A 72089-nucleotide genomic window follows, 5' to 3' on the forward strand; every position below is an offset into this window, starting at 1 on the left:
TTATGCCTACCTATGAAAATTAAGCATCTGGTTCCCCTGTTAAGGGACATAGCGTGAGGGAGAGAGCTATATGCTGCTCTTGTCGCTTCACCCGCATCATCGGGTTATAAGGAGAAAATCCTTAGATAGAATGAAGGTAATATTTGTCTTTAGGAGTTAGGAGAGAAGGAGAGTGGGAGTAAGAGAGAGAGGAATGAAAGGGTGCCATAATCAAGAGGAAGTCGGAGATGAGGAGGCTACCGCCACCAGGCTATGGCATCCGTCGAAGCTCACTGGAGTATTCGTTGAGAGAAAAGGTGGTGGTAGACTAGCGAGAATGGAATCAATCCTTCAGCACCCACTCTAATCGACACCGTGAACCCGATGGGGAGGCGTCTTCCAATGGATGCCTTATTCTCCGACAATTGCGTAGGTCTCCAACGAATCCCGTATGTTCTCTAGAACACTAAAGCTAGGTAAGACTCGATTCAGCCTTTGATTTCTTATCTCGCATTAGTAACTTCGATTAGAGAGAGTAATTGATGGGTTCTAATCCTGTTTTTCTGGTCTAATGATTTTTGCGGCAAGCTGTAACATCAATGGCGATGTTTAAAGACATCAATGTCAATGACGACTACCATGGCGATTAGCTTTCGATTTGCTCTTGAAGAAATCGTTCTTGGACCCGTAATGAATCAAGAAATATGAGACGGATCGGGTAGTCTTGCCCTCTCCAAAGATGATGAGGGAGGCTATTGAGTGCTTCCGACAAATGACTATTGTGTGCCATAGATGAGAGCTTCGCCGGAGGTGAGGCTATCGCTGGAGTGGGAGTGCGGAATCAATCAAGGAGGAAGGATTTGTTTGGCGTCAAAGCTGGAAACGATGAAGTTACTGCCTCCCTTGACCCCCCCCCCCCCCCCCCTCCCCCCCCCCTCTGTTTGGTTACATAGGTATGACTTCTATTGGGCTAATTAATTGTCTATTGGGCTGGTAAACTAATTGGCTAAATGATGAAGCTAACTAGTATTGGACTCGAAATTGGGTGCACTAACAAAACTTTATTTGGGCTGATTATATATCATTTATCATACGATTAATTACTATGGCAATTATATGGCCCATATTTAATTAAGTATGGTTAGACATAATTAATTATATGAGCATGGTTATTCGATGTAGATCGGGTAGTATTAGGTAATGACAATAAATATGAATTGTGATGGGGGAGATGGCGAATTATAAGTGAGTTTATCAAAGAACAAGTATATGAACTAGAAAATTTGTATGGACTTTAGGGTAAGGTCCATATGAGGGGTTTGGGCCCAATTTGAAAAAAAAGGTCATAGTTAGGCCTTGGTTGACTATTGATATTTTGGGCCTTCAGAGCATGAGTTGGGCTTTGGTCTTGGACCAAGCTATGTTAGGGGTAAATGGTCCTTTTACCCTGAGTGTGTATTTTAGAGTTATGCAGCGGAAACCTAAATGTTTAATTAGGTTTTATTTTGATGCTGACAGTCTAGGGATAGGTCAGCCACCAGTCCAAGAATTATTCGTGGGACTTCAGCAGCTCGAGGTGAGTTTCCTTCCAGTAGGAACAGGTCTAAGGCCACAATGTAGGCCCGTTTAATTAGTAGTAGTTTTCGGACCTCGGTCCGATGTAGTACTTGGAATGTTTGATGCCTTCGTGGCTCAGACAGTGTTTATGTGTTATGTGTTCCGGGCTACGACCCGATGCAGTATGCACTTTATCTGTTCATGCTAATTGATATGTTTATGTTATGCTATGCTATGCTATGCTATGCTCAATTAGTTTCCGGACTTCGATCCGATGCAGTTAGTTTCGGACTTCGGTCCGATACAGGGGACAAGGTCCCAGTCAGTTATGGACTTTGGTTCGATGTAGTCAGTTCTGGAATTTGGTCCGATGCAGTTAATTTCGGACTTCGGTCTGATGCAGTTTCCGGACTTCGGTCCGATGCAGTGGGCAAGGCCCAATATGTGTTTATATGTTATTGTATGGTATGTGGTAGCTTGGGGGAGCTCACTAAGATTTGTGCTTACAGTTTCAGTTTTGGTTTCAGGTACTTCCGCAAATAAAGGGAAGAGCTCGGGTTGATGGCATCGCACACACCACATCTTCAGTTTATCCTGGGAATCATTTTAGCTTGTCATAGATATGATTTGATACATTCTTGATACAGTTTACTCGTAATACTTTGCTATGGTTTTGAGATATTGCCGTACGAGTTTTATTTTATGATATTGACATGATGTTTTTAGTAATTATTAAACAAAAATTTTTGGGTCGTGTTTTGGGAAGTTACAAGTTGGTGTCAGAGCCTTGGTTTTGAGGGATTCGGGCACACTTCCGGGTGTGTCTGAACTCAAACTAAGGAAATGGTAAAATGTTTTTCGAAAGAAAAGAGTTTTAGAAAGGTAAAAAGAATTTTTGAAAGATAAGAACTTTGAAAAGAGAAAAGGGTGTAGTGCATGCGATCAACCGAGCTCAATTAAGTACTCCCAAATTACCCATACGAGTTTATGTTATGAGTTATCAGTTTCAGTAGAACAACATGCTAGAATAGGACTAAGGATCTAGGAGGATGCCTTATGTGCCTGTTATATGTGATTCAGCTTTATGAGAATTGCATGCTAGTATTGAGTAAACAACAGTAGGATAGCCTCTTTAGGTTATGCCTGATAGTATGAGCTTACAATTGCATGCTAGTACATTTTCTCGTTATGAGGATAGAATTGCTTGAGTAGTTTCCTGTGTTCGAATGTTGCTCGCTTGGTGCTTTGTGGGACTTTGAATAATGGGAGTTAGCCATTAAGTGAATACGTCACATCACATGGGATCAGGGTTGAATAATCTCAGAGTGTTGGATTTGTCCCTGCTGTGCAACTCTTGTTTGAGTCTAACCATTGTGAGGACGAGTCTTTTACTCGAAGGATTATTTGAGCCTCGCCACATGTCACACCCCGAAAACCAAAGGCGGAAACGTTTCCGGGGTTGACTCCAAGTTGAGTATCAAATCCAATGCACATAGTAAGTAAAGTAAACAACCATTACATTACATATCAAAGTTTACATTTGTTCAAAAGTAAAGTTGTACATTCGTAATACATAGTATATATAAACAAGAGTAGAGACGAGTCTTCTGTACGCTCCGTCTTCTCCAAAAGGATCGCTAGGTACCTGTCTAATGATGACCTGAGAATACAAGCAGTTTGAAAATCAGCATAAAGCTGGTAAGTTCATAAGATGTTTGCTTTGTGAAAATGTACGAGTTTCCTTTAGTTTACCGAAAAGTTGTTATCTAAGAAAATCCCATATTTTCTTAAAAGAGAAGGTTAGTTGATTGTTAGGTTACACGGTTCTGGTTATGTTTAACTATGATCCCAGGAAAGTCCCATACTTTCCTGATTGTATATTACTAATTGTGAAAGATATATAGTTATTTAGTTTATTACTCCTTTTTAGTTATGTAACTTTTCCCTAGGAAAGTCTCGTACTTTCCTAAAAGTAATTTTAGTTATTGAATTTCGATATACTGATTTATTTCCATTCGTACCTATTGTATTAACTAGGTATTCTGATATCCTAATGGTATTATCTCGAAATATACTTAGATACATATCTTCATATTCGTGTTCTTATTCTTAAACATATTCTTGTACTTATTCGTGTTCGTATTCGTATTCGTAGTTGTATTCGTTTCCCTATTCCTACTCCTATTATTATTCGTATTCGCAGTCGTGTTCCTATCCCTTATCCTACTCCTAATACTATTCGTATTCATATTCATATTCGTATTCATATTCGTATTCGTATTCATGTTATTATTTTAGTATTCCTATTTGTTCCATTTCTAGTTATACTTCTGTATTCGTTCTATTCCTAGTTATAGTTTCGTATTCGTTCTATTCCTAGTTATAGTTTCGTATTCGTTCTATTCCTAGTTATAGTTTTCATATTCATATTCGTATTCGAATTAGTTCTAATTGGTAATTAGTATGAATTATTCGTAGATTATGAAACATAGTTTAGATTGGAACATTTTATCGAGAAATCTATGATTATTTTGAAAGCTAAATTCGTAATTCGAACTATTTGATAAACACAATTATTGATATTAGAACATACAGAATGAAAACGATTAAACTGAAAACAATAAGTTTGAGTACAAGATTTCCTTGTACTTTTGATTGTATTCCCCCCTGAAAACAGTGAAAAACAGTTGAAAAAGGGTAGGGGTATGAACTCACCGGTTGGAGAACGCGTCGGTTTGGATTCTAAACGTCGGTTCTGGGTTTGCAAACGCACAAGATTCCTATGGATTATCAAATGATACACATTTGCATCTAATTAGGACTTAAATTATTTATTTGTTAGGGACATATGCTTCTAATCGCGAAAACGCTTCATTACAAGTGTTTGGAGGGACCCGGGTGGCGTTTAAGGACGTGTAACGATGCGAGGGACTTGGGAAATGAGTTTACTCCCCAAGAGTAAACTCCTTAATGGATTTTTCGGCCTAAACACCCACTCCCCATGAGTTTACGGCCGTAAACTCATGGTGGGGTGATTTATGGTGCAAATTGGGTCACAATTGGATATGGACACTTGGAAATGTTTGGAATGATTTTACCTAAGGCTTGGAATGGATTAAAATCACCATTTGCAACACTTAAGGGAGTTTACGGCCTAAGCATGGGGTCTTTGGCCGTAAACTCTCATATCCCCTTGATTAAGTGTTTTTAAGGTCTTAAAATTAATCACATGTGATTCTAAAAATTCCCACAAGCCTAGAAATGAGTTTGGGGCACCAATAGACACTCTTTTAGGAGTTTACGGCCATGAGACATGTTCTATGGCCGTAAACTCTCAAATGTGGGGTTTTGATGTGTTTAGGTCCTTAAACTATTTTTGGTTGGTCCTATGATTTATTCCAAGGCTTTTGGTGGTGTTGGATGGCTTTCTAACACCCTAGAAGTGAGTTTACACCCAAGTTTAAGGAGTTTACGGCCCAAGCACATGCCTTGACTGTAAACTCACACAAACCCCTCAAAAATTATGTTCAAGGTGTTCTAGGTCCATTACCAATATTCTACATGTCATATCTAAGTCTTGTTTGTGATTTGGAAGGGTTTAAGGTCATGAAAACCCCATTTACATGAGTTTACGGCCCAAGCTTGTGCCTTGGCCGTAAACTCCTTCAAATGACTCAAAATCCAAGATTAAAATGTTACAAGTCCATTCCATGATGCCATCTAGCCATATCTAAGGTCCAATTGTGTTTAGGAAGGGTTTTTGTGCTCCAAAACCCATGATATATGAGTTTATGGCCTAGGATGGTTCCATGGCCGTAAACTCATGAATATGGTCCTAATTCATGCTTTGAACTCGAATTTGAAGGCTAGGGATGTTTCATAACAAGCTAGGGGAAGTACCTCAAAGATTTGGAGTCTAAAATTGATGATTTGGACCCTTAAACTTGGTTTTAGGAGAGAGGTTAGAGAGAGAGTAGAGAGAGGAAGAAAAAGCTTTAAATGAGTGCTTAGATCACTTTAAATAGTGTCTAAGTTTTGGACACAGTGGAATTCTACCCGATACCGGCATTAAACGAGGCTTTTGGTCGCACCCGATTAAGTTACCGTCACCCGGTGGGAACATTTCTAAACTTTTTGGAATAACCATTTTAGGCTAATTTCATGAGTTCCTAAGGGGTTTGGACACTCATTCAATTAAAATAAACATATAAGTTTAATTAGTTTAACCCAAAACGAGAACGAAACGAATTGACTAACGGCGAAATCTCACGGGTAGAACAAGTTTTCGACGATGGAAAACTTCGGGTTGTTACATTATCCCCCCATTAGAGGGAATTTCATCCCGAAATTCAAAGATTTGAACTCAAATTGCAAGTTGAAAAGAGAATCGAGGATGAGTCTACTGCTTCGTGTTTTTACGCTTCCAAGTGGAATCGGGTCTCCACTTGACGTTCCAGCGAACCCTCACTTTCAGGACGTGTCTTGGTTTCGTTGGGTAGATATTTCTAAAAGACCGAGATGTGAAGTACCATAGGAATGTTTCTAAGTTTCGAGGTTAATCAAAGTTTGTAGGCTAGGGAATCAATCTTAATGAGTATTTCGAATAGTTCTACGTTTATGAAGAGGTTCGAATGAATAGATAACAGTTTATCGTTCTGGATTAGAATTGAAAAAGAATTGCAAGTAGAAGGGTTGTCAAAAAGGATTATACCTGGGGCAACTGTGGGATCGGTGGCTGTCTCACCTTATCCTATAGCTAGGACTCTTCCAGAGTTGCCAGTTGTTGCTGCATTGGGGCAGTTTCTCTTATAATTCCCGACCCTTCCGCAACCATAACAGACCTGACTGATGCTTGCTCTGGAAGCTTGATTTGTTGGTGTTCTGCAACTCCGCGCAAGGTGACCCTCTTGGCCACAATTTTTGCAAAGTTTTACATGGCAGGGATCGGGGATATAGTGGTGGTAACTGCATTGGTTACACCATGGGAGAACACCGACATATCCGGTGATAGGGCTTGAGCTGAGGAACCGATGACGGGTACGACAGCAGGGGTAGTGGTAGCGTGGACTGCCAGCATTTGTTGTCTCTTCGAGAACTCCTGGGAAGGCTGACATTTCTCTCCCGCTTCCCAAAACTTTCTTTTCTCACCACTTCTTTCCATCGGCTCAGGAGTGGTGGCTGCTTCCTCTACATCCTCACTATGGTCAATCAAGATTTGCGCTAGACATTTGACACTATCGTAGGTATCCGACTTCGCAGCTATAACGTTCCCTTTGGTTGGCTGGGTTAATCCCCAGATAAACCTCTCAATCTTCTTACTTTCAGGGGTAACCATCCCTTGACAAAGAAGCGCTAAGTCGTCAAACCTAGATGTGTAGGCGGCGATATCGGAACCTTTCATCTTCAGATTCCAAAGTTCATGCTCCAACTTCTGGATTTCACCCCGAGGGCAATAATCTGCGTGTAGAAGTTCCTTCATAACTTCCCAACCCATAGCATTGGCTACAGGTAGAGTTAGAGATTTGACTCAGATGTTCCACCAAGTCAGGGCTTTGTTGGTGAGAGTGCAAGCGGCAAACTTCACCTTGTCGGATTCTGAACAAACACAGATCTCGAAGATAGATTCGATCCTTTCTAACCATCGAGTTAGAGCAATGACACCTCCAGTGCCATCGAAAAATGTGGGTTTCATGTGCATAAAGTCTTTATAAGAACACTCCGTTCGGTGTCCCTGGCTATTTTCCTGGCTTTGAGGCTGGGGTCTATCTCCTGAACTACCGGGGTTCGTTTGCGACATGGCTGCTGAAAATGCTGCAGTTAAAACTGACTGAAGGGTTGCCAGGTCGATTTGAAGAGAAGGTGGTGTTTGAGGAGGGTGGTTGTTGTTCTTCGAGCTGGGTCTCTTTCTTGGAGGCATCTTGATCTAATAAGATCAGGAAGAGAGGATGATTAGCCCTCTGAATTGAATCAAGAGATATGATACAAAGGATATCTCTTTATGACATACATAGAATTCTATTAAGCGATAAAGCAGGAAGGAGTTATCAAAATAGATAAATTATCGCTTAAAAGGATGATTGAGGAGCAACGCTGGGATGAGGATTTCTAGAACAGATTTGGCTCGAGAAATACTCCCATAGTATTTCTTGTCTTACTACAACGACGGCTCATTGTTTGGGTATTGGGTAAGTTTAGACATGTTGCACACCACAGTCACTCCCAAGCACATGTTGGCAGTGTCTCGAATGAATATAGTTGGCCAGACCATATTGATCCTAGACACGACTACATAACTACCCAGGTTTAACTGCAACGTACAACACCCATTTACTTATGTTTTTTTCTACATGTAGTTACGGATTTCGATGGTCGGGTATACTTGTATACTATTGAAAATACTTATATTTGAGGTATACTTTTAGTTCAGAGCACTTAGACCCCTTAGTGTTTATAGTCTTATACCATGTAAGGTTTGGTATACTCAGCTCACTATAAACAAGGGCTCTGATACCAATCTGTCACACCCCGAAAACCAACGGCGGAAACGTTTCCGGGGTTGACTCCAATTTGAGTATCAAATCCAATGCACATAGTAAGTAAAGTAAACAACCATTACATTACATATCAAAGTTTACATTTGTTCAAAAGTAAAGTTGTACATTCGTAATACATAGTATATATAAACAAGAGTAAAGACGAGTCTTCTGTACGCTCCGTCTTCTCCAAAAGGATCGCTAGGTACCTGTCTAATGTTGACCTGAGAATACAAGCAGTTTGAAAATCAGCATAAAGCTGGTGAGCTCATAAGATGTTTGCTTTGTGAAAATGTACGAGTTTCCTTTAGTTTACCGAAAAGTTGTTATCCATGAAAATCCCATATTTTCTTAAAAGAGAAGGTTAGTTGATTGTTAGGTTACACGGTTCTGGTTATGTTTAACTATGATCCCAGGAAAGTCCCATACTTTCCTGATTGTATATTACTAATTCTGAAAGATATATAGTTATTTAGTTTATTACTCCTTTTTAGTTATGTAACGTTTCCCTAGGAAAGTCCCGTACTTTACTAAAAGTAATTTTAATTATTGAATTTCGATATACTGATTTATTTCCATTCGTACCTATTGTATTAACTAGGTATTCTGATATCCTAATGGTATTATCTCGAAATATACTTAGATACATATCTTCATATTCGTGTTCTTATTCTTAAACATATTCTTGTACTTATTCGTGTTCGTATTCGTATTCGTAGTTGTATTCGTTTCCCTATTCCTACTCCTATTATTATTCGTATTCGCAGTCGTGTTCCTATCCCTTATCCTACTCCTAATACTATTCGTATTCATATTCATATTCGTATTCATATTCGTATTCGTATTCATGTTATTATTTTAGTATTCCTATTTGTTCCATTTCTAGTTATACTTCTGTATTCGTTCTATTCCTAGTTATAGTTTCGTATTCGTTCTATTCCTAGTTATAGTTTCGTATTCGTTCTATTCCTAGTTATAGTTTTCATATTCATATTCGTATTCGAATTAGTTCTAATTGGTAATTAGTATGAATTATTCGTAGATTATGAAACATAGTTTAGATTGGAACATTTTATCGAGAAATCTATGATTATTTTGAAAGCTAAATTCGTAATTCGAACTATTTGATAAACACAATTATTGATATTAGAACATACAGAATGAAAACGATTAAACTGAAAACAATAAGTTTGAGTACAAGATTTCCTTGTACTTTTGCTTGTATTCCCCCCTGAAAACAGTGAAAAACAGTTGAAAAAGGGTAGGGGTATGAACTCACCGGTTGGAGAACGCGTCGGTTTGGATTCTAAACGTCGGTTCTGGGTTTGCAAACGCACAAGATTCCTATGGATTATCAAATGATACACATTTGCATCTAATTAGGACTTAAATTATTTATTTGTTAGGGACATATGCTTCTAATCACGAAAACGCTTCATTACAAGTGTTTGGAGGGACCCGGGTGGCGTTTAAGGACGTGTAACGATGCGAGGGACTTAGGAAATGAGTTTACTCCCCAAGAGTAAACTCCTTAATGGAGTTTTCGGCCTAAACACCCACTCCCCATGAGTTTACGGCCGTAAACTCATGGTGGGGTGATTTATGGTGCAAATTGGGTCACAATTGGATATGGACACTTGGAAATGTTTGGAATGATTTTACCTAAGGCTTGGAATGGATTAAAATCACCATTTGCAACACTTAAGGGAGTTTACGGCCTAAGCATGGGGTCTTTGGCCGTAAACTCTCATATCCCCTTGATTAAGTGTTTTTAAGGTCTTAAAATTAATCACATGTGATTCTAAAAATTCCCACAAGCCTAGAAATGAGTTTGGGGTACCAATGGACACTCTTTTAGGAGTTTAAAGCCATGAGACATGTTCTATGGCCGTAAACTCTCAAATGTGGGGTTTTGATGTGTTTAAGGTCCTTAAACTATTTTTGGTTGGTCCTATGATTTATTCCAAGGCTTTTGGTGGTGTTGGATGGCTTTCTAACACCCTAGAAGTGAGTTTACACCCAAGTTTAAGGATTTTACAGCCCAAGCACATGCCTTGGCCGTAAACTCACACAAACCCCTCAAAAATTATGTTCAAGGTGTTCTAGGTCCATTACCAATATTCTACATGTCATATCTAAGTCTTGTTTGTGATTTGGAAGGGTTTAAGGTCATGAAAACCCCATTTACATGAGTTTACGGCCCAAGCTTGTGCCTTGGCCGTAAACTCCTTCAAATGACTCAAAATCCAAGATTAAAATGTTACAAGTCCATTCCATGATGCCATCTAGCCATATCTAAGGTCCAATTGTGTTTAGGAAGGGTTTTTGTGCTCTAAAACCCATGATATATGAGTTTACGGCCTAGGATGGTTCCATGGCCGTAAACTCATGAATATGGTCCTAATTCATGCTTTGAACTCGAATTTGAAGGCTAGGGATGTTTCATAACAAGCTAGGGGAAGTACCTCAAAGATTTGGAGTCTAAAATTGATGATTTGGACCCTTAAACTTGGTTTTAGGAGAGAGGTTAGAGAGAGAGTAGAGAGAGGAAGAAAAAGCTTTAAATGAGTGCTTAGATCACTTTAAATAGTGTCTAAGTTTTGGACACAGTGGAATTCTACCCGATACCGGCATTAAACGAGGCTTTTGGTCGCACCCGATTAAGTTACCGTCACCCGGTGGGAACATTTCCAAACTTTTTGGAATAACCATTTTGGGCTAATTTCATGAGTTCCTAAGGGGTTTGGACACTCATTCAATTAAAATAAACATATAAGTTTAATTAGTTTAACCCAAAACGAGAACGAAACGAATTGACTAACGGCGAAATCTCACGGGTAGAACAAGTTTTCGACGATGGAAAACTTCGGGTTGTTACACCACATGTGATGGTATTCAAGTAAAGGTTAATTGGCATTACAAGGAGGCCTTCAGCAGCTGAGGACTGGTTGGGTTGAGTTGGATTTTTCCCTAGGGCAAGGCTAGGATGAGAGTAGTAGAGATCAGTAGTAGTAGAAGTGACTTGGTGGAGTCGAGGCAGTACTTGAGGAAAGTACGGATAGATGTGGAAGGTAGTATGGGCCCATACTACTGAAAGTAGAGGATCAGTACTCGAATCAAGGAAGGCTGAGATGAATCCAGGAAACCTATAGTGTGTGAGATCCCTCGGGTTTTGATGAGCATTGTGATGTTAGTGAGGGTATATTACCGAGTATAGCGACGCTACGTGGTAGACCAGATGGTAGTTCTGGTCTCGACGAGGGATCAGGCTCAGACTCTGGAGTCGGGCAGATCGATGATCAGATGAGGGATTTTATTCCATATGAGATTATGCACAGTATCATTGAAAAGACTCCTGTGATCCTCAGTGTGATCAAGGAGGACATTATAGAGATTGGTAACGAGAGGCCGAGTGCATTATGCACTGAGATAACAGTCATGATAGAGACCCGTACGTTGATGTTTCGGGAATTCAGAGTTTGTGAGGCTTCAGATTGACATGGGGGTTAGGGACCCCATTGTTAGCAGCAGATGGTTGGTAGATGTTGCCAACACTTTTCATACCAGACGTTGTCTCGAAAGGAGACAAGATCTGACTTACTTCCTGTCTCCTAAGGGATAGAGCACGAGATTGATAGGAATAGGTCGGTAGTGAGTTGTGTGATGATGCGGTTAATGCTATGTCATGTTATGGATTTTAGACCAGATTCTGGCAGAGCGTGCCCAGGCGATTGAGGCGCAACAGTTGGCGCAAGAGTTGTTAGATCTCCACTAGACGACTGAGACTGTGGCAGAGGTCACTGCCAAGTCTCGGGAAAGAGCTTATATGGTACCACGGTATGCATCAGATGAGGAAACGAATAAGGTAAGTTATCAGAACATACCACAGGATGATAGCAAGTAGATCGGGAGTACCTCGGGGTGTGAGACCCTGGGTAATATGACTTCTAGAGATCGAGAGCGGAATATTAACTTAGAGCACTTTGGGAAGAGGGAACCAGATCAGTTGCTTAGAGTAAGGGGTCTCGGGAGAAGACCGTAGATTTCAGATTAGCTTTCGAGAGACCAGCAGGACCAAATTCGGTGCAACACTTGTGGGAAACTGCACAAGGGAGCCTTTCATTCCATGGGTTGAGTGAGTGTAACCCTGAGTTAACCTACGTTTATGTCCGAATTATTATTATATTTTTAAAAGAGATGTCATATGCAAATTACATACCGAGAAGCATTAGCGAATAGTGATAGGGCAACCCCCCAGATTACGGGATTGGGAAGTACAACGTCATCTTGGTTTATTCCAAGACTGAGGAGCAGCATGAGAAGCACCTGAGGGAGGTGCTAGAGACTTTGAGGAGGGAGAGAATTTCCGCAAGGTTCTCTAATTGTGAGTTCTGGTTGCGCGGGGTGCAATTTCTTGGACACCTCGTCAATCAGAAAGATATTCTAGTCTATCCGGCCAAGTTAGAGGCTGTGATGCAGTGGGAGATTCCGAGGTCTCCAATTGAGATTCGGAGCTTCCTAGGTCTAGCGGGTTATTACCGGAGATTTATTCGAATTTTTTTATAAGTTGGGTGATCTTTTGGATTAGCTACTATTGAAAACACTAGAAAGGGTAAGCATGGTTCTAGTATATTAGTCATGGTTGGTAAGAAGGATCGGGAATCCTTTCCAGACAGTGAACTGTAAGGAGCTAGTTGAATCAAAGTGGGGGAGGAACCCTCGTATAGTCACGAACGGAAGAAAGTACGAAGCTGGGATGAGTTCGCAACTTTGTTGAACAGGATAGTAGTCCGAGTGGCTGATCGGATTGAGAAACGCGTGAGTTGGGAGTTGGGAAACTCCCCAATATTAAGTGTGTGTAATAGCGATCAGTAGATGATTGGTTTGGGAAACCAAGTTGAAGATTTTCTCAGCAGGACGTCATATTAGTTAGGATGTAAAACTACGGGATAGCTGTAGCATTCACCAGTAGGTAGACAGTATGAGAAGTGTAGCGAGGCTACGGGATGACCATAGTAATCACGTTAGACGGTAGCTGGTTCGGAAAAACTAGGTTGGAGGATCGCTGACAAGATTCGAGTAGTCAAGATGCAGATTTAGTGAAGGTTCGGCATGGGATGCTTTCAGATTAGTAGGCGGTGTAGAGTAAGAATGGAGAGTGTACCAGGACTGCGGAATAGCCGCAACATTCCCCAACAGCGAGTTAGTGAGGGAAATAATGTAAGTCTGCGGGTGTAGCTGTAGCATTCACTAACAGTCAGACAATGATAGAGTGTTGTAAGCCTGCGGGTGTAGCCGTAGCATTCACTAGGTTATTAGATAGCGTCAGTGCGTCGTTAGGACATAGAAAAGAAAGTATTACCTACCCGTTCGGGTATAGCAGTGAGGATATGGAAATCCACATATTGGATTTTGGAGTTTCCTAGACGGATTAGACCTAGTTAAGACAGTGATAAGGTTGTAGAAGCGCCACTACAGAGAAGAGAGCAGAGAAGCAGTGGACTGCTTGAGGTCATTTATGACATAAGGCTACCAATGGTCATGTAGCAATCACTTTTAGTCTTGGGTTTGGTGACATCAGGATTCGACGTATGGACGCGGTCAATTAGATCAGAAAGTTATTAGAGCCCAAGTGGCGTGGTAACTAGTGGCAGCTAGTTCAGAGAAGAATTTCGCTTAGAAATTGTGTGAGGCGACTAAGTAGGGAGTCCTTTGGCTCCGTAGTTGGGCTGGAACCTGATATTTCAAATGATTGGAGAAAAAAAATTGAGACCAGGTAGGTCTCAGTAGATGTTGGGAAGCAGCCATATGGCGGTATATAATTTCAGGCAGTTCAGCGTGTTAGGTAGTTCAGTGTTTGGGCAATGCTAGTATTTGTGCCCTAAGTTGCAAGTACAGACAGGATAGCTGCTTTATTGGGAAGTGACAAGTCACTCACAGCGAAATTAGCTGAGTAATGGCCAAGTATAAGTGATCTACATGGATAATTAGGTTTGTGAACATGTTTTGTAATGGGAATTTCGAGCTAGCAGGAGTTGAGGAGTCAGTTAAGAGATAACCAGGCTGGTTTCATCGATAATGATTTACTATGAGTGGTCTATCAGGGAATCAGACCATCTCAAGACATCAGATATCAGACAGAGTAGATGTAGACTGTTACGAGGAATCTATTCACCAGTGGAATTAAAGGCTTTGCAAGGATTGGACATGGCTACCCTGAGAAGGCTATGGTGTGACCAGGATGGTGACCATCTTACTATAGTGGTTGGGTGTATAAGGAATAGTACGAAATGATTTCGAGGACAAAATCTAATTTAAATGGGGGAAAGTTGTAACACCCCGTTTATTTATTAAGTAAATAAGAAAATGAATGAAGGAATAGTAGCCCTAAAATTTATAATTATATAGCAAGGTGTGACTTCAAGGAGTTAATTGGCATAATTTAGAAGTCAGGGGTAAAAGTGTAAGTTACAGATTAGCTTTGTAACCCATCATGAAGGCAAGGACTAAATTGTAATTTTTGGATTTGTTTTGCAAAAGATTCTCAAAGCGGAGGGCTATTTGGGTAAATTATGGATCTTAGTTTGAATGGAATTTAAGGTGAAGGGGTTAAGTGTGAAGGGTGACCAAACATCAGGGAGTAGTTATGCCTATCTATGAAAATTAAGCATCTGGTTCCCCTGTTAAGGGACATAGCGTGAGGGAGAGAGTTGTATGCTGCTCTTGTCGCTTCACCCGCATCATCGGGTTATAAGGAGAAAATCCTTAGATAGAATGAAGGTAATATTTGTCTTTAGGAGTTAGGAGAGAAGGAGAGTGGGAGTAAGAGAGAGAGGTATGAAAGGGTTCCATAATCAAGAGGAAGTCGGAGATGAAGAGGCTACCGCCACCAGGCTATGGCATCCATCGGAGCTCACTAGAGTATCCGTTGAGAGAAAAGGTGGTGGTAGACTAGTGAGAATGGAATCAATCCTTCAGCACCCACTCTACTCGACACCGTGAACCCGATGGGGAGGCGTCTTCCAATGGATGCATTATTCTCTGACAATTGCGTGGGTCTCCAACGAATCCCGTATGTTCTCTAGAACACTAAAGCTAGGTAAGACTCGATTCATCCTTTGATTTCTTATCTCGCATTAGTAACTTCGATTAGAGAGAGTAATTGATGGGTTCTAATCCCGTTTTTCTGGTCTAATGATTTTTCCGGCAAGCTGTAACATCGATGGCGACGTTTAAAGCCATCAATGTCAATGATGACTACCAACGCGATTGGCTTTCTTTTTGCTCTTGAAGAAATCGTTCTTGGTGCTATTGAGTGCTTCCGAAAAATGACTATTGTGTGCCGGATATGAGAGCTTCGCCGGAGGTGAGGCTATCGCTGGAGTGGGAGTGCGAAATCAATCAAGGAGGAAGGAGCTGTTTGGCGTCAAAACTGGAAATGATGAAGTTACTGCCTCCCTTGACACCCCCCCCTGTTTGGTTACTTAGGTATGATTTCTAATGGGCTAATGAATTGTCTATTGGGCTGGTAAACTAATTGGCTAAATGATGAAGTTAACTAGTATTCGGAATTGGGTGCACTAGCAAAACTTTATTTGGGCTGATTATATATCATTTATCATATGATTAATTACTATAGCAATTAGATGGCCCATATTTAATTAAATATGGTTAGCCATAATTAATTATATGAGCATGGTTATTATATGTAGATCGGGTAATATTAGGTAATGACAATAATATGAATTGTGATGGGGGAGATGGCGAATTATAAGTAAGTGAGTTTATCAAAGAACAAGTATATGAACTAGAACTGTAACAACGTAAATTTTAAAACCAATTTTTCATTTTTGCAAACATCAAAACATCGATTAATATTTCAAATTCAAACATAAACAATATTGTCACAACCGAATGCATCACAAAGATCATAAAAATAGTTTTTCCGATAATGTGTATGATCACGCCGGTGCCTTCCCACGGTCCTTGCTAGTACCCAAAACACATAACACAACAACTGTAAGCATAATTGCTTAGTGAGTTCCCCCAAAATACAACTTACGCACATACGCCTTTCCAGGCCTTGACCCTCCGGTCCATGTGTCTCAGGGGACTTCCGTCCCGACTAGGTAAACCTTCCGGTCCTACCCACGTCAACCTTACGGTCCACATCACAACGCCTTCCGGCCCATAACGTATTCGCCTTCCGGCCCATAACATAATGCCTTTCGGCCCATATCAAGCATATCATACATGGCACATAAAACGATTAACTTATCACACATAATACATATATCTCATATCATATCCGAACTTCCAGTCACACAGTCAAACCCTTCCGGGTACAGTATAGTGAGAAAACTCACCTCGTGGAAAGTCTAAGATCTCGTATCCTCGCTATCACCGAATCTCAACGACGACTCTACCTCGCCTAAACATAAAAATATTATTATTTAATACGCAAATACTTCCACCACTAAAACTTTATCCCTTATCATCATTCTTCAAAGGGTAAAGACTATTTTACCCTTCCTTGACCTAAAGTCCTCATGTTGACCAAAACCCTAAAAGTTAACAAAAGTCAACCCTGAGAGTACGCGGGGCGTACATCGCCAACCCCCTGGATCGGGGTCTCCACCCAGTACGTTGCGCGTACTGGAAGTTACGCCCAGCGTAACCATCAGAATCAGCCACTCTTCATTTCTGGTCTTAATCGGTTAAGTCATTATTCCAACTTCCAGATCCGACTCCTTTAGTGTGTCTAAACCCATAAAGTCGAGACCTTTAAGCCTTGGCATGGCTGTAAAGGCTCCAATATCACATAACAACCTTTTATTCAAACTCAAGGACCTAGATCTCATGCATGGTGCAATACCCACATCCAAGATGCCATTTTTATGAGTCTACAACTCCAATAGATCAGAAATATGAAGTATCTAAGTTTATGGAGGCCATTTGCACAAAAGTCTCCACCTTTGGGACTTAAACCCTAGAAAATGACCTTTTAAGCATACAACATGAACCAAGTGACAAGATCCGAACTTTATACCTGGAAATGAAGCTTTAGCCCTTGCAAAGCTCAGATCTACACTTGAGCACCACTTCTAGCCTCCCCAACAAGCTCTTCTTCTCCTTTGCAACCTTGAAATGGCACCATCAAGCTTAGAATACACACACAATGGCCAAAGAATGAGGGTACACTCTTTTTAGGGTTTCACTCTGAGGGATGGTGGCTGAGAAGACCAGCCACATATTCCTTTTATATCCCCATCAAAGGAAATTAGGGTTTGTATCTGAATGAGTTACGCCGGGCGTAACCTTGGGTACGCCCCGCGTACCTGAGGGGGAACGCGTCCAAATGAGGCGCGCGAGTACGCGCAGCGTACACCTTGTACGCCCAGCGTAATCGCCTACCATGCACACCCTAAATCTAACAATTTAATTCAAAACAGAAGAATACCTGAATTCGTGCTATTACAAGAACATTTGTATGGACTTTAGGGTAAGGCCCATATGAGGGGTTTGGGCCCAATTTGAAAAAAAGGCCATAGTTAGGCCTTGGTTGACGATTGGTATTTTGGGCCTTCAGAATATGAGTTGGGCTTTGGTCTTGGACCAAGCTATGTTAGGAGTAAATGGTCCTTTTACCCTGAGTGTGTATTTTAGAATGATGCAGCGGAAACCTAAATGTTTAATTAGGTTTTATTTTGATGTTGACAGTCTAGGGATAGGTCAGCCACCAGTCCAAGAATTATTCGCGGGACTTCAGCAGCACGAAGTGAGTTTCCTTCCAGTAGGAATGAGTCTAAGGCCACAATGCCGGCCCGTTTAATTAGTAGTAGTTGTTGGACCTCGGTCTGATGCAGTAGTTGGAATGTTTGATGCCTTCATGGCTCAGATAGTGTTTATGTGTTATGTGTTCCGGGTTACGACCCGATGCAGTATGCAGTTTATGTGTTCATACTAGTTCATATGTTTATGTTATGCTATGTTATGCTATGCTATGCTCAGTTAGTTTCCGGACTTCGGTCCAATGCAGTTAGTTCCGGACTTCGGTCCAATGCAGGGGACAAGGTCCCAGTCAGTTCCGGACTTTGGTTCGATGCAGTCAGTTCCGAACTTTGGTCCTATGTAGTTACTTCCGGACTTTGGTCCGATGTAGGGGACAAGGTCCCAGTCAGTTCCGGACTTCGGTCCGATGCAGTTTTCAGACTTCGGTCCGATGCAGTGTGCAAGGCCCAATATGTGTTTATATGTTATTGTATGGTATGTGGTAGCTTGGGGGATCTCACTAAGCTTTGTGCTTAGAGTTTCAGTTTTGGTTTCAGGTACTTCCGCAAGTAAAGGGAAGAGCTCAGTTTGATGGCATCGCACACACTATAGCTTCAGTTTATCCTGGGAATTGTTTTAGCTTGTCATAGATATGATTTGATACAGTCTTGATACAGTTTACTCGTAATACTTTGCTATGGTTTTGAGATATTAGAATACGAGTTTTATTTTATGATATTAACATGATGTTTTTAGTAATTATTAAACAAAAATTTTTGGGTCGTGTTTTGAGATGTTACATTCTGCAAGCAAAAAAAAATTGAACCAAATCGTCAAAAGAATAAGATACTGAAAATGATACAAATATATATATATATATATATATATATATATATATATATATAGAGAGAGAGAGAGAGGGAGAGAAATAAAGGCGTGTCTTTTGAAGCGTTCTTCACCTAAAATAACGCTTGTCACCTACTTATGTATGATCTAGTTACCGACATCACCAAAGTAACCCATAGACTTCGTAGGACCATGTTTGATCGTAGTGAGGCAAGGGTTTCCTGAGATTTTGAGTAAAAAATATACAAAAATAAGTTGGGAAAGTAGAATATAGTTAACATAACAACATGTAAAAGAAAGTAGATACTTGGTTCATGTCTACACTAAAGATGCTCGATGAACAAACATGAAAGTACCTGAGAAGAGGAGTTAATTTCGGTCTCCTTCTAATATGTATGCAACCACAGAGAAGGTAGATGAGCATAAGTACTATGAGGAAGGAAGAAGTCGATAAGCCCTAACGAATATACAAAAAATAAAATAAAAACATGAAATAGAAAAACATATCATGGAATGTTGGTTATCGATCGTAATGGTGGGAGAGCTAAAGCGGGGGGGGGGGGGGGGGGAGAAACAGGTGGTTGTCGATTGAAGGGTGTGCAACAATCGCAGTTCGCCATGAGAGAGAAAGTACAAAGGAAAGATGAGGAGAAGATGGTGTGTAGTGGTGTTGGTTACCGGTTATTGAGAAAGAGGAGATTCGTGGCAGAGGTAAAGAAGTAGACGGTAAATGAAGAAGAGTGGAGATGTTATATAAATGGTCAAGAAGATTAATTGAGGTATAACATTATAAGGCCGAAGAAAATGATGAAATAGTAGGGAGGTTGTTCGACGGGATATGGAATGAAATCAGGTCAAAGCCATAAGTATGTTCACCAAATAATAATAATTGCATAAACTTGTTGTATATGATGCATAAGAGTTTGTACCTCTTAAAATGCAACATTTAAGACTAAATGCTTATTATGGTGTGTGTAGACATATATATATATATATATATATATATATATATACACACACACACACACACATATACTAGTTTATAACCCGTGGGAACCACGGTTATAAAATTAATTAAACTTTAATAGTTAAAATTTAAAATTATTAATAACTTATTTTAAATTAATTATTAATTAAGAGGTTTTTTTAGCTATATAAAATTATAATCATTGATTTAAATAAATATTTAAAATTATATCACTTTATAATTTGTATTAATTTTATTTTAATTTTTATTCTAATGTTGTTAATTTAATGTAATTAGAATGAGAAATTTAAAATTTAAAATTTGAAATGGAGAATCAATATGTTGACAAATGGTATGCATTAATTATAAGACATAATAAGGTGAAACATAGCAAAAGACAAATAAAATTTGCATTAATTATGAGATTTAATATGATGATACATGTCAAAATGAGATTAAAAACTACTCTTTTATTAGAATACTTATATATATATATATATATATATATATATATATATATATATATATATATATATATATATATATATATATATATATATATAATACTAGTGGGGTACCATCGCGATGCGGCGACGGCTATTTTTCCTTTCGACAAAAAGATTCTAGGCGCCGATTAGTTCTTGTTAGGTGAAAAGTTATCTCAGTGAGGTGGTGCGACTGTAATCGTATATGATAATAAATGAAAACCAGCATGTTACTATTTTAATATATATATATATATATATATATATATATATATATATATATATATATATATATATATATATATATATATATATATATATCGATAAGGTTTATACAAGATTTGATTTTATATATCACGCAAAACTTCTTGATACACCACATTTGATGTGTAAATTCCTCTCCCATGAAATTCTTTTGTAGGTATCACTAAGACCTTTGTATTTTCACGGGATATCCCTCTGGAAAGTGCCACATAAAGTTGCCCATGCGAGAATACTGACTCTGGTAGATAAACACCAACGTTTGGAATTGTTTGGCCTTGAGCTTTATTGATTGTCATAGCAAAGCTAAGCCGAATTGGAAACTGTTTTCTTTTCAATTTGAATGGAAACATGTCATCATCAGATGGACAAAGAGGGATTCTTGGTAAAAAAAACTCGTTTTCCGGCATGAAGGCCAACCGCTATTTCCGCATCAATCACGTTCATCTGAAAACCTCTACATATCAATCTTGTGCCGTTACATAAACCATTCGAAGGATTAATATTCCTTAACAGTATTATAGGGCATCCAGTTTTGAGTCGAAGGTAATGAGGAGGTAAACCACTGATATTGATAGAGTTTAAGAATTCCATCGGATAGAAATTGTTCTTATCATCTTCTGCCTCATCAAAACTATAGTAAATCCTCTCCTCTCCACAGAACCTATCAATCAGTTGATCATTAATTTCATCAACACTTTCATTTTTTGTTGATAGTATCGCCTTGGAAATAATATACTCTGAAGAGCCTCCATTGATGTGCAAAGAAGGAAAGATTGCATTAATCAACTCATCTTTTGATTTGTCTTGGCCGGTGTGACAACCCTGTTTTTCCCAAAAGCATTGTAAACACTCGAAAGCTAAAAACAACGAAATTAACCTCGAAAATAAAGTGTTCAGGTATCTAAGTTGGGATGCATCGAACATTAGATATCATGCCCAGGTTTCCAAAGACATAAAGAACACTCAAAACTGAGTTATATTGAAGAAATTATAACCACTCGCATAATTACGACTCGACGTTAAAACATAATTTGACGTAAAAAGTGAACTCTCGATAAAATACATTTTAGCCTTAAAGTATCTAAACAAAAGTCGTAGATCTCGTTGAAAGATGAGCGTGCATAAAAAGATCGCCCAATTTGGACCTCGTATGAAGAAGTTACGAATTTTCAAAGTTTCGTAACAGTAGTAAAGGGCTAAAAACTCGGATTAAAGATCGAATATTATTTAGCTATCGCCACCTAAACGGAAGTTGAAGATCTCCTCGGTGGTAATAAAACAATAAAAAGACAAACGAAAACCGACGTCGAATAAAGAACCTATGAAATTTTAACGAACTTTAGGAGGCCCGGCCTATTAAAATTATATCATTAAAAATAAAGTCAAAACTAGCCGACAGAGTCTAAATGAAAGTTGTAGAGCATAATCTCACCTACGCGTGGATATAAAGAACGCGAAAAACGGAGCTCGTACGCGAAAGTTACGGAATTTAGAAGTTGGAAGCAGGGATTACGCCCTGCGTAATCTGGGAGTACGCCCCGCGTACTAGACCCAGGGTCGAGTCCCATCGGCCCGCCCAAACTACGCCTAGCTAGCCAGGAGTCGTAAGCCATGACGCCTTATTACGCCCCGCGTAACCGAAGTACGCCCCGCGTACTGACTACGCCCCGCGTACTCCGGCAGTACGCGCCGCGTACGGGGGTTTTCAGCCCTATAAATAGAGGGCATAAGACTCGGGTTTTGGCACACCTTCACTATTTCTCAGACATTATCCCAGCTCCAGAGACCCTTTTCTCACCTCGGTTTCCGCACTCGAGCCCCGACGAAAGATTTACGTTGCAGAAGTTCCCGAAGAGCCCGACGACGCAACTATCCGCGATCGAAACTCTGCTCAACTCTAGCCCCTCTCTTCAAACTTAACGAGTGAGTTCATACCCCTACTTTTCAATTCTTTTACATGTTTTAAGGGGGGGAAATACAAGTACATTACACGTTAAAAGTATCGTTTTCTAAACATAAATGAAATTTCTAACTTCGAATATCGATACACATATCTTATGTATACAAGGACAATTATATCACTAAGTTAGGCTACGAAATGGAACATACTATTTGAAAACTATAATGGGTATAGTTAGCAAGTCAATCCTACATTTTTATACAATTTGAAAAACGAAACAGTTTCAAAAAGGAGTAAAGTCATTTCATTGTAAATCTATTTATACTAGTCAATGTGAGACATTTAAACTTCAACGTACATTTTTGTATGCATTTCAAGTCCTGTATTATATACCATAATCTCTTGGAGGGAGAGCGTGATACTTGTGTATAGATCTATACGGGATTGACAATCCCGCACCTAAACTACTAGCTATAGTTAGACCGGCATGTCTGGGGTGACAAATGTCATAACACTGCAACACTTGAAGAATGTTGTTACAGGCCGTCAGTGTCAATAGTATGGTTATAAAGCTCACATAAAAAGTATAAAACAAGATTGATTTACGAGATTCATATGTGCATCACAGTTTTCTTACATTATAATTTCATACTAAATTTTTGTCATTGTTGTTTATAAAAGTTACTAATACACTTCCAGTTTTGGAACCTTTTTCATTCTTACAAGAAAATATTGGATTTTCTAAAAACCTCGTTTACCAAATTACTACCAAAAGGAATATACTTTTCAACTCGGAGCACTCATGAACTCACCAACTTAATTGTTGACACTTTTCAAAACCACTTGTATTTCTCAGGGAATCAGTGATACAGGTAAACTACCAGCTTTTGGAAGAAGGAACATAAAGGATGATTTTATCATTAAGCATTTAATCATCATATTGTAATATTCTTTTGATAACATGTATAACGCAACAATACACGTTTTCATTGTTATATATATGATGGTTGTGTTACTTTCTTTACAATATTCAATCGTTGTGATACTACGTGAAGTCATCCACCCCCGAATGTTTCCGCCATTCTGGTTTGGGGGTGTGACAGATTGGTATCAGAGCATTGTTTATAGTGAACTAAGTATATCTAACCACATAAGATATACAAACTATAAATACAACGGGAACCAAAAACCCTCTGATAACAACATTTTCATAGCAATACATTTTCTTTTAAATACATACATTTTTACCGCACGTATCAGTCTCGCGTCATGACAAGTTTTTCTAAAAAGTAGCATGGCAAGTTGCAATACCACGATTGAGCCTTGGGGTATGTAATCAAAACAAGAATAAATATAACCTGATCAACTATATTTATCCTGGATTTGACCAATATACGTCGAGGAATGGTCGTAATAGTCAACAAGCCAAAAACTTATAAAAATCTAAATTCGCTAAATTGAAATAATATAAGTCTATTATTAAACGAAAAAAAAAAAAAACTCATACCTCTATCCCAGTACAGACAAATGGCCGGATTTCCTTTACCGGGAGACCCCTACTACCTAAATCAAGGTAACGGCGGCTGGATAGAAGAAGACCCGGAGGAAGACCCAGAGGAAATCGAAGAAGAAATCGAAGAAGAAATCGAAGAAGAGGTCGAAGAAGAATTCGAAATCGAAGTTGGAGAGGAATACGAAGTCGACGAGGAGATCGTGGAAATTTCTAGCGGAACAGATTCTGAACCAGAAGTAATTGACCCTCCCATCCCCCATCCTCCAGTGATCAGGCCACATCAACCGGGACCCATTCCCATATGGGGAAGCCACCTCTACTACTGGAGCCGTCAGCAAGGCGTGCGTCCTCCATTTGGCATGTGTCGGGATTTTTACAACGTCAGTGGAGGAGGCTCCGCTGATCGAGCACTCCCCGTTGTCGTGAACGCTATAGCTAACCAGAACTACCAGGCAGAACAACAAGCAACCAGAATTTGAGAGATCAATGCTGCTACCCAAGGTAACGCCTCCGACATCAGCCGTTTGGACGGACTACATGAGAATCTCCAAATCTACACGGGGACACTACAGAACCAAATGATAACAGCGCTAGATGACATAAGAGAGATGAAAGAACAACAAGCGGAATTCGAGAGGCGACTGATGGGAGTCAAACGGTCAGATGCCGAATCCAGCTCCAAACGCCACAAGTAGAGTTTGTTCAAGCTCCAACAAATTTTGATATAGACTAGGACTGCGGATAAAGTTTTTCTCTTATTTTCTTTTGTATCTGTAAAACGGAGACCTCTTAATTAGGTCAAATTTTCCTAGAAATCTAATGAATCACACCTTAGGTGTGATATATATATATATATATATGCAGTGCCTCTTTATATACCTCTCGAAATTAATTAAATTGTTATATCTAACTTGAAACCAAAAACTAAAGTCAAAACAAATTACAAGATACGACTAACTCTCAATTACACGATTGTCAAAACATTAGAAACTTATAGTATTCATTCTTATTTTCTCTACCAGAACATGCCTCCTCGTAGAACAACACGCAGAAACTCAACTCCAGCACCACCTCCACCACCTCCTCCAACTATGGATGCAGCTATGTTCCAAACTGCTGTAACAGCCGCTGTAACCGCGGCGATGGCTCAAATGAGCAACAATGGGTCGGGAGGTGGAATAAATAGCTTTACCAACGGCCCAAGCCAAGGCCGTACTGGGGTCTGCACTTACAAAGACTTCACTAATGGAAAACCTATTCCCTTTTATGGAACTGGAGGAGTGTTGGCTCTGTCCCAATGGATAGAGAAGACGGAAGCCGTATTTGAAATTTGCGCATGCCCGGAAGAAAGCAAAGTAAAATTTGCTGCCTGTACATTCTCTGAACGCGCCTTGACATGGTGGAACGGCCACGTCAAGACACTAACCCTGGTGGTGGCAAACTCCATGGGTTGGGAGAATTTGAAGCGAATGCTCCTACGGGAATACTGCCCAAGGGGCGAAATTCAGAAGCTGGAACAAGAATTGTGGAACCTTTCGATGAAAGGATCGGACATCGCAGGCTACACCAATAGGTTCAGCGATTTGATAACGCTTGGTCCTGGGATGTTAATTCTAGAAAGCCAAAAAGTTGAGAGATACATCTGGGGATTATCACCCCAACTGCGAGGAAGTGTACTAGCTTCAAAGCCCATGACCTTCGACAGTGCCAAAGAACTGGCGCAATCGCTTGTGGATCATGGTGTCTGCCAAGGAGTCACGACTATCGCAACTGAACCAACCAAAGGGAACAATGACAACAATAACAACAGCAAGAAGAAGTATTGGAACAAGAGGAAGGGACTAACCTCGCAGGAACCTTCAAAGAGACAAATGGTGGCGATTCATGCTGCTACTACTCCCAGCACAACTCCTACAACTTCGACGCCAACAAAACAATATGCAGGGAACTTGCCAAAGTGCAGCAAATGCAACTACCATCACCACGGTAATTGCCGCGAAATGTACTGTAAGAACTGTGACAGGAAAGGGCACACAGCCCGTTTCTGTAAGGCACCAGCGCGGCCATTCTCTCAAGTTCCTAGTACTGGGGTAAGTCAAGCCTGTTATGGATGTGGAGAAACCGGGCATTTCAAGAGGGACTGCCCCAAGACAAGGAATGTTGGTGGTATTGGGAGAGTGCTGGCGATAGGTCAAAATGAAGCAATAACTGATCCAACAGTAGTTACGGGTACGTTTCTCCTCAACAACATTTATGCATGCATACTATTTGATTGCGGTGCGGAGAGAAGTTTTGTGAGCCATAAATTCAAACATCTACTTAACCAGAGACCCCAACCACTTAATAAAATATTCACCGTAGAAATGGCTAATGGAAAAACAGAAAGCACAAGTGATATGTACGTCGGGTGCACATTAAATCTAAACGAACATTTATTTCCAATCGACCTTATGCCCATTTCGATAAGGAGTTTTGATATAATCATCGGTATGGACTGGCTGAGTCTTCACCATGCCGACATTCTTTGCCATGAAAAGGCCGTTCGTCTAAATCTTCCCAACGGCGAAAATCTCATCATATATGGAGACAAACCTAGTGCAAAATTACAAATCATCTCCTGTATTAAAGCACAAAAATATCTTCGCAAGGAATACCATGCCTTTCTAGCCCACGTAGTAGACCAGAAGAAAGAACCAAAGAACATTAAAGATATTCCAGAAGTCTGCAACTTCCCAGACATTTTCCCAGAAGATCTCCCAGGAGTCCCACCAGAACGTCAAGTCGAATTCAGAATCGACTTGATTCCCGGAGCCACCCTAGTAGCAAAGTCACCGTACCGTTTAGCTCCAGCCGAGATGCAGGAACTGTCCAGTCAATTGAACGAGCTGTTGAGCAAGGGATTCATTAGGCCAAGTTTCTCACCATGGGGTGCACCAGTCCTGTTCGTGAAAAAGAAGGACGGATCTTTTCGCATGTGCATCGATTATCGAGAACTGAACAAACTGACAATCAAAAACCGATATCCCCTTCCACGTATAGACGATCTTTTTGACCAACTACAAGGAGCGAGCTACTTCTCGAAAATCGACCTAAGATCCGGTTATCACCAGCTACGAGTACTAGAAGGAGACATCCCCAAAACGACTTTCCGAACACGATATGGTCACTACGAGTTTGTAGTGATGCCCTTCGGATTGACAAACGCTCCAGCAGTGTTCATGGATTTGATGAATCGAGTATGTCGCCCTTTCCTGGACAAATTCGTGATCGTGTTCATAGATGATATACTCATCTATTCTAGAAACCAGGAAGAACACAGCCAACATCTCCGCCAAGTTCTGGAAACATTAAGGGCAGAGAAACTTTATGCAAAATTTTCCAAGTGCGAGTTTTGGATTCGAGAGGTGGATTTTCTAGGACACGTAGTAAGCAAGGAAGGAATACACGTGGATCCCTCGAAAATCAAGGCAATAGAGAATTGGACGATCCCAAGAACCCCTACAGAGATCCAACAATTTTTAGGACTCGCCGGGTATTACCGAAGGTTCATACAGAATTTTTCCAAGATTGCCAAGCCACTCACCACCCTAACTCAGAAAAATGTGACCTTCGACTGGAGAGAAAAACAAGATGCCGCATTTCAAACGCTAAAACGAGCATTGTGTAGTGCGCCCATCCTAACCCTGCCAGAAGGGACAGAGGACTTCGTGGTCTATTGTGATGCATCAAACCAAGGACTCGGGTGTGTCCTGATGCAACGAGGGAAGGTCATCGCTTATGCCTCAAGACAACTAAAGACGCATGAAGTGAACTACACAACGCACGATCTTGAGCTAGGAGCAGTCGTTTTCGCTCTAAAGATATGGAGACACTACCTCTACGGCACAAAATGCACGATCTTCACTGACCATAAAAGCCTTCAACATATTCTCAACCAGAAAGAACTCAACATGAGACAAAGACGGTGGGTAGAGCTACTAAGTGATTACGAATGCGAAATTCGATATCACCCCGGAAAGGCTAATGTAGTGGCGGATGCACTCAGTAGGAAGGAATACTCGGGTCGCCGAGTGAAGTCCCTAACTATGACGATCCATTCCCACCTGTCCACGCAAATCAAGGAAGCCCAAATGGAAGCCTTGAAAGCTGAAAATGTAGCAGGAGAAACCCTAAGGGGGATGGATAAGAATCTTGAAACCAAGAACGACGGAGTTCATTATTTCATGGATCGAATATGGACACCAAAGTTTGGTGGATTCAGAGAAATCGTCATGGACGAAGCCCATAAAACACGATACTCCATACACCCCGGCTCCGACAAGATGTATCTCGACCTCAAGAAGTTGTACTGGTGGCCGAACATGAAAGCCGAAATTGCTACCTACGTGAGTAAATGTCTGACGTGCGCTAAGGTCAAAATAGAATACCAAAAACCTTCAGGTTTATTACAACAACCAGAAATACCCGAATGGAAGTGGGAGCGGATAACTATGGATTTCATAACCAAGTTACCCAAAACGACAAACGGACTCGACACCATTTGGGTAATTGTCGACAGGTTAACTAAATCAGCGCATTTCCTACCGATCAAAGAGACGGATAAATTGGAGAAGTTAACAAGAACGTACCTCAGGGAAATTGTACGACTGCACGGTGTGCCCGTATCCATTATCTCGGACCGAGATAGTAGATTCACCTCAAGATTCTGGCAGTCGCTACAAAGAGCTTTGGGGACAAGACTAGACATGAGTACCGCCTATCACCCTCAAACCGACGGCCAGAGCGAGAGAACCATACAAACCTTAAAAGACATGCTGAGAGCCTGCGTAATCGATTTCGGTAAAGCATGGGACACACACCTACCCTTGGTCGAGTTCTCGTACAACAATAGCTACCACACCAGTATCAAAGCTGCCCCGTTCGAAGCCCTCTATGGCCGCAAGTGCAGGTCACCTTTATGCTGGGCCGAAGTGGGAGACACCCAACTAGCAAAAGGACAAGCAACTGACAACACACTTACTGGGCCAGAAATCATACGGGAAACTACGGAGAAGATTGTTCAAATCCGAGAACGTCTAAAGGCATCAAGGGATAGACAAAAGAGTTATGCAGATAGGAGACGAAAACCCTTGGAATTCCAAGTTGGAGACCGTGTCCTACTAAAAGTCTCGCCTTGGAAAGGATTGATACGCTTCGGAAAACGTGGAAAACTGAACCCCAGATACATCGGACCATTCGAGATCCTTGCGAGGATCGGTCCAGTGGCTTACAAACTTAGACTACCTCAGGAACTCCACAATGTACACCCTACCTTTCATGTATCAAACCTGAAGAAATGCTTATCCGACGAGACCCTTGTCGTCCCTCTAGACGAAATCGCAATAAACGAAAACCTCCAATTTATAGAGGAACCGGTAGAGATCATGGATCGGGAAGTCAAAAGGACTAAACAAAGCCGCATACCTATCGTAAAGGTCCGCTGGAACGCCAAGCGAGGACCTGAATACACCTGGGAACGAGAGGATCAAATGAAACAAAAGTACCCGCATCTTTTTCCTAATTTGTAATAGTGATCTTAGATTAAATTTCGGGACGAAATTCCCTTAACAGGGGGATGATGTGACAACCCTGTTTTTCCCAAAAGCATTGTAAACACTCGAAAGCTAAAAACAACGAAATTAACCTCGAAAATAAAGTGTTCAGGTATCTAAGTTGGGATGCATCGAACATTAGATATCATGCCCAGGTTTCCAAAGACATAAAGAACACTCAAAACCGAGTTATATTGAAGAAATTATAACCACTCGCATAATTACGACTCGACGTTAAAACATAATTTGACGTAAAAAGTGAACTCTCGATAAAATACATTTTAGCCTTAAAGTATCTAAACAAAAGTCGTAGATCTCGTTGAAAGATGAGCGTGCATAAAAAGATCGCCCAATTTGGACCTCGTATGAAGAAGTTACGAATTTTCAAAGTTTCGTAACAGTAGTAAAGGGCTAAAAACTCGGATTAAAGATCGAATATTATTTAGCTATCGCCACCTAAACGGAAGTTGAAGATCTCCTCGGTGGTAATAAAACAATAAAAAGACAAACGAAAACCGACGTCGAATAAAGAACCTATGAAATTTTAACGAACTTTAGGAGGCCCGGCCTATTAAAATTATATCATTAAAAATAAAGTCAAAACTAGCCGACAGAGTCTAAATGAAAGTTGTAGAGCATAATCTCACCTACGCGTGGATATAAAGAACGCGAAAAACGGAGCTCGTACGCGAAAGTTACGGAATTTAGAAGTTGGAAGCAGGGATTACGCCCTGCGTAATCTGGGAGTACGCCCCGCGTACTAGACCCAGGGTCGAGTCCCATCGGCCCGCCCAAACTACGCCTAGCTAGCCAGGAGTCGTAAGCCATGACGCCTTATTACGCCCCGCGTAACCGAAGTACGCCCCGCGTACTGACTACGCCCCGCGTACTCCGGCAGTACGCGCCGCGTACGGGGGTTTTCAGCCCTATAAATAGAGGGCATAAGACTCGGGTTTTGGCACACCTTCACTATTTCTCAGACATTATCCCAGCTCCAGAGACCCTTTTCTCACCTCGGTTTCCGCACTCGAGCCCCGACGAAAGATTTACGTTGCAGAAGTTCCCGAAGAGCCCGACGACGCAACTATCCGCGATCGAAACTCTGCTCAACTCTAGCCCCTCTCTTCAAACTTAACGAGTGAGTTCATACCCCTACTTTTCAATTCTTTTACATGTTTTAAGGGGGGGAAATACAAGTACATTACACGTTAAAAGTATCGTTTTCTAAACATAAATGAAATTTCTAACTTCGAATATCGATACACATATCTTATGTATACAAGGACAATTATATCACTAAGTTATGGCTACGAAATGGAACATACTATTTGAAAAACTATAATGGGTATAGTTAGCAAGTCAATCCTACATTTTTATACAATTTGAAAAACGAAACAGTTTCAAAAAGGAGTAAAGTCATTTCATTGTAAATCTATTTATACTAGTCAATGTGAGACATTTAAACTTCAACGTACATTTTTGTATGCATTTCAAGTCCTGTATTATATACCATAATCTCTTGGAGGGAGAGCGTGATACTTGTGTATAGATCTATACGGGATTGACAATCCCGCACCTAAACTACTAGCTATAGTTAGACCGGCAGGTCTGGGGTGACAAATGTCATAACACTGCAACACTTGAAGAATGTTGTTACAGGCCGTCAGTGTCAATAGTATGGTTATAAAGCTCACATAAAAAGTATAAAACAAGATTGATTTACGAGATTCATATGTGCATCACAGTTTTCTTACATTATAATTTCATACTAAATTTTTGTCATTGTTGTTTATAAAAGTTACTAATACACTTCCAGTTTTGGAACCTTTTTCATTCTTACAAGAAAATATTGGATTTTCTAAAAACCTCGTTTACCAAATTACTACCAAAAGGAATATACTTTTCAACTCGGAGCACTCATGAACTCACCAACTTAATTGTTGACACTTTTCAAAACCACTTGTATTTCTCAGGGAATCAGTGATACAGGTAAACTACCAGCTTTTGGAAGAAGGAACATAAAGGATGATTTTATCATTAAGCATTTAATCATCATATTGTAATATTCTTTTGATAACATGTATAACGCAACAATACACGTTTTCATTGTTATATATATGATGGTTGTGTTACTTTCTTTACAATATTCAATCGTTGTGATACTACGTGAAGTCATCCACTCCCGAATGTTTCCGCCATTCTGGTTTGGGGGTGTGACAGCCGGTGTAAGGAATGCACATATCATCAGGTATTCGGACAAAACTTTCATCGATGGTTTCTTCATCTCCGTTGCCAATTCGTTTCAAAAAATCTGAAAACCATGGATCGGCCAGTGCTCTCATATTTATAGTTAAACGTATTTTTTTAATCAAAGACCAAAGAGGTGACATCCTCAAACTGGCGTCTACAATCTGTGCTCTAGTAGCACGTCTGATTACTGGTAACACCTGCCTAAAATCGCCTCCCAAGATCATTATCTTTCCACCAAAAGGGAGGTTCACCTTTGTAATGTCTTGCATCGTTCGATCCACCGCCTCTACTGCTTGCCTATTCGCCATTGATGCTTCATCCCATATGATTATTTTGGCAAACGAAGTAGTTGTGCAACCCCACTTTGCTGATTGATTTTGCACATTGAGTTATTATCAAGATTTATCGGAATCTTAAACCGCGAGTGAGATGTTCTCCCCCCAGGCATATTATTAGCCGCAACACCGGATGAAGCTGTCGCAAGTGCAATATGACCATGGGAACGAACCTCGGCAAGTAAGGCTTTGTACAAAAATGTTTTCCTAGTTCCACCAGGACCATCTATAAAAAACACACCCGGACGATTCTGATTAACGTGGGTCATGATCTCATCATATGCATTTTTTTGGTCGGTATTGAGAGAATCTTTTGCACGAAGGTGTTCATCATCCACAACGATGGAGTACTCCTCTTGGACCTCACGATAAAATCCAGATTCCAAATTGATGTTTGTATTTACCATAGGAAGATCAAACTCATTGAGATGCTTACCCATAGATTGCAAAATTATAGAGATATCCATAAGAACCATGGTTTGAACTCGCTCAACACTTTCACATTGTCGCATATAATCTTCAGAAAGTGAATTATAGTGGTCATCCCATAACTTGCGAACATCTCCGGGTTCGCAATAAATGAGTATTGTTGCAAATAACCTTCTAAGAGCACCTGGAAATTGATATAACGAAGACATTGAGATAGGTTATCATCGGTCTCTATTAACCCTCTCTCAAGAGCAGCTTTACGAAATGTTGGATGTAACACGTTGTTCACCGTGTAATGATCTTCAAAGCATGTTGGCCCTCTAACATGTGATAGAAGAACCCGTAGGTAGTATCTCTCTCCTTCGGCAGGGTTAGCAGAAACCAATCGACCTCTCATTGCTCCTTTTTTCCTTTGCTTCCAACGACGTTTGGTTGAATTCCATGTAAAGTATCTTGGGAATTCTTTATATAGATATTGCCTCGGAATCTCATCCATTTTATTCATGTCAAAAAATGCAGTCAACATTGAACTCTTATCTTTCTCCCTGTCCACAATATCAATCATTGAATCATTATCTGAGAATCTAACCAATTGTTGGTTCGGGAGATGAAGATGCAAAGACATGACGAAAGGGTGGATTTGAGAAAGCGCAAAGCTAAAAATCCTCCATATTGCCTCAGGGGGTGAGACGTAACGTGCATCTTGATATCTTTTAATCTCATTGATGATGGGTTCTGCTCCATCTTGATCAATGTGGACAACTTGTTTGTCATGTCCCTTGTAAACATATTTAAAAGCATATTTCACAGATTTTATGCTCGAGAAAACCTCGACATTCATGTGGCAATTGAACATCATTAACAGCTTCGGGTTATATGGTACCACCCATCTGTTATCAAGTGTATTTCCTCGTACGTTGACCTCTATCCCATTGTTTCTCCTCCTATATAATGGATATGAGTCTTCTCCTTGTGTCGTCGCTTCATTAAATTGTCTAGGATATCTCCACCGACATTGTTTTGGCTCTCCTTGCATACATGGACTGGTTTCTCGTAAATGACCACAAGGACCATGCATCATGTGCTTCACAACAATTTCGTGCATTTTGGGATACTTTTTCAGATCGGGAAGTTCAGCACACACCATTTTGTCATAATGGTCAGCATTTGTCATCTTGTGTTCTGGTCTCATTATCAAGAGGAAATGTGCATGTGGCAAACCACGCTTTGAAACTCTACCACATAAACATATGCTCGAACCACACCCAGGATATGATGCTTTAGAAGTTGGTCCTTTAGATCCTCTAATTTTGCACGAAACACTCTTGATACAAGGTCTGGTCGATCTTGTGCACTTTGCCCGGGTTTCAAATCATCAACAATTTCTGGCCAGTTTGGATTGCATGTTACTGTAAGGAATATATCAGGCTTTCCGTCATCTTGAACTAACGTCATTGCATCTAGGAACCTTCGTCGCATGTCACGTGGTCCACCGATGAAAGATGCAGGTAAGACTATCCGTTGGCCGACTCTACTTGGTTCAACTTCATCGGCATTGACACAATCAACAATTCCTTGGTAAAGGTCAGATCTTATCTTCTTTTGGTTTAGCTTACAAAAAAGCAAGCATGAAGTCTCGATCTTTATGTAGATATATACCACAAATTGTTGTAGCAATCTTCTTCCCAATAGAATTAAATTTTTAGATGAGCGAATCTGGAATTTGTAACAGTAGTACTCACGCATTGTTACGGTATTCCTACCCTTCTTTGACTTAGCCCCTGCATAAGGGTAATGTTAGAAACTTGTAAATTTTGTATTTATGTATATTTTTACCGAAATCATTGATTTTCATATTTCAAAAATGTATGTACCTTCTATATCATCCACAATATTTTCTTCATTACCCACAGCTTCATTGATGGACACCCCATCCCTTGCTATTTTTGCATGCCAACCAGACTCACCATTAGGAAAGAATAATGGATAAGACAAAGGATCATAACAACCTTCGTAAGGTTGAATTTGTGTACTATATTCAGATCTCCCATATACAACAATGCTTCTTTTATATGTTGTTATGTTGTCATTACCTTCTACCCAAATACCAGCAACCTATATAATTTGTGATTTTAGTATGGTGAATATGTAATACGATAACTGATATCACTTAAAATTAAGAGAAATAATTATTATATCCAAACCTCAGATGTGGTCGGCCGATTGTATACCCTCTGGTCAAGTTCCACTGATGCGTTCAAAGTGACTCTATAGTTATCGAGAGGTCCTAGCTCACGAAGGCTTCGAAACGTTGTAGCATACGGGTTTGTTGAAAGAACGCCCACCAACACTTGAATGATCTTTCGATCAATATTTGGCCATTGAAGTCTATGTGTAAAATCGGTTTCGGAATCATAGAAATATAATTGTAAGTACCTAGGTAATCCATCCCTCGGTACTAACTGATCAATTCTATGATATATTGCTCCGTTCGCACGGAATGTATATACTCCGGATTTCATATTGCTCAAATCATCATCCAACTCTACTCCCATGGATGTGAAAGAAAATTTTGTATTGTAAGCACGTATATTATCTCTAAATATTTTGCTTAACTCCTCTTCTGATGTAAAAAGATGATATAACTCATTAGGAATTTGGGAAGATGCCAACTTTGTTTTCCCACTCATGCAACAAAAAGTAGCGAATTCATGTTTGAACCGTTTGGCTCCACAATGAACACATATATTACTTCCTTCCAAAATAGAATGTACTTCAGGGATACCATCGAAAATAGAATGGTATGGATCCTCAAGAAGAATGTCATCTGGAATTACTTGATTGACATGGACCTCGCTAGAACCTCCAACTTCTATAATATATGAAAACACAACTCTTTTAAATTAAAGATAAAAAAATGTAATTGTTCATTTTAAATAATGATGGTTTATACTAAAATTTGCTGTAGAATTAAATTAGGACTAACCATCTAATGTTTCGTGTGTTAACCCCGAATATATTTGGTTGTTTTCTTCAGCACATATAACATGATGTTTGTGAATGACCTCTGCAGTAGCAAATATACTTTCATTGTTTTTTTGTTGGTGATCACTTTCAAGCATTCTCCTTTTTTCTTTGTTGCGTTCATAATACTTTTTGTTAGTATCTTTCCTATTTTGAGCAGCTTTATCCTTACTACGTGGCATAATATTTTCTTTGTCTTTGGCTCGAGTACCATGTGAGGTTGAATGGTTATTTGCGGATAGCATTATTCCACCACTACATTGGTTTTCCAAGTTTTGTAATGGTACCTTTTCTAATTGTTGTTTTCTAATTTTTTCGTTTTTCTACACTACATTGCTTTTAATTTCCATTATATGTAAAATAACATATTTTTATTAACTGATATGTATATAAAGCATATATATTTTATATGCATAAAAATATATGTTACCACTCAACCATTAAAGAGTTTGTGTTCTTCTTTACCAAATTTGTATATAACCACCGAGCGATTTTAAACATGCAAAAATAAGGAATAAAAACTGAAGTCTTCTACCTACAAGGTTTAAATCGTTTCCAGTGCAGTAGAACGGTAGAACCAATATTGACGATTTCTTCTAATCCGTTTTATTTATTTTAAATGATGAAGATAGGTTAATAATATATATTAATGTATCTACATGTATTTATACATATAAAACTATACTTATATGTATAACAAATACATATAAGTGTTTAATCCGGATAAATTTGGATTTTTCTGTATAATATGTATACAGACATACATATAATATTTGTATTTTTTTCCTATATATAAAACATAAACATGTGTATAAGTAAGTATTTGATGTTTTGAAAGCATCTTTATATTTTATAAGCTCTATTATATATAAATTTACAAAATACATATTTATACATATAAAACCTTTTTTGAAATACATAAATACATTTAAAAAAATAAAATTTTAGGGATATAATACATATTTATCTGAAAAATTCTTGAATACATATAAAATGTATTATATATAGAAATAAAACATATTTTAAAAACTTTTAATAATAACGTATAATACAAATTCGATAAATACATAAAATACGTGTTGTATTGGTTAAATATATATAAAAATGAAATACTAAGCAAGGTGTGCAATGCTTTAGCTGGTTAACACATGAAATCGAAACATGCAATGCTTTAGCTGATAAATACATAAAATACGTTTTTTGTAATACATGTCAACCCTAACACATGAAATCGAAACAAACAAGCAAAATCGGTTAGCACAGGACAAACCGTAAGAGATTTTGGCGATTTTTTTGTGGGTAATTATGGAGAACAAAACCCAAAAACTGAAACAAGTTGTAAAAAATGAACCTTTCAATCGTTTGTGCAGCAAAATCTTCGAAAACCTTGGGATTGTATCAACCCTAACACATGAAATCGAAACAAACAAGCAAAATCGGTTAGCACAGGACAAACCGTAGGGTATTTTCGCGATTTTTTTGTAGCTAATGTCGTTCGTTCAAAATTCTGGAGAAGAATACTCAAAAACCAAACCAAGTAATCAAAAAAATGAACCTTTCAATCTTTTCTTCCACACGATCTTCAAAAACTTCGAGATTGTATAAACCCTAGCCCATGAAATCAAAACAAAAAACCAAGGATCCGTGTAATGGCGACTGCATTAAGAGAGATTTAGAAGGCGAATCGATTAAGAGAGGAGAAGAATACTCAAAAACCAAACCAAGTAATCAAAAAAACGAACCTTTCAATCTTTCGTTCCACACGATCTTTAAAAACTTCGAGATTGTATAAACCCTAGCCCGTGAAATCGAAACAAAAAACCAAGGATCCGTGTAATGGCGACTGCATTAAGAGAGATTTAGAAGGCGAATCGATTAAGAGAGGAGGAGGAGAGATCCGCGTAATGGCGACTGGATCATGTAGACGGCGAATGGATTAAGAGAGGAGGAGGAGAGATTTTTGGAAACGGCGGAATGAGGGAATGAGAAAGGTCCATACAATTTCATGAATGGATTAGAGGGATCCGTGTATTTGTTTTTGTGGTGTCCTATTGGTTCAAACAATTTCACACGGATTACAATCATGACCCTTCATTTTAGATCCAAAGGTCCATAATTGATTTCCTTGATTTTTAAGATAAATATCTTAAATTATAGAGGGCCCACAAAGATAAACCTTTTATAAAATGGTATATATATATATATATATATATATATATATATATATATATATATATATATATATATATATATATATATATATATATATATATAGTTTATAACCCGTGGGAACCACGGTTATAATATTAATCAAACTTTAATAGTTAAAATTTAAAATTATTAATAACTTATTTTAAATTAATTATTAATTAAGAGGTTTTTTTAGTTATATGAAATTATAATCATTGATTTAAATAAATATGTAAAATTATATCATTTTATAATTTGTATTAATTTTATTTTAATTTTTATTCTAATGTTGTTAATTTAATTTAATTAGAATGTGAAATTTAAAATTTGAAATTTAAAATTTGAAATTTGAAATGGAGAATCAATATGTTGACAAATGGTATGCATTAATTATAAAACATAATAAGGTGAAACATAGCAAAAGAAAAATAAAATTTGCATTAATTATGAGGCTTAATATGGTGACATATGTAAAAAGAAGATTAAAAACTACTCTTTTATTAGAATAGGGATATATATATATATATATATATATATATATATATATATATATATATATATATATATATATATATATATATATATATCCGGTAAGAATTTTTTTTGGTAGGAAGGTAAGGAGTTTTTTTCTATATATTTTTTTGACGAACAAAATAAATGAATCACTAGATGATTCATAAGAAAAAATTACTAAAAAAACATCTTTATGATTCATTTTTAAGTAAATTAAGAAAAAAATTCATTTTTATGATAATTTTAATGAATAACAACAAAATCATTGTATAAATGAATCATCAAGATGTTTTTTTTTAGAATTTTTTCTTGTGAATTATCTTACAAATGAATAATCTAATGATTCATTTTGTTTGTTTGCGAAAAAAATATGTAGAAAAAAAAAATTCTTACCTTCATACAAAACATTTCCTTATTATTTGATCTTGACACACACACACTCTCTCTCTCTCTCTCTCTCTATATATATATATATATATATATATATATATATATATATATATATATATATATATATATATATATATATATATATTCAAACACTAGGTGTGAGACATATGTACTATATGTGTTTATTTAAAAGAAAATTTAAATATAAAATTCAAAATATTTAAAAAGTTTGAATTTATAAGAAAAGTGAGAAAAATATTAAATTATAAAACCTTAAGTTTATTTATTTATTTATTTTTTTTATCTGTTTAATTTTAATAAATGATTTATATAAATAAATAAAGAAATTTAATTAAACTTTAATTTAATAATTTTGAAAATAAAAAGAAAATCTATTGATAAAATTGAGATGTATTTATTATTAGTATTTAAATAATATATAAAATTTACTAAAATAGAAAAACTATAAAATAATATGTATTAGAAATTAATTTAAAATAATCATAAAATTACATATAACAAAAATAAAAGTAAAAATATAATACAAGACAAAAAAAAATCTTTATTACCTTTTTAAATCATAAACAACTAAAGTCATTATATCAAACGTAAGATTACTCGGTCAAACAACCCTAAAGTCATTATATCATGAAAACTAAAAATGGATTATTGAACACTTTAAGGACTCATCCGGTTATAGAGACCTTCTTTCTCTCTATTATATACATATAAATAGCTCAAGCTTTAATATCTACAAGAAGATCGTCAACAACTTTAAAAGCACTCCGGCGAACGAAGAAAATGCATCGTTACGCAATCCTCCTTCTTCTTGCTCCCTTGATCGTCGCAGTGGTTCACGCCCGTGTCACGGCGGATGATTTCATCAGGTTGCCGTCGGACAAACTTGATTCCGTTGCCGTGGAAGATGACTCCCTTGGTACACGATGGGCTGTATTGCTTGCTGGATCTAATGGCTACTGGAATTACAGACATCAGGTTATCCTAGCTCCAAACTATTTACTAGTTTACTTGTTAATTTGGTCCTGTTAACTAATTGGTTTATCCATGACAATTAAACAAAATTTCGACGCTGATTGAATTTCTGTGAAGGATTATTTAGAGAAAATTCAGTCTATTCCTATATTATATAATTGTATATAGAGGTTAATCTAATTGGCCAGTTTTGGATATGTTATGCTCTGACAGCTGTAACTTTTTTTCTATTGTATTTCGTACACGTGAAGTTACTAGTTTACTGGTTAATTTGGTCTTGTAATCCTGTTAACTGTCATGCTGTTGTATTTTCTTTGTCCTGTTGATTGATTGGTTGCCAAAATAAATCTTTTGAAAGTCATGCCTGTAATAAGGGCTATACATCTTTATGCAGTCCCACATAAGTGTCCTGCTAGTAAGAAGGTGAGATTGATAACTGAGGTGTCATGTTCATTCATCTTAGACTCACCTGCTTGGCTATGGTGTTACCTCTAACCTCTCTTACCTTGGCTGTGGGAGCTGTTAGTGGAGACAGCCCTTTTCACATCCCTATGCAACCTTTGGTAATGAATATCAGAATATATATATATATATATATATATATATATATATATATATATATATATATATATATATATATATATATATATATATATATATATATATATATATATATATATATATATATATATATAGGTGACTTCTTTCCAAATAAACAAACATAAAGAGTTAATTTATAGAGAACATGAAACATGCTACCAAACTTACCACTTTTTTCCTTTCTCAATGAGAGAAGCTAGGATTTTTATATGAAAAGAAGTTGTGGCGTTATGTTTATGCTCTTATAGATAAAAAAGAGAAAAACATTAGGATTTTTAAGCTATATTGTAACAAGTAACAACCCATATCTCATGGAAAAAAGAGTGAGGATGGTTTGAAGTGGCAGATTCATGTAACATGGATAGGCAATGGCCATCATGGTTTTAAGCTGATGAACAGGTTATTGGGATGATTCAGGGGTTACAAGAGACAGTAGTAGTAGTAGCCTTTCGGACTCACAAGGGACATTATGAGTTCCGTGATTCATCCCGTCTTTTTCATGTTTCACAGCTCAGGGAAATCATACAGGTCCAAGAGTGGAACCATTGGAGTTAAGCCAGGAAATGGAGATACGATATGAGAACCACAACAGTTGCTAGGAGTTCCTTCCAGAAATTAAATCAAGACAAAGAAAGTACTGTTGATTAAGTGGACATGGGAGGATTTTCACAACCATTAACAACTTGTTCCCGGTTTTCCACCTTGAGGCCAAGGCGGGTCTATATGCTAGACCTCCAATTTCACTTACACTTATCACAAAATCCAGTTCAAAAGGGGAAATAATGCTCTAGTTAGTAGTTAGTAAAGGGTAAATTCGGTATTTTACCTTTTTAGTAGTCTGTTGTTGTTGTGCTGCTATTAGTAGTGAAAGTCAGTTAGTGTTTTGAGAGATTGGAATCTTCCTGGGAGGGTCTAGCACCTCAAATTTTTTTTATACTTTCTGGCTTATTACTTTTGTGTTCTTGTGTGTTGTTTGCTAAATCTGAGCAAGGCATAACAGTATCTTCCTAGGTATTGATTTTCTGTGTAGGCATGCTACCAATAACTTCCATTATGGATTTAGGATGATTTTTTAGGTTATAAGGCTAGTCCCAGTAACATTAGGCATGAGATGCTTACACATATTAAATTCCTGAAGTTTGGAGCATCATTTTTGTCAACAAATGAAAAAAGATTGAAATACTGGTAGTTGAGTTTGCTGTTTGTATAAAATAAAATAAAAAAAATACATCTAAGCTATAGATGAATGGGGATGTGGTGCTACACAACAGATGAAAGCTGTCTATTCTTGGTAAAAAATTTAAATAATTTATTTTAAGATGAAATTGATGAGTTCCGAAAGTTCATTATTAGCATTGGAACGATGGAAGAAGAAGTAGGATTAATTATATCGAATTGTGTTATGTTAGGTTGTGTGATGTTTAACTTCTGTTGTATGATTATTCTGTGTTTGTTTGTTGAATAATTAACAAAGGCTTCATTTTTGTTGTTCAGGCTGATGTATGCCATGCATACCAAATCTTGAAAAAGGGTGGCGTTAAGGATGAGAACATTGTGGTTTTCATGTATGATGACATTGCAAATAATGAGGAGAACCCCAGGCCTGGAGTCATTATTAATAGCCCAGATGGCGACGATGTATATCATGGAGTCCCAAAGGTTTAATTCTTTTCTTTTGCACTCAGTCAATCACTCACTCATTTCTTGAATGTGAGAGTGAGAGATTTGGTGTTTGCAGGATTACACTGGGGAAGATGTGACTGTGGACAACTTCTTTGCTGTTCTGCTTGGAAATAAAAGTGCAGTTAAAGGGGGAAGTGGAAAGGTTGTGAGCAGTGGCCCAAATGATCACATCTTTGTATATTATACGGATCATGGTGGTCCAGGTGTGCTTGGTAAGCTTCTACTAAATTTCAAATTCTTTTCCATACCAAGAAACCAGACAAGGAATGGAATTGGAAATTGAAAAAGAAAACTTTATTGTTCGACTATTTTGAAGAGTCCGCACCTTAATACTGGTTAATAATATCTTCAGGGATGCCAACAAATCCTTACATGTATGCTAATGATCTGATTGAGGTCTTGAAGAAAAAACATGCTTCTGGAACATACAAAAGCATGGTAAGTTTTCCCTTCCTTCAACATCAAATGAGTTTTTAATCCAAAAAATTCTGTCTGTGGTAAAAGACGTATTGTCAAAAATAGTCCTAGAGAGCTTCTCCAGTGCTGTAACAAATATTATATATCAACTTTTTTTATGATATGTGTATATAAATAATATATGATGTGTAGGTATTTTATCTTGAAGCATGTGAATCTGGAAGTATATTCGAGGGACTTCTCCCTGAGGGTTTAAATATATATGCAACGACAGCATCTGGTCCAGATGAGAACAGTTGGGGTACTTACTGCCCTGGAGATTATCCCAGTCCACCTCCAGAATATGATACCTGTTTGGGTGATTTGTACAGTGTTGCATGGATGGAGGACTGGTATGTTTCTTATTCTTTATTCATTATTCTAACTGTAAATAATATATCTGGAGCCCAAGATTGCCTCACCAAAAAGAGCCCTTGTAGACAGAAGGGGGACTCCAACATATATATCTACTTATAAGACCATGTATGTGGGATACACTAATACCACCCACCCACCCACTCCTTAGAATGTCAGTTCCATTCCGTTCCTCTGTTGGAATTCACAAACTCCCACTGATTTCATTCAATTCAATTCCAATCCTTTCATTTCTATAAATTACTTAAATACCCTTTCTATTAACATTGTAATATATGTTTGTCTCTTCTTTCTATTGTTAAAATTTTACAATTTCTTATAATTTTCATTTGTAAATTGATGTTCATTTATGTTAATATGTGTTTTGAAAAGGTTTCATGAACAAGACGCGATGAAAAGGGTTTTATCTAAATATTTCAACAAGTTGTGTGCAATTCTGTTGTTTATTCCTATTTACAAACCAAAGAGAAATATTCAAAAGCTTCCATTCTGTTAATTGCCAAGCAAACTTTCAGTTGTGTTAACTTCCAATTTGTTTGATGGATTCCAATTGTGTTGTCAACATTATGCGAACTGAATTCCCTTTTGATGTCTCTGTTCGCAAGTTTTCTCTTAGATCTTGTTTGAGACACATCAGGTTTTACGTCATTTGATTGGACATAACAAAAAATGTTTGGCTATTGATCATATATCTAAAATGTTCTTAAGAAGGACAAAACTAAGAAAAGTTAGGATTAAAAGTAAGAGCTACAAATATCAAATTTAATGGAGGCAGACATGTCTCCGAAAAAGAAAATATTGCATTACCCTCCCTATAAAGAATTGTCATATCCTGCCTAACTGCTTCTCTCTCCTTGTTGATAGTGATGTACACAACCTGCGAACAGAAACAATCAGGCAGCAATATCATCTGGTAAGATTTCATTTTGTTTTCATTATACAAGCCGATTATGAATTAGAATTAGATGATGTAAATGTAAATAAAAGGGTTAAAATTCTAGAATGTTTGTTTAAACAACAAAGTTTGCTACATTTCAATTTAGAAGTAAAAGATTGAATATTTTTACATGTAAAAGCTTCTGCATAAATTAGTTGCATAAGTTGGTACATTGATTTGATGCAGGTTAAAGAAAGAACCTCAAATGGAAATGCTTATTACGGATCCCATGTAATGCAGTATGGGGACTTGCAGCTTAGCAACGATGAAGTGTACTTGTATCTGGGGGCAAACCCCAAAAACCAAAACTTCACATTTGTAGATGGGAAACCATCAACATCAAGATCATCATCTTTTTCTTCAAAAGCCGTCAACCAGCGTGATGCTGATCTCTTACATTTCTGGCATAAGGTTTGTCCTTTTATTTAGTTTAGAGATTAGACATGTAATTCTTTTGGTTTGGTTTGGTTAGTAATCACATGTCCTGGAGTTGTGATTTGTGATGTGGCAGTACCGAAAGGCTCCGGAAGGATCTGTTAGGAAGATGGAATCCGCTAAACAGTTTGCAGAAGCAATGTCTCACAGGATGCACATTGACAGCAGTATAAAACTTGTGGAGAACCTTTTGTTTCCAATGGAATCCAAGCTGCTCCCACCTGCACCTGCAGGCCAACCTCTTGTCCATGATTGGGACTGTCTTAAAACATTTGTAAGTCCTCCCCCTCCCCCTCCCCCTCCCATTTTCATTTAATTTTATTCTTAGCTACTCTTTGATATACGTGTATGATGGAAAAACAAACAAACAAAAACGGTTTCTTTTTCTTTTCACATTTGCCTCATGGAATAAAAAAAAAAATCCTTAATTCTCATTCCTTTCATCTTGGAATGGAATCTGATCATTCTGATGCATTTTTATTTACCTAAGTTTTTATACTGACTTTTTAAACTTTTCACTAATTTCATTAAAATCCAAATTTATCTTCTTAACTTAACTAAAAAGTATATATATAATCTTATTTGGGTAGAGTGAGCTTGCTTTTTATGCTTAGTATCAAGTAAAAAGTTCCATCATTGCTATTAAATAAAGTATAAGACTAGAGCTAAAAAAAACTAAACATTTTATTTAGTATTTACATATACTATAAAAAAAATTATATGAAAATTCATTCCATTACTGCATTTGAAGCTAAATTTTTTTTTTTTCCTTTGTACATAGAAGTTGAGTAATTATAATTAATAGTTTGTAGGGCATATTGTTTGAATCTCTTTTTTTCTGAACAGAATATCTTGTGCACTTTCAATTCTTTTATAGCATCCTACGTTACTTTTTTGTTTATTACATAATTGTAGTTTCATTTTTCCTTATTAAGGCTTTATCTTCCTAATTACAACATTGTAGTCCGGTTTTTTTAGGACATTCAACTTAAAAAAAAAAAAAAATAAATAAAAAAAAAAAAAAAAAAATTCTAGTTATAGGTATAGCAATAAACATATGATGGACCAATCATTGGTCAAATTGGGTAGATGAATTTGTATCTGATGTTTTCTATGAATCAGGTGAGGAGTTTTGAGACACATTGTGGGTCCCTGTCACAGTATGGCATGAAACACATGCGCACCATAGCTAACTTTTGCAATGCGGGGATCACAAAGGACCAGATGACGGAGGCGTCATCACAAGCATGCCCCACTTTTCCATCCAATTCTTGGAGTTCGCTTACCAACGGTTTCAGCTCTTGATATCAGATTTCCATTTTAACAAAAATAGCTATTATTGTATTTATGCTTTCAGTCTTTAAGTATAACTATATACATTCCGTCTAGTTTGGTTTCGTGTGGTGTAAATTGAAAATATTCAGTCCTTTGTACATAGAATATTGAAAGCTTGCATGTTTGCCCTTGTGGCAACCATCTATATAGCATTCTAAATGCTAAAGCATATCCTTCTAGGGGACAGGTCTACCATGAAACTATCTATGTAATGCCTAATTAACGTGTGTTTGAATTGTTTCCTGTCTTATAACCGAACTTCATAAACATTACATAATACAATATACAAATTTGCATTAACAATATTCAACCCAAACACATAATTCTTAATTAGAAGCCAAAAACAAGAAATCACCAACTTTCAAAGCAGAAGAATATGTTAGATGTGGTCCTAAGATAGGTATTTGCTGCTATATAACCGCTTAGAATTTCAAAATACTTTCATCTATTTGGTTTCGTGTGGTGTAAATTGAAAATATTCAGTCCTTTGTACATAGAATATTGAAAGCTTGCATGTTTGCCCTTGTGGGAACCATCTATATAGCATTCTAATGCTAAAGCATATCCTTCTAGGGGACAGGTCTACCATGAAACTATCTATGTAATGCCTAATTAACGTGTGTTTGAATTGTTTCCTGTCTTATAACCCAACTTCATAAACATTACATAATACAGTATACAAATTTGCATTCACAATATTCAACCCAAACACATAATTCTTAATTAGAAGCCAAAAACAAGAAATCACCAACTTTCAAAGCAGAAGAATATGTTAGATGTGGTCCTAAGATAGGTATTTGCTGCTATATAACCGCTTAGAATTTCAAAATACATTCATCTATTCGAGTTATTTTGGCAAAGAAATGCATACATTGTCTTGCAGTAGTAATCAGATTGGATATTTTAGAGGATTGGATATAATCCCATCTATTTAGTGATTATTAAGACCAACCCAGCCAATGGAATTGGGAAGTCACTTATTAAAGTAAGTTTAGAAAAAAAAAAAATCTTTCATAAAAAAGTCTTAAGCCACGGTGACCGAGTACCTTCACATTATTCAAAACAATCTTCGCATCATCTTCACTTATCAAAAATACTTTCCTAATCACTTGGTTGTTTATGGTCACTTCATGTACCAACAATTTCCCCGTAAGTGATCTCGCATCAATCTTTTCACTTCAACAAACTGAAGAACCTCAACAAGGACTTCTAAAATCTTCTAACACCCATTAATCATTCAATCCTTCTCGCAAGTGATCTTTCACTTCAGTTGAGGTGTAGGTAGATCTGTTCACCGCATTGAAGACTCCTTCTAAGTCAGCGTTTGTGCATCTTTGGAACTTAGATGTAGGGAGGAACTTCTTTTTGGTAGACTTGTTTTCACGAAATATGAGACCAAGATCTGGATGGTTGGTAGCACCAAATTTGAGTTCTTGAATGTCTTCACTTAAATATTAAATTGGCTCAAGTGGAAGTAACTCTACAATATTTGAGAGGATTCCATTTAGATCAACATCCATGGAAGCGAAGTCAAGAAGTAAAGATTTTAGAAAGTCATAAACATTAAAGTAAACTGGCTTGAAGTGATGATACTTCTCAATCTCCCATACCCTAGCAATGAACAACATCTATTTAGGGTTCATGTTCTTAAACTCAGTTTGGTGTAACATCCATAAAATATGGTTCCAAAAATTTCATTTTTAATTATTAAATAAAATCATTATTATCAAAAACATCCGTCAAAAACATAAGTCAAAGTATCCAAAACATTACAATCAAAGTATTCATATCAAAAACATCAGAGTAAACATCCCAGGCTAAATCATCATGGTGTGTGCAATGTAGTCATCTCGAGCTCTTCCCTTTGCTATCAGAAGTACCTGAAACCAAAACCGAAAACAATAAGCACAAAGCTTAGTGAGTTCCCCATACCACTACATACCATACACTTAATCACATATACTAGGCCCGCCGCCTGGCACCAAGCCCCGCTTTGTATATAGATCTGTTTATCCCAGGCCCCGCCTGTCACTAGGCCTCACCCGCTATACACATACAATTAATACCATAATCATGCTAACACATAAAGAAAACATACGCAATACCATGTGTTCCAATTTGAAGGCCTTGCTTATCATGGGCACCGCCCCTACTCTGCTAATGATGAGATATGAAACCCCGTCCATACTCAACTAGTGGTGAGATACGGAACCCCGACCACACTTACTTCCTTAACCAGGCACATAGCAGTATCACACAAACAACAAGTATAAGTAAACATGGACATAGTCATCCGGTAGCACCCGACATCGAACCGTAGTCCGGAAACATACATATAAGCATTCCTCGGGTACCCGCCGACATCGAATTGTAGTCTGGAAACATACATATAAACATTCCTCGAGCCCCACCCGACATCGGACCGTAATCTGGATACATACAAATACACACTTATGAAAGAATCACGAAGACATCAAGCATACCAACATTCCTCGGGGGCCGCCCGACATCAGATCGTAATCCAGAAAACATATAAACATACAGCGGGCACCACCCAACGTCAGACCTTAGTCCGGAGTACATACAGTCATAAATACGGACCGATATTGGTGCATTCGACCCGTTCGAACAGGAGGAAACTCACCTCGAATGCTGAAGCTCACTGCACGAAATCCTTAGCTACTACCCTGACAATTCCTCGAGCTATCAATACCAAATTATCACCCAATTAGCAATTAGGTCCCAAACCATGATCCATAATCCATACTTGGGGGTAAAATGACCATTTTACCACTAGCCCAACAAGATTCATAACTAAGGTCCAAATCCACACACAAAGGCCCAAATACTAGTTAGCATTCCCAAGTCCACGAGTGGCCCACTAATGGCCCAATTTTCTAAATTGGGCCCAACCCATCTAATGGGCCTTACCCTATAGCCCAAACATATTCATAGCCTAAAATATATGATTTCTGATGGCCCACTAAGGCCCAAAGTAGCAAAGTCCAATGAATGGCCCAAACCGAGGCCCACTTGTGTGAAACCCACTCTGATTGAGTACGCATTGTAACACCGTGAAAATTTATAACCAATTTAAACTTTTCAAAAACAACCCATATTCATTAAGCTATTACAAAAAGGTTTTCAATTAATTTATTATCAGAGTATCCCAGAAACATTAATATAAAACTGAGGAGCGGTACGATCACGCCTTCGCGTTGCCACGGTCTCCTGAAGTACCTGAAATAATACACTGAAACTGTAAGCCCGAAAGCTTAGTGAGTTACCCCCAAAATACGAACCACAATACCATACACATATCATATCATATCATAAACCGAACAACCATGCATATCGAGTCTACAGTGCGACTGGTCCGCCTGCACCAGGCCTTCAGTCCACCTGGTCCACTCTCTGAGTCTACAGTATGATTGGTCCGCCACACCGGGCCTTCTGTCTGTCTGGTCCACTCTCCGAGCCTCGACACATCTTGTCCGTCCTCTAGGGGACTTCAGCCTATCCGGACCGCTCGCCGGGCCTTCGGTCTAACCAGTTCGCCCTGGGTATGTTGGCCTACAACACAAAGCAGGACCCACCACAACCCAACCCCAGTCCAACAACCATGTGCACATAAACATATAATCATATAGAAATTCACAATTAATCAACCGATCTAGCAGATCACATAACATAGCAACATCCTAACCAGGATACCGACCTAACCGGTCACTAACATAACATCATCCTATATACCAGGATACCGACCTTAACCAGGTCTCTAACATATACCATCCTAACTACCAGGATACAGACATAGCCAAGAAATAACATAACAAACAACTACCCAGATTCCCATCTGATAAATGGTCGGCCTTGGTGCCATAGACCCTGTCGATATAGTGAGGATAACTCACCTGCAACTGCCGACTTGAAAAAATAAGACCACGCTGCTCCGACCACCAGCAAGAACTCCACCACTGATCATTACCAAATAACCAAAACCATTAAACACCATTAATTACCAAAATACACTTGGAAGTCAAACTGGTCAACCCTTGGTCCAAGTCAAAGTCCTCAGTCAAAGTCAACCTTCCTGGTTGACCCTACTCGCTGAGTCAACCTGTTGAATCGTCGAGTTCCTATGCTCAGAAACTCCCATGCCACGACTCTACTCGCTGAGTCGCCCCAAGACTCGTCGAGTCCAACAAACTCAGAGTCCCTTCCTGCTTAACTCACCAAGTCACCCCCCCGACTCACCGATTCACAGCTAACCCAAAGTGGTTAGGATTTCATGACCAGACTCACCGAGTCCAATAACAGACTCGTCGAGTCCAAGGCAATATTCAACAGACTCATCGAGTTGTTCTTCCAACTCGTCGAGTTCTTGTCCATCTTTATACAACTCGATGAGTCTACCCATGTGACTCACTGAGTTACTATGCGACTCAAGACTGATATCAAGTCCGAATCGCCGAGTCATCTCCCAGACTCGCCGAGTCCATACATAATATCTTCATTCGGACAATCACAGGCCATTCCATTGCTTCCACTACATAGATCTGGACTCCTAGGGCCAGATTCACACGTAAAGTTTCCAACTTTACGTGCATGCAAGGCTCAACAAGCTCTAATCAAGCTAAAATGAAGGTTTAAGGCAAGGACAATCTCAATCAATCCCCAAAGCTATCACTTTCTGATCAGATGGCTCCAAACCAACCGAGATATGAAATTGCAACCTCAGATCTAGTCTCTATACCCGAAATAGATCCCAACCATGCTAAATAACCCCAAATCACACACCGTGGATGAAATAATAAGGAAATAGCTTAAGGTAAGGTCCTCTTACCTTATAGATGAGTCTAAACTAATGTAGACTTCAGATCCACAAGCTCTCTTGATACTATCCTTAAATTCCTCCAACTTCTCTTCACCAATTTCTTCTTCCAAGCTATGGAGTCTCTCATAATTTAGGGTTTCACTGGAACACTCAGGGAAGATAGAGGCTGAAATGAAAGCATATCATTCTTTAAATAGGGTGCAACCCCGAGAATTAGGGTTTCTTATTCCAGCACGGACTCGTCGAGTCCAGCCTCCGACTCGGCGAGTCCGGTCACTTAACATGTGCCCGACACACGCTTAGAATCGATGAGTTACAGCTCCTACTCGTTGAGTTCCTATTTTCCAAACTTACAATTTACCCCCTGAACTCTTGATCCTGACTTTGGGATGTTACAATTCTCCCCTGTAACAACCCAAGTTTGTTCCGTTACATTTCCCCATTACCGTTAACGGAATATCCCATTTTATAAAAGTTCCGTTAATTTAAGGTCGTCAAATAAATAAATGTCTTATTTATTTATATATATTATGTCGTTATAGTCGTAATAAAGTAAATAAAAACACTTAAGTTGCATTTCCATTTAATTGGAAAAAGTCAGTTTTTATTATTACGACCACTAAATCGAGTGCGACCAAAAGCCCCGTATAACGACAGTATCGGGTAGAATTCCAATGAGCCTCGACTCCAACCCCTATATAAGAGTGAGTGGAGTCCATTGGAGACTTTTTACACTCTCCCCACTCCCTCTCTCTCTACAACTTAATTTCGAGCCAAAAATCATCCGTTTCGAGCCCCAAACGAGTAAGCCACCTATCCTAACTCGTTGTATAACTTATCTAGAGTACAAGTTCGAGTTTAAAACATAAAATAGGGACAAAATCATGAGTTTACGGCCCAAGAACACTCTTGGGCCGTGAACACCATTTAATGGGGTTTCTAAGCCCCAAAACCCCTCCAAATTGTCCCTAAGGCTTAGATATGACTTGTAGGCTTATGGAATCGGACTTAGAACACTTTGAACTAGCATTTTGGGGAGTAAACATGAGTTTACTGCCCAAGAACACTCTTGGGCCGTTAACTCCTCTTCATGGGGAGTAAACTTGTAACGACCAAAAATTTCAACATAATTTAAACTTTTCAAAACAATTCATTTTAATAACATTACTACAGAAAGGTGTTCAATACATTATTTATCAGAATATTACCAGGTCCATTTCATAAAACATAAACGTGAGGAACGGTACGATCATGCCTTTGCCTTGCCACAGTCTCCTGAAGAACCTGAAAAACATTAAACCACAACTGTAAGCCCGAAAGCTTAGTGAGATACCCCCAAAATACCAACCACATATACGCCCTTCCAGGCCATGACCTTGCGGTCCAAAACATATTGCCTTCCGGCCCATAACATATTGCCTTCCGGCCCATGACATAAAAAGCATACATAACATAACAGAACATAGAACAACCATGCATATCGGGTCAAACTCCAGTCTAAACAACCCTGTGCACATAACATTCAATCATATAATAGTTCGCAGTCAACAAATTGATCAAGCAGATCACATAACATATCCTTACCCTAACCAGGATACCGACCTATCTGATCACGAGCATATATCACCCTACATCTCAGTCAAAATACTACTTACACACATCACCCTACATCTCAGTTAAAATACTACTTACACACATACGCCTTTCCAGGCCATGACCTTCCACTCCACATAACGTAGAATGCCTTCCGGCCCATATCATAATGCCTTCCGGCCCATATCATAATGCCTTCCGGCCCATATCAAGCAATACCATAACAAACAACTACCCGGATTTCCGTCCGGTAAAGGGACGACCTTGGTGCCGTAGACCCTATCGATATAGTGAGGATAACTCACCTCGACTGCCGGCTGAAAGGATAAGATCCCGCTGCTCCGAACTCCGACACGAACTCCTCCACTGAAAACCAAAACACTCAACTCAATATATATCCTTAATTACACAAATACCCCTGGATGACAACTGGTCAACCTTGGACAAAGTCAAAGTCAACCTCTGACTGTCTCTACTCGCCGAGTCAACCCGATGACTCGCCGAGTCCCTATGCTCAGAACTTCCCACAATCTGCAACCTAACTCGCCGAGTCACCCAGAGACTCGCCGAGTCCAACAACTCTGAGTCCACTCGCACCCAACTCACCGAGTCATCCCTTGACTCAAGGATTCTCGACTCAACCAGAAAATGTTGGGACTCTTCGACAAGACTCGCCGAGTCCAAGAACAGACTCGCCGATGCTAAGGCTATCTTCAACCTACTCACCGAGTTGTTCATCCAACTCGTTGAGTTCCAGCTCATCTTCAAGCAACTCGTCGAGTGCACCCATGTGACTCGCCGAGTACCACCGGTCTGAATCCATACAGAAGCATTCCAGGCCATGCAATTGGTCCAAAACATAGATCTAGCCTCCTACAATCCATCCATCACGTAAAGTGGCAAACTTTACATGAATCTAAAGAGATCTAGGCCTTATTCACTTTAGAGCTAGGGTTTGGGACATGATGGCTTCACCAAGCACTCAAACACAGGAACTTTAACGCACTCTAGGCCTTCAATATTCCAGATCTTAGGTAGCAACCTCAGATCTAACCTCCAAACTCCAAAACATACCAAGATATACTCCCCACAAACCCCAAAATGATGAATCCATATGAGTGATAGCCCAAGAATGAGATATTACCTCAAAAGAATGACCCAACGGCAATGAAACTCGAATCCAAGCAAAGCCCTTTGATCCAAGCCTCTTCTCCTTCAAGATTTCTTCAACAAACACCTCCCCATGCTCCAAATGCACTCCAATCTTCTTCAATCACGCTTTCTAGGGTTTCTGGACTTCAAGGGGGATCAAAGAGGTTGGGGAGAGGATATAATGTTCTTTAAATATGGCTCATTCCCCGGATTTAGGGTTTTATCCACTTAGCACCTACTCGCCGAGTCCATCTTTGGACTCGCCGAGTAGGCCACTTGACTCGCGACCAAAGTCGCGACCCTACTCGCCGAGTCCATCCATGGACTCGCCGAGTTGCCCTTCAAAATTTACACTTTTAGTCCTTCTACTCTACTCTTGCTATTCCGGGATGTTACAATTCTCCCCTACTTAAATTAGGCTTCGTCCTCGAAGCCTACGACAACTCATCTCAAAAATACTTCCACAACGTGCCACCTGGCCATAACCGGACCAGGTCCCTCAAGGCATACCCATCGAGACTCGAATTCACTTTCTCCTTCCTTGCGGTGTCCTGACCACCATCTCAAACCGGGCACCGGCTTTACCCTCTGAAAACCACACACAACAATTGAGTACCACCCATGATGCATCACAACTCCAAATCACAACCACTACTTGACCCATATGAGCTATAAATAACTATGCACCATCCGAATCCCCGATCCAAGTCCAACTCTAGCCATCCCATGCTGACAGAAAGACACACTCTTCAGAGCAACTCCCATGAGTTCTCTTCTTGCAATCAAATGCACATGCTGAACTAGCTCTAGCACCCCCGGGTTAGGAAACCCATCACTCTGACGACCCTCAAAACATCCCTCAGGATGAACCACTGATACACAAATCCTTTACCGAAATCAAGCTGGAAATCCAAAAATCCATATCTACATCCTTTACGAGCCTCTTGTCTTTACAGCCCTTGAATTCCCTTCTACGACCCCAGCAGACATCCCCTCATGATGTCATCCCAACCACCGCCGCACACGCTGCTAGAAAACCACCGTCGAACCACTCCGATCATAACTCTACACTGCCGCTTTCACTTCCGCGAATTTGCACTCCCCTTCGGAATTACATTCCTCCCTCTTTCCTTACCAAGGAAAACCACTTGACCGCCTTGTCACCATGACAAGAGCCACGTTGCTCACCCAATGCTACACCGCCTCCTTATAGCATAACCGCTATCCATGCAACACATATGCCCTGAATCTGCTCGCAAGGACTCTCGAGTCCATGCACCATCACCACTAATCAAGGTCAATACCCGGGGCTAGACCTTCTGATGCTAACACATCGCAGGATACTTAATTCATTACTTCGCACCGATCCGATAATACCGACGGAGTCTTCAGCATGACTGGGTGAGCTCACCAGGACTCCATGTGGCAACCGTCAAATTCTGGTCAATTCAAAGTCAAATAAAGTCAACAAGTCAAACCGGTCAGCTCCACTAACCCGTGTGTGCTTGGACTTACGCTCAGTATTTACTAAACAAGTCGCTACTCTAATAAGAAAACATGAATCGAAAAGTACGTACAACTAGATCTCTTTTAAAAACTGTACTACGTGGCGAGCCAAACTGATAAAACAATGATGCATACTCCTCGGGAGTGTGTAAGATCCTTAAACAAGGCTTAACATGGTTTACGAACCATGCATTGCGGTGCCGGACACTCACAACTGTCCCACATGAATCCTCTCTCAATCGTTTTCACTCTATCTCTGTCTATGTCAAATCTCTCCTAAATCTCTCCAAGTATGTGAAATCTCTCTCAAATATCTCTCTGTATGAGAAATCTCTCTAAGAATGTCAAATCTCTCCCAAATCTCTCCACGTATGTGAAATCTCTCTCAAATATCTCTCTGTATGAGAAATCTCTCCAAGAATGTCAAATCTCTCCCAAATCCCTCCAAGTATGTGAAAACTCTCGCAAATATCTCTTTGTATGAGAAATCTCTCCAAGAATGTCAAATCTCTCCCAAATCTCTCCAAGTGTGAGAAATCTCTCCCAAATCTCTCTCAAAAGTCTCCCGTAACTTTTTGGAATCATTCGGGTCATTCCGGCCCTTAACCGGGTCAAAAACGGCTTAAAACGGGGCGAAAACGAGAAAAATGGACCTTAGGAACCGAAACCCTCTTATAAGAGGCGAAGCTCCTTAGGACCCGAAAGTCCTCTTAGGGACCGAAAGTAAGAGGACCGAACCGAGCCAGGAGGAACCGAAAGTACTGTTCACAACAGAGCGCTCGGTCCCTCTCGGTCCGTCCCACTCTCTGTTCGCGGCGCCCTCTCTGCTCCGGCTCTCTGGTCGCTACCCCGCTCTCTGTTCGCTACTCGCTCCCCGTTCCGCTTCTCACTCTCTGCTCCGGCTCTCTGGTCGCTACCCCGCTCTCTGTTCGCTACTCGCTCCCCGTTCCGCTTCTCACTCTCTGCTCCGGCTCTCTGGTCGCTACCCCGCCTCTCTGTTCGCGCCGTACTCTCTGTTCGCGCCGTACTCTCTGTTCGCGCTCTCTGCTCGCTTCTCTCCCCTCTGTCTCTCGCGCGCTCTGTTCCTTTCCTTCCTCTCTGTCTCTTCGTGCTCTCGGTTCCTACCCTCTCCTTCTCCTCTCCTCTCGGCTCCTTCCCTTCTCTCTTCTTCTTCTCTCGGTTCCGCCTCCCTCTCTCTCGGTTCAGCATAAGAGGCCGAGCCTCAGCCAGAAATTCGCATATTTGTCATTTTTAGCCCGTTTTTGATATTTTTAACATTTTAAGCCCGTTTTTCGTGATTTTAAAGCGGGATTTTCTCCAGAAATTATATTTTAACATTATAAACTCTAAATATTCATAATTTAAGCATATTTTGATGAAAATCATTATTTAAATAATAAAAATCAAATGGATGAATTATTAAAGGTGGAGTGTTGACTTTACCTTATCCAAAGTCACAAGCAACCACCCCACACCCACTCTTTGACTAACCACACCTCTCCACCTTACCTAGGTCACATCAATGTCTTTTCCACTCAATTTACCCTCATCCCCACGTTTTTAGAGCTGGAACAAACATCCTCTCTCCTCATTTCTCTCAATTGCCCTCATTTCACTAAGTATCAAACACCACTCTTCTCTCAAACTTTTCCCACTCAAATTTCGAGATTCAAGGCTGGTTTTCAAGTGTTCTTCCACTCTTAGTAAGTAAAATTCATCCTCCTTATGATTATTTCACTTCATTCTACTCAAATCATGAATATCTTACACAAACTCCATCATATTGTGTTAGATCTTCGAATCTTCAAGTGATTCTTCAAGTGTTCTTGGGTTGAACACTTTCCTTCTTCAACACTTACCTACTGGAATCACTTAAGGTGAGTTCATACCCCTACATTTTCATGTTTTCTCAAGTTTTCAGGGGGGGAATACAAGTTAAAACACTAAGAACATATCTAAATTTTTCTAACAGCCTTCATCAGAAAAGTTCAACTCCATTCACGGACTGTTTTGGGCATCTTAAACATTTTTGTTTTCAAAACTGTATAAGGTGCAAATAGTTCAAGTTTTTAGCTTTAAAATGGCTACTTGCACATCTCCATACGATTTTTCTACAATTTATGGTGATTTTTACAAAACTACCTATCATTTCAAACAACAATCCGGACCAGTCTGTGATTATGGACTTTTTCAACCAAGTTAGAGGTCATTATAAATTGTGATAAAAATTATGAGCAAACTAGACACATTTTGTGAACTCTCAGAATTTACGGATCTAGTTTTCGACTTCGTATGATTTTTCTATGATTTTTCCAAAACAGGGCAGAATTGCTAAATTTTGCCAACAGCATGTAAATATCATAACACTTTGTATTATGTTGAGCAAAGTGTATAATCATAAGCTTTAATGTTTGAATGTGATTCCTAGTTAGTTTATCATTATGAACTGAAACTAAGACATTCATATTAAACGTTATCCATTCATTTTGGAACACATATTATTTAACTATAAAAAGTATAGTTGATAAATTCACAACACTAATACATTTCCATAAAAGGATTCATACATATTACATACATTTTAGATAAACTATAATAGGTATAGTTTATGATACATCACTCTACGCACTCGTACAAGAAAGGTACATTCATACAAGAAAGATTTCTATTCGCACACATTTCACGAAAGTTAATCTATGGTTTGATAAATTCACAACACTAATACATTTCCATAAAAGGATTCATACATATTACATACATTTTAGATAAACTATAATAGGTATAGTTTATGATACATCACTCTACGCACTCGTACAAGAAAGGTACATTCATACAAGAAAGATTTCTATTTATATTCACACACATTTAACGTAAACTTGTTATCCTATATTGTGAGTTTCTCTATCTTTTCTTTCTCTCTATCTCTCTATCTCCCCGTACGTCCGAGTGCGGGATATAATTCCTGGTAGTTATAATCAGAATCTCCTTGAGGGAGAACGTGATACTTGTATATAGATCTATATTGGGTTTGACACCCCACACCTTTCTGCTAGCTACGGTTGGACCTGCAGGTCTACGGGTGACAAATGTCATTTTATTTTTCGCGACACTGAGAACGTCGTGGCAGGTTCACATAGTCATAGTATGATTATAACGGCTCACATAGGGAACAATCCATAAGTTTACGGGATTTTATTTTTAAAACCTAAATGAGTTTTATGTCGATTTAAAATCACCTTTTATCTCTATGGGTACAAATACAAAATGTCGGGTCTCTATACAAAGTTATTATGATATTAAAACTATATTTCCTCTAGAATTGTCAGATTTCAACTATAGTTGCTGAGCGTATATGTTTGAGTCATATAAGAATTTAGTCGTGATTGGCCTAGAATTGGTGGTGCCCGCCTCATCTCCTGTTCCTCGTTGGGTTGTGGACCTGGGGCAGACCCACTATATTCAACGTTTTATCTAAGTTAAACCTTATATAACTTATATATGTTGGACGATTATAGAGGAACTCTACGGATTGCTCTAAGGTTCATTAATGCATCATGTAGGATTATTTCTATTCATACTTAACTAAGAAAATATTGGATTTTCTGGAAATCAAACTATATCGATTTTACAAGGAAAAACGGTTTCTACTTCAAACAAAACTCTTATGAACTCACCAACCTTTGTGTTGACACTTTTAAAACTACTTGTATTCTCAGGAAATCAGTGAAACAGGAAAACTTCATCGCTTTGAGGATGGGACGCTAAACCGTCAACAACTTATTTTGTCATCATAATGTAATTGCTTTTGAAACATATAAACATATACTTTGGTGTAACTTTTGCAATTATATTTATGGTGGTTGTTTTTACTTTGAGCACTATTATACACGTTGTTGTGATACTGTACATGAAGTCCTCCACCCCCAGACGTTTCCGCCATCCTTGGTTTGGGGGTGTGACAGATTGGTATGAGAGCATTGTTTATAGTGAACTAAGTATATCGAACCACATAAGATATACAAACTATAAATACATTGGGACTAAGGTCTCTGATTTTAAGATTTCAAAACCACTATACCTTTAAGAATAAATAACTTTTGTTAAAAGTATACATGCATGCATACATACTAAGGTCAGCATTATTTTAGGACAAAACAAAAGTAATGATTGTTGGATATCACAGGTAAGCCTGGGGATGTATGATCAGTCTTGGGAATAGCATAGCCTGATCAACTATGCTGGTCCGAGGAGTGATTAGCATATGCCCAAGAATGGTTGTGATGTGGCAACAAGTCTAAAAACTTACCAACACTACCACAATGAAATACCATAGGGGTATTTTGGCATTATTAAAATTTCATCTGCGAGAACTAAATAGATCTTTATCAATAGGTCAATAGTTGCTTAGTGGATACATTAAAGTTTTATGTATCCAGGACGTCATAGACATAGAATTTGTGGATCTTTGCTCTACTTCCTGTTCTCGTTGGATTGGGGATTTAGAGTTAGGGTCGCTTATTCGAAGGTCTATCCTGTCCCGAATACATATAATTAGTATGCACTAAACAATTTGTTGAAGTACCTGATAAAGATCATCGTATAATTAGCTAATTAGTACGTTTGCTTAATTATTTCTTATATCCCCATTTCTCGCGAAGATATCATGGCTGGATTTCCATCCACACGACGACCGTACTACCCTAACCACGACAATACCAAATGGCTCGGAGAGGAGCCAGAGAATGATTACCCAACCCCTGTAGATGGTCACCAAGCTGAAGGCTATGCTGATGGTTCTGACTCCGACCCTGAAGTGGAGAACTTAACCCCGACGACTCTTGTTCCGAATCCCAACCCTCGACCGGCTTTCAAGGCCCGACGCCTCCTTGGGTAGAGTGCTTGGAAACCGGGAGCAAAGAACAAGACCAACATAGGTCGTTTAATAGAGAACGAAGTTTCTACAACATAAACGAAGGAAGCTCAGCAGATACAATTTTTCCAATCCTGGTCCATAGAGTTGCCCGAAACAAGATTCTGGGTAGAACAACTCTCCATAGTATCGCAAAGGTTGATGCAAATACAAGAATACATACGATCCGCACCAATCGCCTTGAGCACACTCGTGAAAAATCTAAGAGAGACCACAAAACCCACTAACTCGTGAACTTCATTCATATGGACTTCCTTTATGAACTATATATAAGGAATTCTTAAATCGAAGAAAAATGCAGGAAAAATCAAATTCTATAACAACTGACTTGTCTTTACTAGTAGAAACTTACCATCTGATCATTTTTCTTTTTGCAAACTCGTGACAGAACGATGCCACCAAGGAAAAGACCCAGACCTTCGGGCAGCACAGCGCCACCACCTCCGACGCCACCTCCCCAGTTTGATCCTGAAATGTTCCAAGCTGCAGTGACAGCAGCCGTGGTAGCTGCAATGTCACAAATTGGCACAAATAGCAATGGTGGTGCTGGATCTGGAGCCACAAACCCTAACCACGGGGATAGTGTAGGACGCACAAGGGAATGCACTTACAAGGACTTCACAAATGGCAAACCCGATTCCTTCGATGGAAGTGGGGGTGTCCTCGCACTAATTCAATGGTTCGAGAGGACCGAAGCAATCTTTGAGATTTGTGCTTGCCCCGAAGCGAGCAAAGTCAAGTACGCGACATTCACCTTCATCGGAAGAGCTCTCACTTGGTGGAACGACAAGGTTAAGTCGCTTACGCTTGCAGTGGCTCACTCGTTAAGTTGGGAGGACTTAAAGAAGATGATGTTGAAGGAATATTGCCCAAGAGGTGAAGTGCAAAAGCTGGAGCAAGAACTATGGAATCTCAGAATGGCAGGCTCCGACCTTGCAACTTACACCAACCGATTTTGTGATCTAGCACTCCTTTGTCCCGCTATGGTCACCCCGGAAGACAAAAAGTTGGAGCGTTACCTCTGGGGATTATCCCCCGAAATTCAAGATAGCGTGCTCGCCTCAAGACCAACTACCTTCGACAGCGCCAATGAGTTAGCACAACAACTCATTGACCATCATGCCCACCATGACACTATGACAACCACCTTTACCCAAGCAAGAGGAGGGAACCACGAAAGAAAGTTTTGGGACAACAAGAAAGACCAATCAACCCAAGGCCTCGCTAAGAAGCAACAGATCCTTGCTGTTCATGCTGCCACAACCCTCACCGCACCAACTCCCATGAAACCATACGCTGGAACACTTCCAAAATGCAACAAGTGTAACTTCCATCACACTGGGGCTTGCCGAAAGATGCATTGCAAAAACTGCGATAGAGAGGGGCACACTGCTCGTTTCTGTAAGGCACCAGCACGACCTATCAACCAGGTACCCGGCTCTAGAGTAAGCCCAACCTGTTACGAGTGTGGAGAAATGGGACACTTTAAAAGGGAATGCCCAAGGACAAGAGATGCTGGTGGTGGCGGGAGGGTGTTTGCAATCACCGAGGGAGAAACCACTCCGGAACCACCCGCAATTATCAGTACGTGTTTCTAACATCGACATTTAAAATCCTGAATTTTCTTTATATGCTAAATCTAGCACCGATTAAAGCATGCATAGTAGTAATCATGTGACATCGGGCGAGTTATTCCTAGCCAAAATCAAATTCTTGTACTACGAAAAGTCATCCCCATCTTTCCTCTAAATTCCTGGATGCCCCTTTCGAAGTGCAAATTTCGGGACGAAATTCCCTTTAACGGGGGGATGATGTGGCAACCGTCAAATTCTGGTCAATTCAAAGTCAAATAAAGTCAACAAGTCAAACCGGTCAGCTCCACTAACCCGTGTGTGCTTGGACTTACGCTCAGTATTTACTAAACAAGTCGCTACTCTAATAAGAAAACATGAATCGAAAAGTACGTACAACTAGATCTCTTTTAAAAACTGTACTACGTGGCGAGCCAAACTGATAAAACAATGATGCATACTCCTCGGGAGTGTGTAAGATCCTTAAACAAGGCTTAACATGGTTTACGAACCATGCATTGCGGTGCCGGACACTCACAACTGTCCCACATGAATCCTCTCTCAATCGTTTTCACTCTATCTCTGTCTATGTCAAATCTCTCCTAAATCTCTCCAAGTATGTGAAATCTCTCTCAAATATCTCTCTGTATGAGAAATCTCTCTAAGAATGTCAAATCTCTCCCAAATCTCTCCACGTATGTGAAATCTCTCTCAAATATCTCTCTGTATGAGAAATCTCTCCAAGAATGTCAAATCTCTCCCAAATCCCTCCAAGTATGTGAAAACTCTCGCAAATATCTCTTTGTATGAGAAATCTCTCCAAGAATGTCAAATCTCTCCCAAATCTCTCCAAGTGTGAGAAATCTCTCCCAAATCTCTCTCAAAAGTCTCCCGTAACTTTTTGGAATCATTCGGGTCATTCCGGCCCTTAACCGGGTCAAAAACGGCTTAAAACGGGGCGAAAACGAGAAAAATGGACCTTAGGAACCGAAACCCTCTTATAAGAGGCGAAGCTCCTTAGGACCCGAAAGTCCTCTTAGGGACCGAAAGTAAGAGGACCGAACCGAGCCAGGAGGAACCGAAAGTACTGTTCACAACAGAGCGCTCGGTCCCTCTCGGTCCGTCCCACTCTCTGTTCGCGGCGCCCTCTCTGCTCCGGCTCTCTGGTCGCTACCCCGCTCTCTGTTCGCTACTCGCTCCCCGTTCCGCTTCTCACTCTCTGCTCCGGCTCTCTGGTCGCTACCCCGCTCTCTGTTCGCTACTCGCTCCCCGTTCCGCTTCTCACTCTCTGCTCCGGCTCTCTGGTCGCTACCCCGCCTCTCTGTTCGCGCCGTACTCTCTGTTCGCGCCGTACTCTCTGTTCGCGCTCTCTGCTCGCTTCTCTCCCCTCTGTCTCTCGCGCGCTCTGTTCCTTTCCTTCCTCTCTGTCTCTTCGTGCTCTCGGTTCCTACCCTCTCCTTCTCCTCTCCTCTCGGCTCCTTCCCTTCTCTCTTCTTCTTCTCTCGGTTCCGCCTCCCTCTCTCTCGGTTCAGCATAAGAGGCCGAGCCTCAGCCAGAAATTCGCATATTTGTCATTTTTAGCCCGTTTTTGATATTTTTAACATTTTAAGCCCGTTTTTCGTGATTTTAAAGCGGGATTTTCTCCAGAAATTATATTTTAACATTATAAACTCTAAATATTCATAATTTAAGCATATTTTGATGAAAATCATTATTTAAATAATAAAAATCAAATGGATGAATTATTAAAGGTGGAGTGTTGACTTTACCTTATCCAAAGTCACAAGCAACCACCCCACACCCACTCTTTGACTAACCACACCTCTCCACCTTACCTAGGTCACATCAATGTCTTTTCCACTCAATTTACCCTCATCCCCACGTTTTTAGAGCTGGAACAAACATCCTCTCTCCTCATTTCTCTCAATTGCCCTCATTTCACTAAATATCAAACACCACTCTTCTCTCAAACTTTTCCCACTCAAATTTCGAGATTCAAGGCTGGTTTTCAAGTGTTCTTCCACTCTTAGTAAGTAAAATTCATCCTCCTTATGATTATTTCACTTCATTCTACTCAAATCATGAATATCTTACACAAACTCCATCATATTGTGTTAGATCTTCGAATCTTCAAGTGATTCTTCAAGTGTTCTTGGGTTGAACACTTTCCTTCTTCAACACTTACCTACTGGAATCACTTAAGGTGAGTTCATACCCCTACATTTTCATGTTTTCTCAAGTTTTCAGGGGGGGAATACAAGTTAAAACACTAAGAACATATCTAAATTTTTCTAACAGCCTTCATCAGAAAAGTTCAACTCCATTCACGGACTGTTTTGGGCATCTTAAACATTTTTGTTTTCAAAACTGTACAAGGTGCAAATAGTTCAAGTTTTTAGCTTTAAAATGGCTACTTGCACATCTCCATACGATTTTTCTACAATTTATGGTGATTTTTACAAAACTACCTATCATTTCAAACAACAATCCGGACCAGTCTGTGATTATGGACTTTTTCAACCAAGTTATAGGTCATTATAAATTGTGATAAAAATTATGAGCAAACTAGACACATTTTGTGAACTCTCAGAATTTACGGATCTAGTTTTCGACTTCGTATGATTTTTCTATGATTTTTCCAAAACAGGGCAGAATTGCTAAATTTTGCCAACAGCATGTAAATATCATAACACTTTGTATTATGTTGAGCAAAGTGTATAATCATAAGCTTTAATGTTTGAATGTGATTCCTAGTTAGTTTATCATTATGAACTGAAACTAAGACATTCATATTAAACGTTATCCATTCATTTTGGAACACATATTATTTAACTATAAAAAGTATAGTTGATAAATTCACAACACTAATACATTTCCATAAAAGGATTCATACATATTACATACATTTTAGATAAACTATAATAGGTATAGTTTATGATACATCACTCTACGCACTCGTACAAGAAAGGTACATTCATACAAGAAAGATTTCTATTCGCACACATTTCACGAAAGTTAATCTATGGTTTGATAAATTCACAACACTAATACATTTCCATAAAAGGATTCATACATATTACATACATTTTAGATAAACTATAATAGGTATAGTTTATGATACATCACTCTACGCACTCGTACAAGAAAGGTACATTCATACAAGAAAGATTTCTATTTATATTCACACACATTTAACGTAAACTTGTTATCCTATATTGTGAGTTTCTCTATCTTTTCTTTCTCTCTATCTCTCTATCTCCCCGTACGTCCGAGTGCGGGATATAATTCCTGGTAGTTATAATCAGAATCTCCTTGAGGGAGAACGTGATACTTGTATATAGATCTATATTGGGTTTGACACCCCACACCTTTCTGCTAGCTACGGTTGGACCTGCAGGTCTACGGGTGACAAATGTCATTTTATTTTTCGCGACACTGAGAACGTCGTGGCAGGTTCACATAGTCATAGTATGATTATAACGGCTCACATAGGGAACAATCCATAAGTTTACGGGATTTTATTTTTAAAACCTAAATGAGTTTTATGTCGATTTAAAATCACCTTTTATCTCTATGGGTACAAATACAAAATGTCGGGTCTCTATACAAAGTTATTATGATATTAAAACTATATTTCCTCTAGAATTGTCAGATTTCAACTATAGTTGCTGAGCGTATATGTTTGAGTCATATAAGAATTTAGTCGTGATTGGCCTAGAATTGGTGGTGCCCGCCTCATCTCCTGTTCCTCGTTGGGTTGTGGACCTGGGGCAGACCCACTATATTCAACGTTTTATCTAAGTTAAACCTTATATAACTTATATATGTTGGACGATTATAGAGGAACTCTACGGATTGCTCTAAGGTTCATTAATGCATCATGTAGGATTATTTCTATTCATACTTAACTAAGAAAATATTGGATTTTCTGGAAATCAAACTATATCGATTTTACAAGGAAAAACGGTTTCTACTTCAAACAAAACTCTTATGAACTCACCAACCTTTGTGTTGACACTTTTAAAACTACTTGTATTCTCATGAAATCAGTGAAACAAGAAAACTTCATCGCTTTGAGGATGGGACGCTAAACCGTCAACAACTTATTTTGTCATCATAATGTAATTGCTTTTGAAACATATAAACATATACTTTGGTGTAACTTTTGCAATTATATTTATGGTGGTTGTTTTTACTTTGAGCACTATTATACACGTTGTTATGATACTGTACATGAAGTCCTCCACCCCCAGACGTTTCCGCCATCCTTGGTTTGGGGGTGTGACACTCCAGTCAAGTTGGACCACTCTCAAAACCCTCAGCCAATCAGGGCCGCCCTCCAGGGCTTTCCGTCTGGCTGGACTGCCTTCCGGCCTTCAGTCTATCTGACCGCTCAACTAGCATTCATCAATCCGAGTTATCCCTCCGGGGAATCCTCCCCTGCATACTGTTCTAGCCCCTCAGGGGTTCCGAACTCTATCTCTATCATACATACTCGAACCCAACCTGATCCCAGGTTCTACACAATCAATGCCATAGGTTTGTAATCCGCCCCGTACGCCTGCTACTTACCTATACCAGCCTGCTCTCGGCTGAAAGGAATACCGCCGAAACCCAAACAGCTAAACAACCTCTCAAGCCTATTGATCATCCGGAGAATTTCCAATTCTCCCCCACTTAGGGCACTAACTATCAACCACCGGCCACTAACACTGACCTCCCAAAATAACCTTGCACAAAACCCAATGCTTACACGCAGACTGATTTCCACTAGCACTAGCAACCTTAGCAAAACACATTTCCACACTGATCAATCCGTTCAAAAGTACTCATTCCCCAACTAACCACTCCTCAGACTGAAGATGCTACCCGATATTCAACCAACGCGATAACTTCACTAATCACCCTCACGAATGATAACCAACGATAGCACGAAACACCAAACTATACCCTTATCAAACCTTCAGGGAACAACGGATACCAAAACGAGAACCCGAATCACAATCCATAAGCATCCATCAAGATTAGAAGATAAACGATACTCCAAAATAATCATAAATAAACAAGACAACAAGGACGAAACGTACTCGTAGCTGCATCCGTCACTGCTCAAACCTCCTCCGCTGCAAGCTGAGAAGCACGACCCCAAGCCCTTGGGGGCTCCGCTCCACCCTGACTTCTACCTGCGATCCTTGAAATGGCCGGTGCTGGAGCCTGCACCGGCCCTGCAACAAGCTATGGGCAGTTGATCCTCAAGTGCCCAACCTGATGACAATGATAACAGATCCTCAAATCCCGAACCGACACTGACTACCGACAATCCATCGCATAGTGCCTCTCTTTTCCGCACTTGCGCCATGCACCACCGGACCGAAAAACTCCGGCGTGACCCCTCCCACACTTTCCACAAACGTGGCTGCCCTGATCTCCCATCCTGGAATCAACGATCTTGGACCGTTTCGTTGCCGGCTGCGATTGAACTGGAGCTTTCCTCAGCTCATGCAACTGCAACTCAATCTCTAACTCACGCCGCCTGGTGGCCTCCTGCAACTCCAACAAAGTCTCGCACCTCTGCGCGGACACAAACTGATTGATGTCCCCCTTTAGCATACTCAGATATCGGGACATCTAAGCCTGCTCCAAAGCGAACTCAGGGCAAAACATCGCCCTCTCAGTAAACATCCAGGTGATTTCCATCACCAACTCCGTATCCTGCTTCAGTTCCAGGAACTCCTGAGCCAACCTCTCCCTCTCGACTCGCGGAACATAACAAGTGCGGAATATCTCTCTGAACTGATCCCATGAAATCGCAGCCCTCTGCATGTCCGAGTATGACCCCGTGGTCAATATCCACCAATCCTTTGCCCCGAGCCTTAACAGGTTCAGGGCACACCTCACCCTCTAATCAGAAGGGCATGAACACGTGAAGAAACACCCCTCCACGTCTGATAACCATCTCATAGCAACGATCAGATCCCGAACTCCATCAAAGGTGGGAGGCTCCGTATTATCGAAGTCCCGATACTGAAAACCCCTAGTAGCTCCTCCCCCTTCCGCTGCTACAGCCGATGTAGCCGCCGCGGCAGCCGTCTCCGTGAGAGCCGCATAGCGCTCATCGAAATAATCCACCATGGCGGTCTTGATCGACCCAAACAGTTCCGGAAGCTCGGCCCGGAACAATGCAGCAACCTCATCATGCAGGATCTCTCGAATCTTCACATCCAACTCGTGCGTACTCATCTGACTGATAACCTCGGGCGGTACTGACCTGTCCACAACTCCTTCTCCTGCACCCGATCCTGACCCGGATCCACTCCCAGCATGCCTCGAAATCTCCATACTGAAAATATACCATAAAACTTCAGACTCTTCCCACTATCCTAGGAACCAACTCTCAACCCAACCCTAGAGGTCATGGTTTCCTTGATATGCGTATGGGTCCTGTGCTTTCACCTTCCACACCTACCCATATTTGTATGAAGTACTACCACAACACCCTAGCGACAAATGTTCATAGCAAGCGCTCGATCCTCACTCCTAGAGGAACACTGGAAATCTCAACAGAGGAAAACCCTAGGCTAGCAGGCATCATAAAACAGGCAACATTAACATGAAATCCTGAAGATCCCTAGCCTAACACTAGCATGCTGTTCTATCAAAGCTCAATAAAACAAATGTCATGAATGGTAATTTGGGGTTTCTTACTGGCTCCGGCTGATCGTACCTCCGCGTCCTCCTTTTACTTAATTTGAAAACCATTTTATTTTCTCTTTTTAAAACCCTTGATTTGAGACTGGAGTCACACGAGTGTTCCTCCAATTCGCTCAAACCAAGACTTTGATACCAACTTGTAACGACCAAAAAATTCAACATAATTTAAACTTTTCAAAACAATTCATTTTAATAACATTACTACAGAAAGGTGTTCAATACATTATTTATCAGAATATTCCCAGGTCCATTTCATAAAACATAAATGCGAGGAACGGTACGATCACGCCTTTGCCTTGCCACGGTCTCCTGAAGAACCTGAAAAACATTAAACCACAACTGTAAGCCCGAAAGCTTAGTAAGATACCCCCAAAATACCAACCACATATACGCCATTCCAGGCCACGACCTCCCGGTCCGAAACATATTGCCTTCCGGCCCATAACATATTGCCTTCCGGCCCATAACATAAAAAGCATACATAACATAACAGAACATAGAACAGCCATGCATATCGGGTCAAACTCCAGTCTCAACAACCCTGTGCACATAACATTCAATCATATAACAGTTCGCAGTCAACAAATTGATCAAGCAGATCACATAACATATCCTTACCCTAACCAGGATACCGACCTAGCCGATCACGAGCATATATCACCCTACATCTCAGTCAAAATACTACTTACACACATACGCCTTTCCAGGCCATGACCTTCCGGTCCACATAACGTAGAATGCCTTCCGGCCCATATCATAATGCCTTCCGGCCCATATCATAATTCCTTCCGGCCCATATCAAGCAATACCATAACAAACAACTACCCGGATTTCCGTCCGGTAAAGGGTCGGCCTTGGTGCCGTAGACCCTATCGATATAGTGAGGATAACTCACCTCGACTGCCGGCTGAAAGGATAAGATTTGGCTGCTCCGAACTCCGACATGAATTCCTCCACTGAACACCAAAACACTCAACTCAATATATATATCCTTAATTACCAAAATACCCCTAGACGACTGTAACATCGTGATTTTCAAGGCAAAATTTTCATTTAATTAATCAAATTAATATTAAATCACTTGTTTAAAATCTCATACACATTTGAATTGCAAAAACATAGTTCCATTTTCACTTAGTAGAAAACCAGGATCCTCCAGAATACAACTCTTTCTTTGGTGTGTACAATCGAGCCGGTGCCATCCCGCGTTACTGAAAGAACCTGAAACAACATACATAAAACACTGTAAGCACGAAGCTTAGTGAGTTCCCCAATATACACCTTACGCACATACGCCTTTCCAGGCCCTGACCTTCCGGTCCACTGCACAATGCCTTCTGGCCCATGAGATGATCGCCTTCCGGCCCATAACGTGTTGCCTTCCGGCCCATAGTACATTGCCTTCCGGCCCATAACATATTGCCTTCCGGCCCATAACATATTGCCTTCCGGCCCAAAAACATATACGACACATAATACATTTACTCTAACACATAAAGCACATATATCATATATCATAACTGACCTTTCTGTCACATAACACTTTGCCTTCCGGCTCATATAAACATGCATATCACGCGTAGCAACTAACTTTCCATTTATAGCATATATACATAACACATAACATATTCGACCTTCCGGTCACACAATCAAACCCTTCCGGGTACAGTATAGTGAGAAGACTCACTTCGTGGATGCTGGAAGTTAGCAACTCCTGAAATCACTTGCACCTGATCCGCCGAGCTACAAGCTCCCTATAACAATATATCTCTTATTAATACTTTTATCTTCCACGTTAACTGACCCTAAGAAATCACACACAGGTCAACTCTGGTCAACGGTCATCTCGACTGGACTCGGCGAGTACCCTGGCGACTCGGCGAGTCTAGTCGTCCTCACAAATTCCTAGATGTTCCCTTTCTACTCATCGAGTATCTCTCTTGACTCGACAAGTTCCTCGTGGAGGAATCGCGGGGCCACCCCGACTCCACTCGCCGAGTCTGAAGAACAACTCGACGAGTCCCAGCTATTCTTCAAGCTACTCGCCGAGTCTGCTCATCCGACTCGGCGAGTCCATGCCATGCAGTCGATCAAACTGCTTCCTAAGATCAGAATCGTCCCGACCAATCATAGGTCTGGTCCTCCTAAGCTGGTCCATCACAAAAGGCCTTCATTTAGGTGCTCATGCTACACCCCAAGACTCATAATTCCCATGTTAACCTAAGGCATAAGGATTTCAATCGAAAACCTTCACCAATTCCCGAAATGCACAGACCTGGGATCTTCTGGACCTCCAAGGGTCCCAACACAGGGTTACAATCGTTTAGGGGACAAGGGTAACCATTAATCTAATCACAAAAGGGTTCCTTAAACCCTAATCCATGCACACATTCACATAACAGAATATAATTCGGAATGTTACCTGAATAATGCCCTCTTTGTGTCCCCAAGCCTCAGAACATGATTCCCTTGTTGTTCCTTTAGCCAAAACCTTCCCCTTCTTGAACAGTAACTTCTTCAAAATCACCAATAGCCTTCAATTCTTGCTCTAGATGCCCCAACCGATTTAGGGTTCTTCTCAGCAGCTAAAAGGGAACAACGACGGCCAATGATCCCATTTATACGTCCCCAAACCTGAACGGCTAGGGTTTATGCTAAACAGCGCAGACTCGCCGAGTCCCTATCTGGACTCGTCGAGTCCAGTCGCGAACCCGCGACCAAATCTGCGATCCTACTCGGCGAGTCAGGCTCCAACTCGCCGAGTCCCCCCTTTAAAACACCCCAAAATGTGATTTAACAATACTTTGAGATTTCGGGCTGTTACAATTCTCCCCCACTAGAAACAGACTTCGCCCTCGAAGTCTCACTCTGAAAATAGTTCCGGATGCTGCTCCCGCATCTCACGTTTCGGCTCCCCAGTCACTTCCGATCTCTTCCGAGGTTACCACCGAACCAATACCAGAGGTACCTCCTTGTTCCTCAGAACCTTAATCTTCCGATCCCTGATGGCCACTGGCTTCTCAGCGTAACATAGGCTCGCATCCACCTAATTGTTCTTTAGTGGAACCACTGTTGACTCATCGGCTATACACTTCTTCAATTGCGACACATGAAAAGTGTCATGGATCCATCCCAATTCCGTTGGCAGCTCCAAACGATAGGCCACCCGTCCTACCTTCGCACCTTCACGAAAAGGCCCAACCTATCGGGGCCCCAACTTGCCCCTCTTCCTGAATCGAATCTCCCCTTTCCAAGGAGAGACCGTCAGAAGTACGAAGTCGCCGACCTGAAACACATGCTTGCAACGGCGTCTGTCCTCATAACTTTCCTGTCAACTCTAGACGATCATTAACCTCTGATTAACCTGCTGCATCTGCTCTGTCGACTCAAGCACGATCCCTGCACTGTCCACCACTCCCTGTAACCGAGAATTACCCAAGATGCAACTCTGCTCTAAATCTCAACGATCACTCGACCCATAAGGATTAGGAAACCATGAATCACCGGATCCCCGATCCTAAGCCCACTTTATCCATTTCGGAACAACTAAGGGACCCATTCTCAATTCTCAGAGCAACTCTCCCGAGTTCTCCTCTTGCAATCGCATGCACATGCTGCACTAGCCCCAACATACCTCCTTCTTCCTTTATCTAGGGAAATCCTCTTGACGACCTTGCCACTACTCCATGTATCGCACATGTTCTGGATCTGCTCGCAAGGACTCTCGGGTCCATTCGTTACCTCTCCTCAGCAAATGAGGGTCCGGCACCACCTCCTATGCAACAGCTCAAAGGGCGGCATACTAATGCACTAATGATGGCTGTTGATATGAGACAACTCAACCAAGGATCAATACGTACCGCGACTTTCTCAGAAATCTAATGCACATGCCCGAAGCATGTCTTCGAGCGTATGGATCGTTTACTCTCTCTAAAGTGTCCTCAGATATCATCATGCTAAGCTCCTTTCCCATATTCCTCCTCAAGACTGAGTACTGGATTAGCTTTTGGCTCCACATCTGAGCCCCCAACTGTCACCCATCTCATGACCCAAATATTCCACTAACTTTCTCCCCGTGACCACTATCCCGACCCAGTGACACGCAAGTCACAAAATTCTCTTTTCCTCGTGCGAGCAATACAATCCAACCGAGGATCGTCTCAACTCTAATCTCTGGGTTCTGCTGCGCATATTCGTCGCGTATCTCCCTGCATCTCCCGACAGGGACGGATACCCCCGTCTTGCCCCCGACTCAACATCTAGGCTCCAAAAACTCAATAATAGGACTACTCAAACCCAAAACTCTTCCACACCATAAACTGCTCGGAAAACATTCCAACATCGTATTCTCTTGCCATTTAATGAGTACTGCGACTCCACGCGGTATCACAACATCTTCTGAATAGTGAGTACTGCGACTCGAATATCCACCACAGAC

At 39.8% G+C, this 72089-nt stretch overlaps 5 protein-coding genes and 1 long non-coding RNA gene across 6 annotated transcripts; 1 reads left to right on the forward strand and 5 right to left on the reverse strand.

Moving 5' to 3' along the window:
• Positions 1-20759: 20759 nt before the first annotated feature.
• LOC145045529 (uncharacterized) lies at positions 20760-31964 on the reverse strand. The gene is made up of 2 exons (XM_078993855.1): positions 31665-31964; positions 20760-21224 (listed from the first exon to the last, which is right to left on the reverse strand). The coding sequence occupies exons 1-2, from the start codon at positions 31962-31964 to the stop codon at positions 20760-20762; spliced, it is 765 nt and encodes a 254-aa protein (XP_078849981.1).
• A 20-nt stretch (positions 31965-31984) lies between these two features.
• On the reverse strand, positions 31985-32431 carry LOC145045530 (uncharacterized). The gene has a single exon (XM_078993856.1). It carries the CDS (start codon positions 32429-32431, stop codon positions 31985-31987), a length of 447 nt encoding a protein of 148 aa, XP_078849982.1.
• Positions 32432-32442: 11 nt separating this feature from the next.
• LOC145045531 (uncharacterized) lies at positions 32443-33594 on the reverse strand. Its single transcript, XM_078993857.1, has one exon. The coding sequence runs from the start codon at positions 33592-33594 to the stop codon at positions 32443-32445; it is 1152 nt and encodes a 383-aa protein (XP_078849983.1).
• A 20-nt stretch (positions 33595-33614) lies between these two features.
• On the reverse strand, positions 33615-35689 carry LOC145045532 (uncharacterized). The gene is made up of 4 exons (XM_078993858.1): positions 35407-35689; positions 34625-35292; positions 34295-34535; positions 33615-34201 (listed from the first exon to the last, which is right to left on the reverse strand). The coding sequence occupies exons 1-4, from the start codon at positions 35687-35689 to the stop codon at positions 33615-33617; spliced, it is 1779 nt and encodes a 592-aa protein (XP_078849984.1).
• A 1104-nt stretch (positions 35690-36793) lies between these two features.
• Positions 36794-37365, reverse strand: LOC145046979 (uncharacterized). Its single transcript, XR_013682095.1, has 3 exons — positions 37187-37365; positions 37000-37100; positions 36794-36848 (listed from the first exon to the last, which is right to left on the reverse strand). It is a non-coding gene; the product is annotated as an uncharacterized LOC145046979 (long non-coding RNA).
• Positions 37366-39224: 1859 nt separating this feature from the next.
• Positions 39225-45604, forward strand: LOC145047683 (vacuolar-processing enzyme-like). The gene is made up of 9 exons (XM_078996019.1): positions 39225-39533; positions 41625-41789; positions 41869-42025; positions 42166-42251; positions 42423-42622; positions 43509-43557; positions 43768-43992; positions 44093-44290; positions 45139-45604. The coding sequence occupies exons 1-9, from the start codon at positions 39339-39341 to the stop codon at positions 45319-45321; spliced, it is 1458 nt and encodes a 485-aa protein (XP_078852145.1). The 5' UTR covers positions 39225-39338; the 3' UTR covers positions 45322-45604.
• Positions 45605-72089: the final 26485 nt, after the last annotated feature.

This window comes from Lactuca saligna, chromosome 5, assembly GCF_052625555.1.
Source record: "Lactuca saligna cultivar CGN05327 chromosome 5, ASM5262555v1, whole genome shotgun sequence".
NCBI classification, from domain to species: Eukaryota; Viridiplantae; Streptophyta; class Magnoliopsida; order Asterales; family Asteraceae; genus Lactuca; species Lactuca saligna.

Coding starts and splice junctions, on each gene's coding strand:
- LOC145045529 (XM_078993855.1), bottom strand. CDS start 31,964: ATGGCGAATAGGCAAGCAGTAGAGGCGGTGGATCGAACGATGCAAGAC. Junction 21,225..31,664: donor AAACCATCGATGAAAGTTTT/GTCCGAATACCT, acceptor TGGGAAAAACAG/GGTTGTCACACCGGCCAAGA.
- LOC145045532 (XM_078993858.1), bottom strand. CDS start 35,689: ATGCTATCCGCAAATAACCATTCAACCTCACATGGTACTCGAGCCAAA. Junction 35,293..35,406: donor AACACACGAAACATTAGATG/GTTAGTCCTAAT, acceptor CATATATTATAG/AAGTTGGAGGTTCTAGCGAG. Junction 34,536..34,624: donor ATCGGCCGACCACATCTGAG/GTTTGGATATAA, acceptor CAAATTATATAG/GTTGCTGGTATTTGGGTAGA.
- LOC145045530 (XM_078993856.1), bottom strand. CDS start 32,431: ATGGGTAAGCATCTCAATGAGTTTGATCTTCCTATGGTAAATACAAAC.
- LOC145047683 (XM_078996019.1), top strand. CDS start 39,339: ATGCATCGTTACGCAATCCTCCTTCTTCTTGCTCCCTTGATCGTCGCA. Junction 39,534..41,624: donor ACTGGAATTACAGACATCAG/GTTATCCTAGCT, acceptor TTTGTTGTTCAG/GCTGATGTATGCCATGCATA. Junction 44,291..45,138: donor GGGACTGTCTTAAAACATTT/GTAAGTCCTCCC, acceptor TCTATGAATCAG/GTGAGGAGTTTTGAGACACA.
- LOC145045531 (XM_078993857.1), bottom strand. CDS start 33,594: ATGACAAATGCTGACCATTATGACAAAATGGTGTGTGCTGAACTTCCC.